General features: G+C 40.3%; 1 protein-coding gene across 1 annotated transcript; it reads left to right on the top strand.

Moving 5' to 3' along the window:
* Positions 1-50,305: 50,305 nt before the first annotated feature.
* Positions 50,306-71,754, top strand: IVNS1ABP (influenza virus NS1A binding protein). Its single transcript, XM_069546292.1, has 15 exons — positions 50,306-50,962; positions 57,780-58,001; positions 58,954-59,082; positions 59,304-59,473; positions 59,599-59,674; positions 61,086-61,259; positions 61,592-61,717; positions 63,087-63,194; positions 67,289-67,418; positions 67,648-67,872; positions 68,319-68,440; positions 68,537-68,663; positions 68,759-68,890; positions 69,003-69,176; positions 70,305-71,754. Exons 3-15 carry the CDS (start codon positions 58,972-58,974, stop codon positions 70,556-70,558), a joined length of 1,929 nt encoding a protein of 642 aa, XP_069402393.1. The 5' UTR covers positions 50,306-50,962; positions 57,780-58,001; positions 58,954-58,971; the 3' UTR covers positions 70,559-71,754.
* The last annotated feature ends 335 nt before the right edge of the window (positions 71,755-72,089 follow it).

The following is a 72,089-nucleotide window of genomic DNA, read 5'->3' as shown; positions in this document are numbered from 1 at the left end:
CACCAAGCTTACGTTTAAGTAGCCTACAGCTATATCCAATCTACCCACAATAAAGACAGTGTGAGCACCAACCAACCTCCAAGCTCGAGGAGCTTCTTAGAGTTGGCCTTTGTGGTCTTTTGGTGTGATATTCAAGTTACTGGGCCATTGGCTCTATTTTACTCTATTGAGAGTCCCAGGAATTAGCATAAACATGTGTCAAAGATAAACTATGTATTTTGTATTGTCTCAGATGGTAGCAAGGAAAATTCTGCTTATTCAGACAAGGAACCTGTGGTTCTTTGGACCCTAATGATACCTTCTTGTGACTGTAAATATGACCAGTAAGTTCTTTGGCTGGTGCATCATGCCAAAGTAGTAAGATAAAGATCAGCCTTGTTTTTCACTTGCTCATGTGGGCCTGGGGGCATATTCTCACTGCAGAGTTCATTCTCTGACTTCAAAGAGAATTCTTTTGTGAAGAAGTGACGTATTTCGAACGGAATGAAACTAAACAATGCAAGTAGATAACGATGGTTAGAAAGACTTCTTTTAAACTTCCTTGTCTATGTTTTGCAAATCATAGGTTTTTAGTTTGAAATCTGTACCTTGCACATGAAATGGCCCAGATACAATACAGTAATCTTCTTGATAGTGGATTTGCCTTTTTCCATTTCACTGTCCTTCACTGAATGCAATTTGCATTGAGTTTCAACAATATGAGCATTTAGGGATTCATTGTTTTTCAATGTTGTGAACAAAACGCAGAGTTTGAAATAACTTCTGTTGTTTTAGATTTTGCTGGGGTTTTTTGTACCATGAAACTTTCTTAATTGCTAGAACTGGATCTTACAAAGAGCCATGTTGCCCTCCCTTATCATGTCACTGACACTCATCTACACCATTCCAAGAGCTTCCTAGGTGGCTCAGTGGTAAAGAATGTGCCTGCCAATGCAGGAGACTCGGGTTTGATCCCTCGGTCGGGAATATCCTCTGGAGAAGGAAATGGCAACCCACTTCAGTATTCTTGCCTGGGAAATCCCACGACCAGAGGAGCTTGATGGATTGCAGCCCATGGAGTTGCAAAGAATCAGACATGACTTAGCAACTAAATAGCAACAACACCATTTCAAACAGATGCAGGTTGAACTATTCTACCACTAACTTGGGCTTCCCTGGTGGCTCAGACGGTAAAGCGTCTGCCTGCAGTGCAGGAGACCTGGGTTCGATTCCTGGTTTGGGAAGATCCCCTGGAGAAGGCAATGGCAACCCATTCCAGTAGTCTTGCCTGGAAAATCCCATGGATGGAGGAGCCTGGTAGGCTGCAGTCCATGGGATCGCTAAGACTCGGACACGACTGAGTGACTTCAATTTCACTTTCACCACTAACTTAGCTATGGGTTGCTGGGCCTCAGTTTCCCCAACTTTGGAAGTTCTGGACTACATGGTGTTAAAGGTGCTTTCCTATGATAATATTCTATAATTTTTTTTAATTTAAGAAAAACTTGTGAAAATTAACCTTTATATTTAGTTATAAAACTTAGGTAGAATAAAAATAGTCTGGCTCAAGATACTTCCCAATAACCTATCAACATTTCCTTTAATTAGTTGTGGCCTTTCAGAGATGTCAGCCTCTTCCTTCACCCTCTGGATCTCCCACTTTCTAAATGTGTTCCTTGGTTGAACAAAGATAGACAGTTGGAAAAAAAAGAACACTAAAGCACTGCAATCAGTATACTAAGGTAGTTTCTAATCTGGCTATGGCCATCAAATGTGGACTGTGGGGAGAGCAGAAGTGATAACTGGATGTACTGGATGTACAGAGCCATTCTCTGTTCATCAAATATCTTCTCCCTCCTTTGAAAATATGACTGTGAATCAGGATTCCAGTCAATTGTCCTAATCATCAGAGGCCACAAACTGACCATCTACAGTCTTTCTGTGGCTTACAGAGATATCTTCTTTATCCTCCACATTCTGGAAGGGCCAACCATCCCAGCTTGTCTGGGACTCTCTGTTTTAGCAATGAAAGAACACCTTGGTCCTGGACCAAACAAGATGACTGATCATTCTATCAAAAATGTTGATGCAAGAGTTTTTTGTTCTTTTATTTTCTTAATTTTAAATTAGTTGCCAAGATTTAAATGTCAGGTGATTTCACAGAAAAATCCAGATTTCTGGCTTCTCTTTAAAAAATGAAATATCTGGCACCAGGTTCTCCTTCGTGGCAACCATCAGCAGGAGTTGAATGACTACTGCCCCTACGCACAAGATATGTTATTTCTAGGGCTCCACTGCCCTGCCACTCCAACTATTCCCCCAGAGTGAGGTGAACACCAGACCTACATCAAAACCCTCAGGCTGTTGTTTTTCCTATGGTAAAGTGGAAAATGAAATACTTCCTATGTCTACATCTCAATCATAAGGAGCAAAAAATGAAAGATCTACCAACAGGAGAAAACATATTTTTGTGTGCGGAAGTGAAGAATATTCCTACCTGTTAATAGATTTGGCCCTCCACATGTGGTACACGACCTACTAGCCCCTCCAGGCACTGAAGTCCTGACACACACAACGGATTCTGTCGTTTATATTATAGTTGACGGCTGGTGACGTTAGCAGTATCTTGACTCGAGAATTTGGCAATGATGGCCAAGGTGCTCAGACTACTAGGAAACATTATTAAACTTGTCTTACATGCCTGGTCCTTCCTGACAGGAGCTCGATTTCTCTCATTGCTTCTGCCTCATGTAAAAATCAGATAACCCTTATTTTCCTCACCAGGGATTTCTTGAGTTTCAGCTTCTCTAATTAATTTTTGTGCTTCATTAATCTTGAAGTCATCAAGGCTCTAAGCAAACACATATAACCTAGGGCTGGTAATCCATTTTAATATTGTTTCACATGGGAATATTTATAAAATGCCATCTCTTACATTTTTTAAAAAATGGCAAACTTTACATTCTTGTCTGTGTTTCAGGAAGTTAATTATCATCTATAAATAACAAATAAGCTACCAACCAGAGGGAGCAGAGATTCTTAGCTCCATATAGGCAGGGATGATGCTCTTTTTTGAACTCATTATTTTGATTTCAGAAACCAGTACATGTCTAGTCCACAGTGAGCCCTTGAGTAGCACTAACTGAATACATGAGTGACTGAATAAGTGAATGTTGCCGGAGAAAGAGTAAGTTTTGAAGTGAGGAGGATATGAGGTCAAATCTCAATTTCCAATCCCAGCTTTTCCTCTCCCGAGCAATTTCTCTGAGCCTCAGTGTCCACATTGGTGCAGCAGAAATTTCTATGCCCTGTAGGGAAGCTATGAGGATTAAAAGAGAGAATGTTCCAGGCCTAGCACACAGAAGGTTCGCAATAAAGAGCAGCTATTTAAAAAGTCCTTTGAAAGGGATATTGGAGAGAAAGAATGGAAGAAATCCTTAAGCTATTTTAAGCATGAAGCACTTAAAAGGAAGAATTTAAAAGTTGCAGACAGTTTCATGTTTCCTAAATTTGATAAAATACTATTATTCTTAAAATTACATTTTTAAATTGTGTTTAAGTTTGTCTATATAGTTGAGCAGAGGCTCCCCAATTATCATTTCATACATATTCTATAGTTTGATTTTTAGTGTGTAAAACAGAGAAACCAACAGCATGTATAATTGCAACAATTAAATATTTAAAAGCATGCAATGTAAGGTTAAGAATAGAAAGACTGGATTTTATCTTTACAAAAAAGTGAATTAAGTTATATATATACATATACTGCACTATGTGATCTGATGTAAATGTTGACAGTATATTTTATAAAAATAGATTCATTACTAGATTTCATTTTTATTGTTAAATGAAATCTAGTAATGAATTTCTTTCTTAGCCAGCAAAAATCTGAAATTCTATCCTTTTAATGAGTCTTTCCACAGATTTGAGTTTGACCACTGTCCTAAGTTGAAAATAAAATGTCCATGACCAGTTATGAAAAACAGTGCTCAGCTGGATGGATCTCACACTTTTCTTGTAGAGCTATAGGCATAAACAGTTCCACTCTGCAGAGGAGCTCAGATCATGGCCTTACTGAGCTTGGTTTGTCTGAAATGCTACTCATCACATGTTGCTGTATCTTTGAGAAAACATGATCATTTCCTGAAATTTTATGAAAGCTACTCATCAGTACTCTGTATAAGAGACTCTTGACTATTTTACTTGTATTTAGGGTGACCATTTTGCCTTTCAGATATGAAGTTGAAAACTTTTTTTTAATCACCTATTTCTCCATCCTTATTACCATAGCTGCATATGGTAACTTGGCCTTCCACATTCATTCTAATCTCTTTCCAATGGGCCTTCCTGAGCTGCAGACACTGGAACACTAAAAGCCACAGCTCCCAGACTTCCTAGAAGCCAGGGTTTTATTTGAACTAATAAACATTAATCAGAAGTACAGCCATGAGAGCTGGAAGATCAAGTTTGCTGGTGGGCAAGCGTCAATGTTTTGCTCTTTCTGCTGGAAAGCCTGGAGGGGTGGTATCTGGTTTTTCTGGGGCAGTGCTAGCTCTCTGATACTGACAGCAGTGGTCTGGTCTCAGAGCCAGTGGCTGGCACCTCAGCTTCCGTTCAGCTAGAGATTTCCTGATTGAAGAGCAGTCTCTCCTTCAGTAAGGACAGTCATTGTGTGGCTTCCATGGTTGTCCGTGAAAGCTCAACATGGAGACTATTTCTTCAGCCTTCTCAGTGATTCTGTGAGCCACAGAATTAAAGCTGTAATTAACCCCTTTCAGCTTAAGCTAGCTAAAGTGGATCCTCTTCTTTGCAACTGAACCCTAACAGATATAACCTTTCATTCCTAACCACTGAAATCTCTTCCACTCTGAAATCGACTAGTAGGAGGTAGACTTATTTGTTCAATCAGTACATAGACGATGTGCTTGGAACTGTTCTAGACTATGGGGATACCATGATAAATAAACATACTGAATATAAGGTTGAGTGCTCAGACAACATTCATTTAAGGAGGAAAGACAGAAATTCACCATGTGAACAAATAAGCTCATGTCAGAGATGTATGTAATGAAGCAATGAAATCAGAGTAAATGATAGTAACTCTGGCAAGCGGTGGAGGTGGGAAGAGGGTGGCGGAGGGGGTCTCATACTGGATAGTGTGATCAGGAAGGAAGACCTCTTTGACATTTAAGTAGAGACCTGAGTAACAAGCTGAGATCCACCATGTGATGACCTGTGAATAGAGCCTTCCAGAACAGGCTCTAAAAGAAAAAGGCGGAAAGGTGAGAATGAGCTCAGGATGTATAAGAGAAAGTCAAAAGGGCTGTGTGACTGGAGCTTAATGAGCTCAGAGGGGAAAGGGAGGAGTCCATTTCATTTATTCACTCACTCATTAACTATTTGTTGAGCACCTACTATGCACTAGGCTCAGTTCTGGGTGGTTGCATTATAGCAGTGAATGATAGAGACAAAACTTCCTGTTCTCATGGAGGTTTTATTCTAGTAGTGGGGAGGAGAGGAACAATAAACAAATAAATAGGTAAAACACATATTATATGAGACGGTGGTTCTCCATCAGGAATTATTTTGCCCCTCAGGAGACATTTGGTAACATCTGGAGTTATTTTTGGTTGTCACAACTGGGGAGGAAGAAGTGGGTGGCTAGTATTTGGTGGGTAGAAAGTGGCAACATCCCTATGTTGCTAAACATCCTGCACGGCACAGGGCAATCCCCAAAAGAAAGAGTTAATCCAAAATGTCAGTAATGCCAAAGTCAAGAAACCTTGTATTAGATGATGAGAGTTATAGAGGAAAAACAAAGAAAGATGAAAGGAAATCCCAGGGGCAGGGCATCAGAGGGTGAGGGTCGGTTCAGGGAAGAATGCAGTAGGAATATGAACATTTGAACAAAAACCTGAAAGAGGCAAGGGAATCAGTAGTCATGTGGTATTTATAGGAAGAACATAGTAAGACAGGGAATAGCAAGTACAAAGGTCTTAGTAATGAGCATGTTTGCAAGACCCAGGAGAGCAAGGAGAACCATGTGGCAAGGGCAGAGTGAGCAAAAAGGAGAGGAGCAGAGATGAAAATAAAAAGGTCACAGGGGCTGTGAGTTTTGGCTTTTGCTCTGAGTGATCAGGAATCAATTACTGATTCAGATCAATTTTAAAAGTTTGGTCAGACACAACTTCTAACTTTACTTTTAAAGGGATTACTCTGGCTGCTGTTTGGGAAATGATCCATAAGTGAATGAGGACAGAAAGCAAGGATGAGGACAGAAAGCAGGGAAACCAATTAGGTGACATTTAAGTGGATGGTGAGAGGAAGTGAGTTGGTGAGGATGATAATCAAGTTTCTGGAAGAAGTGAAAAGTGTGAGTTGCTGTACATGGAGATGGGGAGAATGATGGGAAAAACAGATTGGAAGGCAGCAGAGATCAGGCATTCTACGTGGGACATGCTGAGTTTGAGACAACTACTAGAAATCTAAATGGAGATATCACAGACTGCAGAATGTGAGTTTGGAGGTTTAGGAGAGAAGTCTGAGCTGAATATGTAGATGATATCTAAAGCCATAGGTGTAAAACTCACTAAGGACGTATATCTAAGGACTGGAAAGCTAAGCAGTGTGGGTCCAGAGGTGTGCAGAATGTTTATCAAACTGCTTAAATTATATGGTCAAATATTTTGCTAGAAAAGATTAGCTATAATTATAAACTGGAAATCTGCTCCTAAAATGCTGTTTACCCTTCATATATTCATCTTTCACATACATTCTTGAGAGTGGATAATTATTACTACAAAGTCCTTAAGGAAAGGTGAAAAATAAGATATTTAAAGCAACAGTATCATGGATTACTGAGACTGCCTAAAGAATTCCAAAACTGGATCATAAAAATCATCTAACCTGACTTCAAAATAGAGATGACAAAATCGAAGACTAGTGGGACTTTAGAGTGTAATTTGCCCGGAGTCACATGACTAATCAGGAGCAAAGCCAGAATAGGAAGCTTAATCTCCTATTTCTTATTCCGATGCTCTTTCCACTGTATCCCATTGAGAAGTCAACTCAAAACAAACAAACAAAAAACCCTTATGAGATAATGATTTCTGCGGGGGGAGAAATCTGATCTGTGTACAAATATTTGATATCCACAAAGCTCATCCAATAGACAGCTTGCAGCATAAAGCAATGCACTTCTGTGTCTAGAGAAGAATAAGAATCCATCCTGTGTACTAAATACAAGGATGAAACATCAAGGGAAGGTAAAATAAGCCCTCTGGCAACAGACCCTGTTACTCCAGCAGCTGGAGGAAGGTAAGGATGTGAGTCAACACAGGGGTGTAGCTTGGTTAGCCCAAGATTTTTGTCTTTACCCTGTAATAAACAAGCAACACTGAGAAAGCTACTATGTATCCCTGATGGAATATCCCATGGGTGGTTGTGGTGCAACAGTAAGAGGGAAAGTGATTCTGTGCTTTGCCTGGAGAGAACAAGAAAGAATCTTCTTTCGATCCTTGTCCCAAAGCACACTCACAAATATACGCATTTATTTCTGTGGAATGAAGAATTGCTAGGGCTCCTGTAAACACAAATGAACAGAAACATCAGAAGGGGAAGCGATCTGGCCCTGTCATCCTGTGAGTCAGAAGTGGAAAGAGGCTGCATGCTAGCCTGTGGTTTAGCCACTGCCCATATCCCTCCTCCGTGTCTGGTAAGCAAACCCAGGGAAACAGAGCAGATCTGGGTCTGGACTAGCCCAGGGTAGCAGGGAGATGAACAAGGGAGCTTACATTCGGGCAGTAGTAACCTACACAGCGCATCCAGGAAGTGCAAATCAAAGAACCTCAGCCTTCAAACCTCTGCTGTTCCAGTTTGCCAAGGTTTTTGAAAACTCTTAGCATTTGTATTCTACAGGACAAAATCTGGGTTGCTTACCTTTTTGTTCACTCTTTTTTAAAATTTCTAAATAAAAGTACCTTTAAAAATATCTCTTTTGGTATTTTTTTTCACAGTGGGTATGGTTTAAGATTGCTTTCTGGAACTCTATTTACTTCCCTTATTCTATTTAGTATAAGATTATTCTGGGGACAGGAAATATGGTTTAGTAGGAACATTCTGTGAAAAAGGAGAACTACTAATCTCATCTTTGAAAAATCATAGAGTATAATAATCTAAACTCCCTAGCAAGGCCCTTAATGGAAAGTTCCCCACTGCTGCCTTCTGGGAAGCAGGGGCTTTAAGCAAGTGACCTGACCCCTACTGAATTATTTTCCCACATGATAGAACTTTGCTAATTTTTTAGGCAATTCTTGGAAAAGTCTTTCCAAATTCTACTCACAATATAAGGCCAAGCTCACAACCTATTTCTTTCCTGAAATTTCTCTGATTGTTCCTCCCAGGCAGTGTGTGTGTGTGTGTGTGTGTGTGTGTGTGTGTGTGTGTGTGTGTGTGTATGTGTGTGTGTGTGGTACTTACATTCCTCCATTAGACTGAAATGTCATTAAAAGACAACCAAGGATTCTACTCTATGTCACTCAATCCTGTATTCTCTCTCTGGCACCCAACATGGCACTTTTGTATAAAAATAGAGAAATCTCAGATAATTATTGCTAGAAATAAAAGGTGACTTGGCAAGCACACCAAAGGGGCTGTTCCTGGAAGATTATTAACAAGAGTGTGTATGTGTTAGTTGCTCGGCCATGTCCGACTCTTTGCAACTCCATGGACTGTAGCCCACCAGACTCCTCTGTTCATGGGTTTCTCCAGGCAAGAGTGCTGGAGTGGGTTGCCAGTTCCTTCGCCAGGGGATCGTCCCAACCCAGGGATTGAACCCAGGTCTCCCACATTGCAGGCAGATTCTTCACCATCTGAGCCACCAGGGAAGCCTCCCAACAGACAACAGTGGGGCTATGTAAAAAGGCCTAGAAAGGTTACTACCTAAATGGATATTTAAATGCATTCCATGTCACTGTGGGTGTTTAAGCAGAAAGTGGGTAATAAAACTTAGAGAAGCTGTAGAGGAATTTATATAGCAGGTAAGGAGGTAGATCAGATGCCCCCTAAAGCTTTTTCCAACTGTAAATTTTGGAATGAATTTTAGATTGTTTTACCTTAGGTGAATAATCTTGTTGTACTACTGTCTCCACAGACTCTGCCCCTATAGCTAGCAACTCTAGATTTTTCTCCAAACCACTTGACTAAAACCTCCTCAGTTTATAGCTTCTAAGGAATGCACCACAGAAGCCATCTAACTTTGATGTAATCCCGCCTTCACTTTACTTAGTCAACATGGAGGTCCATGGCTCAAGCCAAGTCCACAGAATTAGCACCTGGAATCTCAACTCCCAACACCAGATTCAGAAGTTCACGTGACAGGTTTGTACTCTGTTCTGTGTGCTTGATCTCTCCAAGCGTAAACCAGATCCAGAAGAGAGTCTGAGGATGATTGTTCTAATAGTCGTCACTGTTGCTCCATCTTCTCTTTGTCGTCTATAGGGAATACTGAATGGACTTTGGGGCACTGCCATTCTTTCCCAATAATTTTAAGTGCCAGATTAATGGCACAGAAAAGAAAACTGTGTCAGAAAAGTTGAAAACATGCTCCTTGAATATGTCATACTTCCTGATTATCAATGTTCCTTAAGGCAGTGTCATCTTTCTCTGAGGCACAGGAACAAAACACTGCTGAAGCTGATGATGCCTAATACTATACAGGTAAAGAACCTGACTGCAGCGCAGGAGATCCAGGTTCAATTCCTAGGTCAGGAAGAGCCCCTGAAAAAGGACATGACAACCCACTCCATTGTTTTTGCCTGGAGAATCCCATGGACAGAGGAGCCTGGCAGGCTACAGTCCATCGGGTAGCAAAAATAGAACACGACTGAGCAACTAAACCACTATACAGAGTAAGTATGATTTCAGGCATCAGTGGGTTTGGAGATTAAGTTAGGAAGAGTGTTTCATTGTTGTCTGTTTGTCCATCTTCTAATCATATCATATATCATAAGACTAAGTTAGGGAGAGTGTTTCATTCTCTGTCCATCTTCTAATCATATCATATATCATAATAATGCTACTTCCTATTTGCTGCAAATGCAAATTTATGTACAGCAAACAATTGAAGTGATGGAAATTAATCAGGACCTAAAGACCACTATGTTACAATATGGTAAGCTGTTTCTATTCTAATTATTTTGTGACTCCAAAAGAAAGATTGATAAAGGAAAACAAATACCATAACAGACCTGTCACCTTTTTTTTTACCAATCTGCTTCACAAAATCTTTTTTTGTGAGATTAATACAACTTTCCCCAACTGAATACTATGCTTATTAATATAAGAATATAATCATCCATAAATTAAACTCTAAAGTATCACAAATTACCTAAAGCAATTTCAGCTAACTGAAAAACAAGTTCTCCATTTTAAAATGATCTGTGATGTTTTCAAGAGCTTCTTTTCCCTCACTGGGAAAATATGATTTGTCTGGGTATTTGCAGAAATAGTTACAATTCAAAACATCAAACCACCTTCTATGGTAAACAACCCAAAACCCAAAACAAAACCATTACTGCTTCAGCTTCTAAAAAGACTTCTGTATGATACCACTGACAAGTTAAAAAACGTATTGGGTTGATTCATTGCTTGTATATGATTATATTGGATAATGTATATCCTAACAGGGCTGTAATGAATCCAGCGAAAAAGCACAAACCTCTATTTTGAGGACTAAAAAACATTTATTTATTTATTTACTTACTTATTTTCTACCTATTTCCAAGTCCTTCCTGATCGTCATATTTCCTGTACATATCAAATTTAGGTTTCTGTACCTTAGCACATGCTGGTTATACATTAAATAGATGTTGCATCCAATTAAATCAAATACCCACCACACCTGGCTAATCAAACACTGAATTCCCTCTTCTGCTGATTGGAAAAGAAAGAACAGAGGCATCTCACCTTAGCTGCTATAAATCTGTGTTTACACAGGGACAAGGATCAGAATCGGATGAGTTACAGAGTGCTTGATAATTTATTACAAGACTCTAAAGGAAGAATCACATCCCTTCCTCTTCTTGCTGAACATCACTGACCAGGGCATGGAAAAACCCCAAACCCAGCACCTCTGCTTTTTTTTTTTTTCACCAGTCCCGCTGGCGTCCTGATGGACCAATTTGGAAACCATGATTAATCCCCTGGTAAACAGAAAATAGGCTCTTATGCCAGGAGAAGCCAAACCTGAGTCACTCTCTGGAGACTCTACCCTCAGCCGATCTAAGTCTACCTCCTCCTCCAGGAGCTGGCGATTTTCAGCAAACAGAAAGGTCTTTCTGAAGCAGAGACTGAAATGTCACTGTGAGTGACTGACCACAAGCTGGTGAAGCCCAGGCACATGGAGGGGTCACCATGTCCTAGATTATTCAAATGAAACTGGCTAGAACCCCAGGCTACATGAAATAGAAAACTCAATATCCTTCTCACTTTAATCAGGGATTGGAGGGGAGGAAGACAATGCACCTAGATTTTTCCTTGCCACCTATGGCTCTAACTTAGTTTGGTCTATGATTACCTTGCCGGTGCATGAGAACGACCATTGCTGTTGCCCCTTCTTGCACATGGCCCTGCTCCCTGCACATACACCTCACTTTATGCACTTCCCCAAATACCACTGACTCAAAGTTCTGGGTGTTAACTACTTTTATGGAAGAGTCAAGGCAATGGAGAAAATTTACATGGAAGCAATAAAAATAAGAAGATGTGGTACGTATAGACAATGGAATACTATTGTTCTTTTTGTTTAGTCACTAAGTTGTGTCCAGTTCTTTTACAGCCCCATGGACTGTAGCCTGCTAGGCTGCTCTGTCCATAGCATTTTTCAGCCAAAAACACTGGAGTGGGTTGCCATTTCCTTCTCCAGGGAATCTTCCCAACCCAGGGATTGATCCTGGGTCTCCTACATTACAGGCAAATTCTTCTACCATTTGAGCCGCCACCAGTGGGAGTGGGGATGGGGGGAGAGCCTAAAAATAAAAATATTTACAAAAAAAGGAAAAATTAAAGATCCCTGTTCTTAAAAGCCTTTCAACCATCCTGGCCCCAGAAATCTCTTTCTTACCCATTGTCCTTTTCCTCAAGCTCTGGCCTCCTCTGGCCATAACCTCCCCTCTTTCTCTAGGTAAGCCCCTCTCCCAAATTCCTGCCACTTTATTATGTAAACACTGCTTTGATTTCCCTGTTTCCTTACAAACAGCGTCCTCACCATGCACTCTCAAAACATTTTCCTAACAAACATACCTCTTTTCCTAAGAGGAACTTTATGACAGGTGTTCAAACACTATATTTACACACTCCTACACACACAGATGAGCATACACACACGCACATGCACACACATACAACTAGGACTCTCAGAAAACACAGGCAGAGACAGAGCTGTAAGTTCTCAGGAGCGGTGTCCATAGGTCTAGAATAGAAAAATTGGACAGAATGGGAGGATTGTCAAGTTGCGTGCTTCTCCCTTACTTTTCAAGGATACAGTGTTCACTGGAAATATTAGAGATTCTCACTGCTGTTTAATTGTCTGAGACCAGGGGCACCAAGAAGCCCAGCTCCTGTTCCTTAGGACATATCCATGGTGCTTCTAGAAGTTCAGCTGATCCTTCTCTCTCTGTAGGTTGCAGCTGTTTCAGCCTCTACATTTTTATTCATTCTCCCTGCCACTCACAAACACACCCTTTGCCACCTAGAATGCTCTGAATCAGATCTATTCTTCAGAGTTTTTTTTTTCTTTTGTATCGAGTCACCCAGATTGTGGCATTTGATTTTATTCTTTTCATTCTTCATTTCTTCTACTTATTCATTTCATTTATGTAGACATTTCCTCCCTGATAGTGATGGAAATTCACTTGAGAGCAAGGACTGTGTGCCCTTTCTTTGTGTTCCTCACAGTAACTAGCACAGATTAAGACATGCAATAGATGCTCAGCAATTACCTACAGGGTTAAATTAAACAGATCACAGGACCTCTGAACCTCAGTGTAATTATCCATAGCGTAATTAACCACAAACATTAACATTAATACACCTTCTAGAGGGCAGCTAAGGAAATGTGGGTCCCTGGAAATGATGCGTTCAGCAGATTTGGGTAGGTTCTAATTTTCAAATCTATTATCTACTTTTTTTGTAACCTTGGTGGCCAGTTACTTAACTTTTCTAAGAATCATTTTTTAAATATGTAAAATAAGAAAAATAAAAACACCTACCCTGCTCAACTCATGTCGTAGTTGTAAGGATTAAGTGGGAATATACATATTTGAAAGCGATCTGAGAAGCACTGTGCACAAGACAAATTATTGTAAGTATTAAGATGTTCCAGAGCTTAAAAAGAACTTGAATATTTTATGAAGTAGCATAGATTATAGATTAAAACTCTTCTCATATTTATTATGAAACATGTTCCTATAAATAAATGCCACTATTATTCTCCAAAAGCAATTTCTCATCCATAAAGGAAGATGTAAGACCGCTCTCTAACCTATGCAAATCTTACCTATAAGCAAAGTGTCTCTTGTTTTTTTCTCTTCTAACCAACAATATTTGTTTCATTTCCTGCAGGATTAGCTATCATAGGAAAATCAAGGTAAATAAAAGCCATCTTTGATGCTAACATTATGAAAATTATTATACTCTAACACTCACTACTAAACTATGTTCAATTCAGTTCAGTTGCTCAGTCATGTCCGATTCTTTCCGACTCCAGGAATTGCAGCACGCCAGGCCTCCCTGTCCATCACCAACTCCTGGAGTTCACTCAAACTCACGTCCATCCATGTTAGGAAAATGCTTTTAGATGCAGCAAATTTATTTAATACAAAAGACTACTTTAGAGTTGTTTAAGAGTTGACTCACTGGAAAAGACTCTGATGCTGGGAGGGATTGGGGGCAGGAGGAGAAGGGGACAACAGAGGATGAGATGGCTGGATGGCATCACTGACTCGATGGACGTGAGTCTGGGTGAGCTCTGGGAGTTGGTGATGGACAGGGAGGCCTGGCGTGCTGCGATTCATGGGGTTGCAAAGAGTTGGACACAACTGAGCGACTGAACTGAACTGAACTAATATCAAGCATATTTTTATCATAAGAATCTAATGAATTTTTAGGTACTTTAGCCTATAATTCTTCTTTCTTTATTTCAGTGTGTATTAGTTTCCTATGACTGCTATAACAAATTACCACAGACTTTATTAATTAAAACAGCAGTTTTAGAGAACAGACATCTGAAATCAGTTTCATTAAACTGAAATCAAGGTATTGGCCAGGCCACTCTGCACGCCTTCCACAGGCTCTGGGGGAGAATCCATTCCCTGCTTACTCCAGCTTCTGTATAGTTGGCAGCATTCCCTGGTTCAAGGCCACATCCCTTGGATCTCTGCCTCCATGGTCAGACTTCTCTTCTGGCTTCCGGGGTTATAGTGTTGTGTGCTGTCTGATTCTTTGTGACCTCATGGACTGTAGCACGCCAGGCTCCTTTGCCTATGGCATTTTACAGGCAAGAATACTGGAGTGGGCTGCCATTTTTTTTCTCCAGGGGATCTTCCTGACCCAGGGATTGAACTGGCATCTCTTGCAACTCCTGCATCGGCAAGCGGATTCTTTACCACTAGAGCCACCTGGGAAGCCCTTCTAGAGATTAGAACATGAATCTCTTCGGGTGTCATTTTTAGCCTACCACACAGTTGTTCTCAACCTTTACCAGTCATCAGAATCACCAAGGAAGTTTGTTATAACAAAGTACTGGGACCCACTCCCAGAGTTTCTGATTCAGTAAGTCTAGAGTGGGGTCCAGGTTTTGAAGTATTAATAGATGCCCAGGTAGTGCTGATGCTGCTGGTCTGAAGCTCACACTTTGAGAATTACTAACTTATGTTCTCTAATGTTTTCAAAATTATATTCATGTTCAATTTTCCCATTTTTGTTGTCACCTTTTTATATGTCTTTTGTGCATATTCTATACAGAAAGCTGAGCATGGAAGAACTGATATTTTTGAACTGCAGTGTTGGAGAAGACTCTTGAGAGTCCCTTGAACTGCAAGGAGATCCAACCAGTTCATCCTAAAGGAAATCAGTCCTGAATATTCATTGGAAGGACAGATGCTGAAGCTGAAACTCCAATACGTTGGCCACCTGATGCAAAGAAGTGACTCATTGGAAAAGACCCTGATGCTGGGAAAGATTGAAGGCAGGAAGAGAAGGGGACAACAGAGGATGAGATGGTTGGATGGCATCACCAACTCTATGGACATGAGTTTGAGCAAGCTCCAGGAGTTGTTGATGGACAGGGAGGCCTGGCATTTTGCAGTCCATGGGGTCGCAAAGAGTTGGACACGACTGAGTGACTGAACTGAACTAGGCACATTCTAACATTGGATACGTTGACAGAAACAGTGCAACTGACACCTCTTTCTCTTATAGAGTCTGCTGTGCTTTCTTCTCTGTATTAGAGCTCTGTAGTTAGACATTTCCAGAGAACAAAAGTTTTCTGCCATGGACTCATTTGACGCTCCCATTGGTTTCAGCAAGAGAAAATATAGAATATATTAGTGCATATTCCTCAGCCTGCCACTCAAGGGCCTCCAACATATGATTTTAACTCATGCCGATAGATCCCAGCTAGATTCTTTGCAGCTCCCCAAACCCCTTTGAACATTTCTTCCAAGAGACTTCCACAGTCTGTGGTTCCTCCCTTCCCGGCAGTTACATTATATGAGCTAATATGGTTGCCGTTTTTGCCGACTCTGCTTCAAGTTAGATTCTGTCTCTTGTAGTCAAGGGTCCTGACTAACAACCTATGTGAATGGTAGAAGGACACGTACTCCTTTAATAACTCTTGTAAGAAAAGTGGAACCTCCATTGTCCTGATGAGAATTTCTAACCCCCTGTGTATATTAGACCACGCACTGTCCTTGAAGATTCTGGGTATAATGGAAAATTATATATAACTCATTGTTATGAACCTAAAATAGTAAAACAATAATAAGAGAAGAGTTCAACTTTTCAGGAGAAATTTTCACAGGAATCTTGATGAAGGAGGCCAATATTATTAGTTTCACTTTTGATAGTTTAAAAAGATAAAGTCCAGAAAGGTCAAATAGCCCAGTTCTGTCATTTAAAAAGCTAATGGAAGGGGAAAGACATGTTAATGCATTAAAAATAAGATGTGTGGGTACTGTGGTAGAAGTGTGCACACAATACACCAGGGGGACAAAGGAGGAGTGGGTATTTCTACCTAGAGCCATGAGAGAAAGGGCTTGAAAACATTAGGGAGTGGCTGCTCTTGAACCGAGTTCCTCAGGACAAAGACTGCCTTAAAATATCAGCTCTTTCTAGTCCTCTACTCAGTCACAAAAAAATCATAAATCATGCAGTCAATAAGTATTTACAAGATACCTATATTTACAAGATACCTATATATATGACGGAGAAGGCAATGGCACCCCACTCCAGTACTCTTGCCTGGAAAATCCCATGGATGGAGGAGCCTGGTGGGCTGCAGTCCATGCGGTCACTGAGGGTCGGACACGACTGAACGACTTCACTTTCACTTTTCACTTTCATGCATTGGAGAAGGAAATGGCAACCCACTTCAGTGTTCTTGCCTGGAGAGTCCCAGGGACGTGGGAGCCTGGTGGGCTGCTGTCTATGGGGTCACACAGAGTCGGACACAACTGAAGTGACTTAGCAACTAGCAACTATATATATGAAGTGCAAGTTAAATAAGGTAAGGATTCTTTCCTCAAGAGGCTCATACAGTGAGACAAAAAAAATCTGAACTTTTAAAGTACAACATGGTTAGAAGATAAAATTATATAGTGCCTAGGATTTTTTTCCAAAAGAAAAAAAAAAAAGATGGATAGGGGACAGGAAGTGGGTGGAGGAATAGATGAAAAAAGCCTTGCCATGGGATAAAAATGGTTGAAATTAGGTACAGTGGCTTTGCAATGCGATAACTTGACCAGGCTGGCCTACATGTCCCAGAATTCCATTCCTCTATGTTTCTGGTTAGGGTGGGCCATAAAAGACATTCTTGTCTGGAATTTGGGGACTGAAAGTAAAGCTACAGCCACTTTTATAGCCAAGCATATTGTCTTTCTCTATCAGTGCACCACCCTGGCATGGCCTAAAACTGTACCGCCTACTCCTAGAACTTCCTTGAGCCTCTCCAACTCCACAGCAAGGTGTGTGTGCCTAGCTCTATGTTGAAGGGCCCTGACTTCTGTTGGACACGACAAACCAAGGTCTGAGGCAAGATGAGTTTCAGCCTGTCCTCGAAGTTTCCAACTCCAGCAGGTTCTTACCCTCTCCCACTTTGGACTCATCTTTCCCTTGCGATCGCCTGCTCTGTGCAGTTCAAATTCCAGCAATCAATTCAAGGGTAACAGTCTTATAGTGACTGATAAGCCAGGTTCCACAAAGGCTCAAGTGCATATGTACAAGCAGACACACATATATGTATATTTAGACACATATACTCACATTCACACATGTCCTAGTAGTTCTGCTTAACTTTTTGAGCACTGACTGATACAGACATTTTCCCCATTAGCACTTAATTTCAGTTCACTATGGAAGAGTTTGGCAATAGAGTGTGAATAAGATGTTGTGGAATCACCTGAGTGGAGCCAACTCCAGCATGTGAAGTTTGAGCAGAAGTTCCCTCCTCATAGTCTCTGCTTGCTTTCCTAGCTCTCTTTTGTGCTCATTCCTCCCAAAGGTAGGCCAGTTTAATCCTTTTAATCCTTCTTCCTACGCACATGCCCCCAAATTTCAACCATCCTATGCATAATTATTAATTCTCTATAAATATCTCTGATCTCTTTCGGGATTTCCAAACTCTCATTTCCAACTTCATGTTAGGTGTCTCATTATTCATGGACTACCAACATTTAGTCTCAATATGCATTGGCTTCCCTGATGGCTCAGACGGTAAAGAATCCACCTGCAATGTGGGAGACCTGGATTCAATCCCTGGGTGGAGAAGATCCCCAGGAGGAGGGCATGGAAACCCACTCCAGTATTCTTGCCTGGAGAATCCCATGGACAGAGGAGCCTGGCAGCTACACTCCATGGGGTTGCAAAGAGTCCGACACAGTGACTAAGCACAGCACACACCATCATCTAAAAATTAACATTACATTTTAAAACTAAAAGCTAATCCTTCTAACTTCCAATTTCTCTTGGTCTTTCATTCCTGGTCCCTGAGCACAAAATCCAGTTATCTTTGACACCACACCTCTTCCATCCAATCTTTGGCCATATCCTGTCAAAGATCATGGCATCTGGTCCCATCACTTCATGGGAAATAGATGGGGAAACAGTGGAAATAGTGTCAGACTTCATTTTGGGGGGCTCCAAAATCACTGCAGATGGTGACTGCAGCCATGAAATTAAAAGACGCTTACTCCTTGGAAGAAAAGTTATGACCAACCTAGATAGCATATTCAAAAGCAGAGACATTACTTTGCCAACTAAGGTCCGTCTAGTCAAGGCTATGGTTTTTCCTGTGGTCATGTATGGATGTGAGAGTTGGACTGTGAAGAAGGCTGAGCGCTGAAGAATTGATGCTTTTTTTTTTAAATTTTGATGTCTTTTTAATGCTTCATGCACTTTATTTTATTTTTTAATTTTTATTTTTACTTTATTTTACTTTACAATACTGTATTGGTTTTGCCATACATTGACATGAATCTGCCACAGGTGTACATGAGTTCCCAATCATGAACCCCCCTCCCACTTCCCACCCCATATCATCTCTCTGGATCATCCCCATGCACCATCCCCAAGCATCCTGTATCCTGTATCGAACATAGACTGGCGATTCATTTCTTACATGATAGTATACATGTTTCAGTGCCATTCTCCAAAATCATCCCACCCTCTCCCTCTCCCTCAGAGTCCAAAAGTCCATTCTACACATCTGTGTCTCTTTTGCTGTCTCGCATACAGGGTCATCATTACCATCTTTCTAAATTCCATATATATGTGTTAGTATACTGTATTGGTGTTTTTCTTTCTGGCTTACTTCACTCTGTATAATCGGCTCCAGTTTCATCCATCTCATTAGAACTGATTCAAATGTATTCTTTTTAATGGGAATTGATGCTTTTGAACTGTGGTGTTGGAGAAGACTCTTGAGAGTCCCTTGGATTGCAAGGAGATCCAACCAGTCCATTCTGAAGGAGATCAGCCCTGGGATTTCTTTGGAAGGAATGATGCTAGAGCTGAAGCTCCAGTACTTTGGCCACCTCGTGCGAAGAGTTGACTCATTGGAAAAGACTCTGATGCTGAGAGGGATTGGGGGCAGGAGGAGAAGGGGACGACAGAGGATGAGATGGCTGGATGGCATCACCACCGCGACGGACATGTGTCTGAGTGAACTCTGGGAGTTGGTGATGGACAGGGAGGCCTGGCGTGCTGCGATTCATGGGGTCACAAAGAGTCGGACAGGACTCAGCGACTGAACTGAACTAAACTGTCACTTTACTTCCACAGATCTGCACTCTAGGGCATCATAAACATTTCCCTTTTCTTTATTATCTTATCCACCTGGTCATTCTTGTATTCATTCCACAATGGTTTTCCAAGCATCTATTAACATACAAAATCTTGAGATGGACTGATGGAAGAAAAACATCCTTTTCATTTGAAAGTGAAAAGTGAAGTGAAAGTCGTTCAGTCGTGTCCAGCTTTTTGCGACCCCATGGACTATAGAGTCCATGGAATTCTCCAGGCCAGAATACTGGAGTGGGTAGCCCTTCCCTTCTCCAGAGGATCATCCCAACCCCGGGATCGAACCCAGGTCTTCTGCATTGCAGGCGGTTCATTTGCTTCCCTGGTGGCTCAGCTGGTAAAGAAAAGGGAAATGTTTATGATGCCCTAGAGTGCAGATCTGTGGAAGTAAATTGTCAGGATATGGCCAAAGATTGGATGGAAGGGGTGGTGTCAAAGATAACTCTGGATTTTGTGCTCAGGGACCAGGAATGAAAGACCAAGAGAAATTATCCTTATTACTCCTTAAAAACCTACAGCCTCTTTCATTACTTATAGAGCACAGTCCATGCTCTTAGTATCAAAGGTCATCTAAAATCTGACCCTGTCTGTGGTAAATGTGACTCCTGCCCGGGTGATGAAACTTTCATAGGGGGTTTAGGGAAGACTGTCTCCAGAGTAAAAGTCTCCCTGGAGGTCAGGCTGGGAGAACCTCTGTCTTCCCACACCATTCTCAGTCTAGCTCAGAATTAAGAGAACACAGCTTTTCATTTCTTCCTATGTTAAAAACAAAAACCAAAACCCTGTGATTATACAAGTGATAACTGTTCTTTTCTTTCCTAACTTCAAAACTACAAAGAAGCATAAAGAATAAAACAATAATGACCTCTAGTACCACCACCCAGAAACATGTAATCACTTTTCATATTTTGGAGTGGCTTCTTAAAGGAGATTTATAGTTTTAATTTATAAACTTTGGATAACACTGTGTATACTGTGTTCTAATCTGTATATTTCATTTAACAATATGTGTGAGCAACTTTCCATGTCATTAAATAAATTTCTCCATCTATCTTTTCTGAAGGCAGCCTGTTATTCTCTTGTATGGATATGATATATGTCCCTTTCTGAGGACATTTAGGTTATTTCTAATTTTCTGTACAACAAAAAAATTTGCAATAAATATCCTTATAGACGAATCTTCTTCTGCACCCTCATTGTTCTCTTTAGGACAAACTCCCAAAAGTAAAATTCCTGAGTCAAAGGGAATGTATATATTTAAGGGTTTCATTATAAGGCCACATAGTTCTCTGAGAATCATTTGGAAAGCTTGTATAGGATTTCAGCAACGTGCCAATGATACAAGAGTCTGAAAGTAGCAGAGCTACACTTACAGGTGCCCTTAATCACCCACCTTCTAAGGACATCAGAACTCTGAGGTGCCATTAGGTTACTTACTTTTGTAGTACAATATATATTAACTGATGATTTGAAAGACAATAATTTAATTTATATGTGGAGAATGCACACTCTAGGAATTTTACTCATTACTTTGCAGTATTACTTAATTTGCTCCAGGGTTTATTTCTTTGGATAGACATTTGGGTTGCTACTGTTATTTTTTAATACAGACATTTTCTGTTTTAGCACAAGGCAGTAATGAGTTTGTCATGAGATGGTATGGCAAAAAACTTCCACTTTACCCTTCCATAAAAATATAACTTAGTCACCCAACAAAGAGCTATGCTGCCCACTTTTTTTGCAGGGAAGTGTGGTCATGTGACGTGTTCTAGACAATACAAGTAAGCTGGAGGGATGTATGCCCTACCCTCTGCCCTTCTCCGCTTTCCACTGGCTGGGAAGCAGACATGTAGCAGCTGTGGGAGCAGTCATGTGAGACCACCAGATGGAAACTTCATGCTGGGGGTGGCAGAGGACCTAGACAGAAAAAGTGTTAAACTATTAAACTACCATTCAATAGTTTAAACTTGCACCATTAGGTAGTTTAAACTACCTAATCAGCCATCGTCTATTTAAATTTGACTATTCTGTGAGAAAGAAACTTCTATCTTGCTTGTGACTGTTATTTTGACCTTTGTTTCAGGAGCTGACCTAGTAGCCTAACAGAGAGTGAAGATTTGGGAAACTTGGTCATTTATTTTCACTGATCACTACCGAAACAGTCCAAGTGGCAGATTCAAATAGTAACAGGGACTTTTTCGGTTAAAGGACAAACAATGTGTTGACAGTCAAGTAAATGAGAGCCAAAATATGCTCCCACAGAAATATGTATGAACTCTTTCACTATCTGATGAACTTTTTCTTTAGGTCAAAAACCCAGTTACGTAAAAAGAATCACTTGGCTTCTTGCCTTTTTGACTTGCTTCCACACTGTATAAAAAAAAGTTAGACTCAGTGACTTTGGTTTAATTTTATATCTTTCTTAACCTTCATGATTATGTAGACTTTATGATTATATAGATTTCTTCCTAGATGTTCACAGATCGTATAAAGATGAAAAAAAGATGAATAAAGCACTTAAATTAAAATTTTTAACTCTATATAAATTGCAGATGAAGATATATAAACACTCAGTTTTTATAAATAACTGTGCTTTTACATAGTACCTTTGCAAAATGATCTAGATACCACCAGCTAAACAATAAATTTTATTTCACCTAGTAAATACATAAAGTATTATATTTCTATATGCACTTTAGAGGTAAAGAAGCAGTTTGTCACAGATGAGTTTAGTTAAGACTCAAGATACTCACTGTAAGTTTTATACTAAATATACGCACGTGTGTGTGTGTGTGTGTGTGTGGGTGGGTGGGTGTGTATGTGGGTGGGTGGGTGGCTGGGTAGGTGTGTATCCATCCACATATACATCTCTAGTATCCATTTCTTTCTTCCTAACAGCACCCAGATTTCCTTTTGGGGAAAAAAACCACTGAGCAGTGATCCATCCCATAAATCCAGAAATACACCTCCAAGGAAGTTGAGAAGACCAGACCCTTCCCTGTCCCCATCCCACTCAGTCATCTCAGCCAAGGAGCAGGAGTTAGTCAGACAAGGAGCAGGAGTCAGTCAGCCAAGGAGTGAAGAGTCAATCAGGCAGCTGCTCACCACCTCCACCCTCACAACCCCACCCCCGGGCTTTTGAAACTTGAGAAACAAAGGACACAGCAACGGTTCTGATCACAGGAAGCTTTGCGGAGTGCCCAACCTGTTTCCAAGTTCTGCTCTCCAATACCGCATCAGTTCTGAGCACCACCACTTTGCTTCAATAAATACTCCTTAGTTTCACTTGGCCAGGGTCAGTTTTTGTTAGCAGCGGCCAAGGTACTCTCCTTGCCACAAAATATCTTACCACCACATGACCTAATCTCTCTTTTCCTAGTGAATAATTTTTGTTTAAAACCTAACTGAATGAAGAAAATATATGTAAAATCATGTTTCAAAGTTTCATGGGATATTAACACAATTTTTTGTTGGCTATAACTTGAGAATTCAGTGTATGGATTCTAGTTTTCTCCCTTTTTGTCCTGATATAAATATTATCTTTCTGAAATTTTAACCATATACTTCAAAATGTAAGTAATTTTTAATAGTCTTCAAATATTCCTTTTTCATATATACTAATTTATATCTTATAAAATAATGTGCTCTCTAAAAGTAAATACTATGATACAGCTTCTATCTCATATTTCATTTTTCCACACAAAGAAATATAAACTAAGTTGGGAGCCAACTTAGTTGCTAAAACCAGTAACTCTTCACTCCTAATAGACAGAGTTATTTGCCTTCTGATTTGTACAGCTTTCCATTTTACACATCAGTCAAGCAGAAACAACTGGTTGCTAAGCAACAGTTTCCTCTCAATGAGCAGAAACAGACATCATAGAAGGCCAATTTTTAACATATTATATACATACATATGAAGTTAAAGAGAGACCCAGACTCACAGTTTGTCTGTTTTCCCAGAACACTTGTCATGAATAATGAATTCATAATGACAGTGCGTGAATTCCAAATACATTTGATCCGTGAACTATATCACCTTGTATTACCTTCTAGCATCTTCATTACTGAAAAATCAGCAAGTAGTATAGAAAGAAACTAGGCTTCTGCAGCAAATTTCCTTAGAAAAATTCTTGGTGAAGTACATACTTGGGTTTTGTTGAACCGAGTCATTGCTAACATAGTACTCACACTCCTCGTGCGATACTATTTTCTTGGTTATAACTACACATTTAATGCCCTGGGAGGACACACTCCAAGTGGTTAGTAGTGACCACCATAGGGAAATGACTGTTTGCTTTTTCCTCTGTATTCTTTACAATAAAAATAAAAATTACTAGTAGTTGCTGTGCGTTTATAAAGTGCTAGACTGTTCGAAGGTCATATGTGTTAAGTCATATTAGCATTTTCCATTTGACAGATAACAGAAGAATCTCAGAGAAGTTGTGTAACTTGCTCAAAGTTATGCATACAGAAAGCAAGAGAGAGCCAGAGTTTGAACTCAGGCAGTAAAGCTCCAGGTCTTCACACTTCACTATTCTACCTTTTACAAGTTTTATATTCACTGGTGTATGTTCATGTATTGCTTAAATAAATACCTTCCTCTAAAAAAAATCGTATTGTTTCTGGACATACAGAACTATAAGTATATCTAGGTGCTCAATTCATTAGCATGTTTTCACCATTGGCTTTAATTGATTTTATGTCAGTAGGAGTTAGGAGCATAACAAAAGCCTAACAAGAGATGAGAATCAGTGAGCTAATTCTAGTCAACAGAGAGCTGAAATTGTGCCAATTTAACTGAACCTGTGGCCACATGCTGTGTTTACTCAAAACAGATCATACAGTTGTAGTAGTTTCTAAGGAATTGTTATTAATAAATAACACTTCTGGGAATTAATTCTCTTCTCACATGTACATTTAACGATTTTTTTCACTTAACTTAGTATTAATACAAGAAAAAAAAGTAAGGATGAAAGACAAATTATTTTTATTTACAGCCCTTGATGACAAACACTCTTTCAAAGCAATATTAGCCTCCCTTTGTTCTGCCATTCAAGTTTCTAGCATGGTCTATGCCGATGAAAAGCCATGTTCTGGTGCATGTTTCCCTTGTCCTTCCTCACTTTTGAACTCAGTGTAGCAAAGATCAGTATTTATCAGCAATACAGGCAGAAATTATTTTCTCCTTCAATTATGCCCTCTCCAGGGAGGTAGATAAGATTTTCAAACAAGGGAAAATACACATGAGATCAGGAAAGGACCACTTTGCTGAATAAAACTGATTTAGGAAAGCAGAAATATCCCAGATGTATTTGTTTTAGGGTTAAACCTTTTGCTTTTCTGTATATTAATTCATTCTGTGTGAGAAAACCACCCTAGATGCCAGAGACATAGAAATGGAATATACAAAACTGATGTTCATATATTCAGGAAGAGAAAGCAGATGCATGAACCCCAAACCACAGATTAATATCAAAGTGCTGGAATGGGGCTGAAGAGAGCTACAGGGACCCATAGGATTGACCACTCCAGAAAATGGGAAGCAGGAAGGCTTCTAAGAAAGGGTCCATGGGAGCTGGGTCTTGAAGCATGAGTAGCAATTTGTCAGAAAGAAAAGCAGTTGGAGTTTCCAAGTTAGAGTCAATAACATGTGCAAAGTCCCAGAGATATAAAAAGCTATGGTGCCTTGAGGATGGTGAGAACTCCTGTACTCAGATGAGGAGATAGGATGGGGCCAGGTGAGTAAAGACTATTCACTATAGGAGAGAATTTGGACTTTTTCCTGAAGGTAATCAGGAGCTGATAGACATGCCAGCAGACAATGAAACATGTTATTAATGTAAACCATGGCCATATAAAAATAAAAATGTAACTAAGGAAACTTGGGAGGGAAAAGTAGAAAATGAATACCTGTGCTAATTTCCTCAACTTTCCTAGGAAAGAAGTCAACAGGTACATCTAAAAGCCAGTCTGAAAACAGAAGTCAACTATATCGTCTAGTCATTAAAGGCAACCATTAAAACTGAATATAATACTAGAGGTTACAAATATCAGGAGACAAAACACATTAATTTAGATAGAAGTTTCTACAAGAATTTTTCTCATCCTTTACAGCAAGAAGTCAGTACACATTGCCCAGAATTGATAAATCAAGAAGTAGAAATCAGCAGCAAAACTTAAGCCATTTGTCTCTGCAAAAGGAGGTCTGGCTAGAGAATACCTTCTGCTGCGTTTGATACCCGGAATCCCCTGTATTAGGCACAAAAGGCAAAAGGAACAGAGCTATCTTTCTTTCTCTTTCATCGCTTTCTCCAACAAGGTATTTATTACTGTATTACTTTTATGATGTAGCCTCTTACCTCCTCTCCCAGGGAAAAGTCTCCATAGGGATGTTTATTACTTTTCTATTCTAGGGTCAGCCAGTCTTTAGTTCAAGAATGAGAAAAATAGGTGTTAGCCCATGCACTAATGATAAAATACAGACTCTCAAAGATTTCAATGAGCTTAAAATAATTGGGACTAATATCTATTCTCTACTCTAGATACAGAAAACCTAGAGAATAAGAAATGCAAAGCCTTTGCTAAGTCGCTTCAGTCGTGGAGTCATGCGACTCCATGCACTACGGCCACCCCACCAGGCGCCTCTGTCTATGGGACTCTCCAGGCAAGAATACTGGAGTGTGTTGCCATGCCCTCCTCCTGGGGATCTTCACGACCCAGGGATCAAACCCAGGTCTTTTGCCTCTCCTGCATTGGCAGGTGGGTTTTTTATCACTAGTGCCACCTGGGACTGAGAAAAGACTACTAGTCATACCACAGGTACTAAATTAACAACTATTTTCTATTTCCTTACTGCTTTTCATGCATATTAAGGAAGCTTCAAACCTTCTTACAACTGTCTTAAAGGCTTAGGATGGGAAAAATGATCAGAAGAGAAAGTTATCTCTTAGAAAAAGCACCTTTGTGACAAAATTCGAGTTAATTTTTTAAAAACCACGTGTGAGAAAAGTCAGCAACCATCTGCTAGAAGATTATGCTATAAAGAAAAGAGCCAGTGTCCCTAAAAAAAGAAAAAGTTATGTCATCCATCATTCCTTAGACAAAATGAATGGCATCAATTGTACTACATGCAAAACCAATTCTTAAAAGTTTTCTCATAAAATGATCTACAAAAGACATCAAGGCTTTTGCTGTACAGTAGAAACTAACAAAACACTGTAAAGCAATTATACTCCAATTAAAATTAATATAAAAAGAAAAAAGACATCAAGGCATAAGCAGCAGGCCTTTGCTCTTTTCACACAAAAAATTTTAGATATATTTACAAGGCCATATCTATAACACTCTAGAGTATAATGCTGACTATAGATCTGGGTTAGAAGCTCAGTTCTGACACTGTCTACGCAACCTTGGTCAAGCCATTTGCTCTAAGGCTTAGTTTTCTAATAATGCATGTTTTACAGGGTTGTGGTGAGGATTACCCTAAAGAACTGATGTAAAGTGTTTTAAAACAGCAGATGGTACAATGTTAGCTGTTGTTCCTGAGCAACATTTAACTTCTTTAACGGAAATATTTTTTATTTTTAAAACTTCCCTTTAACACAAGTACCCCAGGCTAGTAGTTAACTTTTAATAAGTGAAAAAAAATCAGAATTTTGTTTGTTTAGGTAGATGCTATGGATCCAACAGAGGATACCTAAACAGTGTCCTAGAGAAGTTCATCTGGAACTCAGAAGGCAGGCTTGACATCACCCAGCCCCTCACTGCCCGCACCGTCTTCATGCGGGCCATCTCCTTCCGGAGATGAACCTCTTTCAAGGAGTGCCTTTACTTTGAGAAGCTGTTTTCTCACCAGCAATAAATGATTTCGTTATCATCCATGAGAGTGAGAAAAGTGGTTGTGTGATCAAGGGTAACTCCTACAAAACATTTTATAAATTCAAATGACAACAGGATTTTTCTTTGACAGTTTTATTCTAACGTGTTGACAATTTCAGGGTCAAGCAGTTCAGGGTCAGGCAGTTTTCTCTGGGCAGAAAATGGAGTTGGTGGGGCAGAGGAGGTGTGAAAAATAACACACTCACATACAGAGAAGATTTGCAATGCACAAAGTCGAAAGTGTCTACTACTATCTGACCCTTTATGGAAAAAATTTGCCGACTCCTGCTATAGAGCCTAAACACTAAACTTTGAGAATCTCTGCCTTAAGGATTTCAAATTAGAAGCAATTAAATGAAAACTCTGATTTCTGCACAACTAATGATGTAACCATGTTGTTTTAGCCATGTTTCTAGGGTATTGAATATAAAAGGACATTTTCTTTATTGTATCTATTTGCTGGAGTTATTTGTATTTATAGATTAAATCATCTTCCCTGGTGGCTCTGTGGTAAAGAATCCATCTGCCCATGCAGAAGACACAGGTTTGATCCCTGGGTCAGGAAGATCCCCTGGAGGAGGAAATGGCAACCCAATTCAGTATTCTTGCCTAGAAAATCCCATGGACAGAGGAGCCCAGCAGACCACAGTCCACGGAGTTGCAAAAGAGTCAGACACAGCTTAACGACTAAACAGCAACAACAATATAGATTAAATCATTCAAAGTTAAATGATTGGTTTATTGGGTGACACTGAATTGCCATTCAATTAGAAGCATGTATCATTTGTTCTATCACTGAAGCTGGAGCTCAGAACAGGAAGAGGAACTTTCCTGAAGCCGGCAGTCCTTAGGGTCATACAAACATGAGGATTACCACCCAGCATCAATAACACCTCCAAGGCAGAAAAACAACTTGAAAGCTACGAACACCAACTTTTTGCATGCTTTTGGCATCAGTCGTTTTTGTAGAGAAACCTGAACGGAACATATGTGGGCTGTGCATTGTCTGTCTCCTATCCCGCGTAACTATCCAGACATCTCTCTGCAGAAATATTGACATGGTTGGTCAAGTCTGCCTGAGTCTGCTGAGTATGTAATCAATAAGGAAGCACATTCTATCTTCTCTTAATAAAACCTGGGATGGAAAGTCTGAATCTTGAATACAGCTGGTCTGAAAGGTTTTCAATAAGGTACTGTGGACCAACATTCTGATTATGATGAAAGCAAAAAGGCGGACTGTGTGCAGCAAAGTCACTACTCTGAAACCAACAAAATTCTTTTCCCACAATGCTCCCACATAACAGGCCCCTCCAATTTTTTAGTGTTTGCAAACAATGTAAGCCTAACATTTGTTCCAGTAAACAAGTGAATACAATGACTGGTCATTTTTCTTGTGCAGAATGGTAATGTCACGGTTATAAACTTGATGAATACAAACAAAATCAGTTTTAAAGCAACACACATTATTCCTTCTCCATTGCTATCACTTTTGAATCTCTACTATGCTCCAGGCAATACAGTTGGTACACTGATGAACAGAATGTGCATCTTCTCCTATAAGAAGACAATGGGTTTGAATGTGGATATACAGGATGTATGGGATTTCCTGGTGGCTCAGACAGTAAAAATCTTCCTACAATGTAGGAGACCTGGGGTTGGATCCTTGGGTTGGGAATATCCCCTGGAGAAAGGAATGGAAACCCTTTCTAGTATTCTTGCCTGGAGAATCCCCATGGACAAGAGGAGACTGGTGGGCTACAGTCCATGGGGTCACAAAGAGCCAGACACAACTGAGTGACACTTTCACTTTTTTCATACAAGATGTATGTACTGATATATTCATTTAGTCAGCAAATAAATGCATTGAGCACCTACCAAGCACTATTGTAGATCCTGGGAACTTAGCTGTGAAAAAATTCCCTATCACCAAAAGTCTCCCCTCCTAGTGGAGAGATATAGATAATAAGGAAAATAAATTGCAAAATAAATTACTATAAAGCAGAGAAGAGCACATGATGAGGCTGGGTGCTGAGATCTGAAGCAGTCAGCACTGACAGATGGAAAGAATTTTTTAAAATTTTCATTTTAAATCATTCCATCATATGCTACAGTCAGTACTAATAGAAAGAATTTTTAAAAGATTTCATGATGTCATTCCATCACATGTTACAGTCACTCCATGTAATATTTGGAGGCAAAATATACAAAATATTTGGGGACAAACCTAGACTAAAAATTCCTTCCGTTTGTCTGGAATTCACATTTAACTTGGCACTCTGTATTTTATCTGGCAATTTTAATTTGTATTCAAGCACCCTGAGAACAGAGGTAGATACACCAGTTAGGATACAGTGACAATAATCCAAGAGGCAAAAGGTGAGGTAGCCCTAAAATCAGAGTTTCACAAGGGCTTCTTTGCTTGATTGGTATGTGTGCTCAGTCACTAAGTTGTGCCCAACTCTTTTGCGACCCCATGGACCACCAGGTTCCCCTGTCCATGGGATTTCCCAGGCAGGAATACTGGACTGGGTTGCCATTTCCTCCTCCAGGGGATCTTCTGGACCCAGAAATCAAATCTGGGTCTCCTGTATCTCCTGTATTGGCAGGTGGATTATAAATGCAATTTTTAAACTGCAAAATTAAATCAATTAATTTCAATTAATTAGAAGCTTTAACGATTTCCTATAGAGGTACCCCTCCCTCAGGGTCAGGATATGTACCTGTGTGCTCTGATTCATGAGGGTCCCACCTTCTGCTGTGACTCAGCTGGGGGCTGCAGGATCTCACAGAAACCTTACCCCTAGAGAGGGAGTTAAGAGCTAACACCCATCTGTGCTGTGTATGCGCTCAGCTGCTCAGTGTCCAACTCTTAGCAACCCCAGGTACTGTAGTCTGCCACGCTCCTCAGTTTGTGGGATTTCCCAGGCAATAATACTGGACTGGGTTGCCATTTCCTTCTCCAGGGGATCTTCCCAACCTAAGGATCGAACCCACATCTCCCAGCAGATTCTTTACTGCTGAGCCAGGCTGTCCTAAAGGGACTTAACTGTGGGAAGAAAGTTCTATGTGCATCTTCGCTTCAAGAGAACATGTTTACTGTGTTGAACTTGACATGAAGATGAAAACTGAAAGTCCTTATTGCTGATATAACTTTCTTTCAGGAAGTGTTTTTTAAACCACACACATTTTCCATATAGACTCTTGATTTGGCTTTTAAAAATAAACCAATGAAAACAAAATAAAAATAAATCCAACATATCGAAACTATTTCAAAATACAAAATATTTTCTTCTTTCAGGGCACCTGTCTGCCTCATCCATTATACACTATAAACTGAATTTCATGGCTTTGATCTCTCTTCAGTGAACACTGAAGACCCCACTGTCCACAGGCTCTGACTTCCGGGAGCTGTCCCGGGAGAGGAAGGAGCAAGCAGTTGCAAACACACATACACATTCTCAAAGTGGATTGACAGACTCCACACTGAAAGCTGCTTGGTGTTTTGCAGGCCCAAGTTCCATGATCAGATACATCTATAATGGCAAAGAAATTGTTTTAAACCTGTAAAGAGATGTGTAACAGAAATATGACTAAAGAAACATGAGTGACAGCCACCATTTTACCATGGACATTTTCAACACCCAGATTTGCATGTAACTTTAGTGAGGGTAGTAACCTTTGTCTGTACTCTGTTTGTAAGTGGGGTTCACAAAAAGGGGTCAAGATGAAGTATCGACAGCAGTGAATCATTATGTTCAAGGGGATGTTGAAATCTTTCAACGCTTTTCATTTCTAAGCTTACTCAAGAGTAGCTCAGTAACCAAAGGCAGACATTTCAGTTCTTTTATTCACTCAACAAATGTTGAGGAACAGTAAATTGCCCAGCACCATGCTGGGCTCTGCCTTTCAAGAACAGAAAAGCCATTCATATGTAAACTGGAAGAACCAGGGTAGAAGTCTACGCTTTAAACAGGTGACCCTGGACTTCCCTGGTGGTCCAGTAGTTAAGACTTCTGTGCTTCCAGCACAGGATATGTGGGTTTGATCCCTGGTCTGGAAACTAAGATCCAATGTGCTGCTCAGTGTGCCAAAAAAACTAAAGAGAAAAAAAGTGGTGACTATCTTAAAGGAAAGTTAGTATGCTAAAAGCTACTGAATTGTACACTTTAAAATGGTTATGTCTCTGTGAGTTATATCTCAATTTTTGGTTGGAAAAAAATAAGAATTTTAAAAGGGGGAAATTAGACTATAATTAGATACTGTTGCTTTTATATCCAACAGGATAGAGGCAGTAAAACTAATCATTTTTAATTAATGAAAAACTACAAATTGTCAAGTTAGCCTAAGACATCAAAAATAAGCTATACTTCTACATAACTATATTGTTAAAAAATTCAAAGACAAAAATGAGTGTCTTTAATTTCAAAGTAAAAACTGATTTCTTACTGCCCAAGTTAAACAAATAAAATAACCGATAAAAGATAAAGAAAAGTAAAAGGTAGGGAGAGTCTAAAATGAAAAGTTTTTCTGAAACATGATCCAAAAGGATAAATGCACCCCAACGTTCACTGCAGCACTGTTTACAACAGCCGAGACACAGAAGCAACTTAAATGCCCGTCTACAGGCAAATGGAAAAGAAGATGCGGTACGTATATACAACAGACTATTACTCAGCCTTTAAAAAGAACGAAATAATGCCATTTGCAGCAACATGGATGGACCTCTCTAGGTGTGGTACTGAGTGAAGTCAGGCAGAGGAGAAATAGCGTATGACATCCCTTATGTGTGGAATCTAAAAAGAAATGATACAAACAAACTTACAAAATAGAAAAGACTCACAGATTTGGAAAACAAACTTGCGGTTGCTGTGGGGTAGGGGAAGGGATAGTTAGGGAGTTTGGGATGAACGTGTACACAGTGCTGTATTTAAAATGGATAACCAACAAGGACCTAGTGTACAGTACATGGAACTCTGCTCAATGTTATGTGGCAGCCTGGAGGGGAGGGGGGTTTAGTGGAAAATGGATACACATATATGTGTGGCTGAGTCCTTCCCTATTCACCTAAAACTACCACAACATTGTTAATTGACTATACCCTCATACAAAATAAAAAATTTAAAGTCTGGGGGGAAAAAGAGCTTTTTCTGGATTCTTGGCCAGTTATTTTTAAAGGGAAATTATTTTTATAATATTTAGGAGTAATTTGGAGATAGTTTATCTTTTTTGTCAATAAAAACTATTTAAGAGCTGTTAAATCTTTTATATTATTACTTGGTAAATTTCAAAAAGACATTAGAAACTTGTTCTATGAATTAACAAGTCATTTTCTAATGAATTATAATATCTAATTAATACATTTTCTTCTCCAGAGGATCTTCCAGACCCAGGGATCAAACTCATGTCTCTTGTGTCTCCTGCACTGGCAGGAGGGCTCTTTACCAGCCCATATTATTATGTAGAATTCTCTAAGTAAATCAAACTGCTTCAAAAGGTTATCTAAAGCCCTACTGAAGTGTTAAAAGTTATTCTTGACCCTCTTTAAAGACAGTAAAGAAGACTTTATTCAAGGAGGGCTACTACTAAAAATTTAAGGTTTTTTTTTTTTTTAAGTAGGGAAGAGAGATGGGCTCGAATCACAAGGAAAAGCCAAGGAACAGAGTTGGGGTGGGGGTTGAGGGAAGATTGGTGAATGGAAAAAGTACTAAGAGCAAATACAATGGGTTCTGGCTAAACAGGATTCTTGCTGAAGGCAAAACCAGGAGACCAGACATTACCTGGGGGCTGGTGGAATATGAGGACTTTGATCAGAAATAGTCTACAGAGGTTGAGGATTCCCTTTTAATCCTTCCCTTAACTCAAATACTCAGCTGACCAAGTCTTGTTTAATAAGAATGACTTCAGGGCAGCTGGGGGAGGAAGGAAGCACTAAGAGAACCTCAATCTGGTTCCTGTGTCTTTTGCTACATGACTTTGGATGGCACAATTAATTATCCATGGCAAGGTTTTCAAGAAGATAAACTTTGGTAACTAAGTTGACTGGTACATTGCAAACAGTCAACAAACTTGCAGTCCTAAGTTTAGAAGAGCAACCAGACTTTCCAGTTGGGGTGAATATGGGGGGTTAAGGCAGTGGTCTTCAACCAGGGTGCCCATAACTTAATTGTTGTGCATGTGTGTGTGTGTGTGTGTGTGTGTGTGTATCTGTATATGTATAAAGACTTTAGAGGAGTTCCTAAACAGGGATTGTTTGAACAGAATCAATGTTCAAATCCTGAACTCCAATGTGTCCTCTCATAACCCCGGTTTACTGAAGAGAATGCTGCAGTGGCATGGCCCTTGGTTGTTGGCTGTTTTCCCACATTCTCTTTCCCAACCAGAGACCCTTCAACTACTTTACAAAATAAATTGAAAGCAAAGCCTCACTGGGCATATAACCTTAGTGTGTCTGCTCCAGGGGTAAACACCTGTGGTCCACAGATTTCTGGACAGAACAAAGCGAAGAAAGACACTAGAAGGCTCCAAGCCTTCTCTCTCAACCGCAACTTGAATTAAGGAGTCACATTATGCACAGACATGCATTTAACCACACTTAATTGCAATGTGCTAAGTTGCTTCAGTCATGTCCAACTCTTTGCGACCCCATGGAATTTTCCAGGCAAGAGTACTGGAGTGGGTTGCCATTACCTTCTCCAGGGGAATCTTCCTGACTCAGGGATCTAACCCACATCTCTTGTTTCCTGTATCAGCAAGCAGGTTCTTTACCACTAGTGCCACCTGGGAAGCCCCTTTCATTGCAATTAAAAAAAAAAAAATGAAGTCAACCTTCTCCTGACAAAAAAAGTCAGGCTACTTTGGTCAGATATTTTGTTCTCTCGCCTTATAATGAACGATATCTGACCAAAGTAGCCTGATTTTGTATGGTAGTTTGAACACTCTTTGGCATGGCCTATCTTTGGGATTGGAATGAAAATTGATCTTTTGCAGTCCTGTGGCTACTGCTGAGTTTTCCAAAGAGTCGGACATGACTTAGCGACTCAACAACAATCACAAAAGAAGTGCTATGCCAATCTATGTGCATGCGTGTGCTCAATCACTCAGTTGTGTCCAACTCTTTGCAACCCCATGGACTGTAGCCCACCAGGCTCCTCTGTCCATGGAATCTTCCAGGCAAGAATACTGGAGTGGGTTGCCATTCCTTTCTCCAAGGGATCTTCCCAACCCAGGAATTGAATCCAAGTCATTGGCAGGAGGATTTTTACCACTGAGCCACCTGGGAAGCCTATGCCAGTCTAGACACAACCCTATACACAAGTCTTCTGAAGGAAAAGGTGATTTTGAATGCAATTGGATTGTTTACAGCCTGATTCTCAGAAACTTCTGTCTATTCCTAGGGAAAGGACATGCAGTAGCACCAGTAAATAGTCACCTGGGGCCACATGATCCAGACCCCTGTGGGCACTGTTGTAAAGTGGACTATGATACCGTGCGGAGTGAGATACCAACTCATGATGATACCCATCTCAAGAGCCACAGGCACTGGCAATATCTGAAAACATAATGTAGCCAGAGAGATCACAGAAATTTCAAATCACTTGTTTGACAAACCTTGGAGATTTCCTGCAGCAGCTGGGATGGGTGGGGTGGTGGGGGTTCCCTCTATTCCATCTAATTTGTGGGGTCATCTCACTGCTGATCTCATGATGGGATTGGCTGTTGTCTGAAGACAGCAGGAAACTCTTTAGGTAAATTATCTAGGATTTATGAAATATGAAAATTGCTTTCTTCACTGTCTCCATCTCCAGGCTTCTTATCATCCCAATTGAGAATATGAGGACACTGAGACCCAGGGAAGCTGAATCGTCAGAGTTCTGCAGCAGTGCCTGTTCACGATGGGAATGGCATAGAGAAGTTTCCGTTTCTAACTTTGTCTAATCTGTACTCCATTTTCCTAATTTCAAGTCCAGAATTTAAGCCACAGGCTAGACACTATTGGAAATAAACTGTCTCAAAAGGGCATAACTTTCTTTATATTTTCCTCAAGTTGTTCCTGAAGTCATTTGGCTAATAGAATCAGCAGGGATTTGGGCAGGAAGCCGGGTGTGAAGTTGCAAGTGGCCCTGACTCACAGGGTGCGTCACTCTACTTGGGCGGCAGCTTGTCCGCCAACAGGCCAAGGGCCCCCCACCATGGGAGACTGGGCCAGGATTTGTTGGGACTGCACAATCAACAAGGACATACTACTCTTTTCCTTCTCTATTCCCAGGGAAGTATCCTTCCCTTTGACAGTGTTGTCCATTGCAGGGACTCTGGGATTCCTATGGGAAACAGAGGCCTCATTTGCTAAAGGAAAGAAAGTTCTTTATATTGAGAGTTTCATGAAGGATTTACAGTCTTGCTTGGCAAAAGATAATAATGAATATGAACTCAACGTACTCACAGAAAAGATTAATCATGCAGGCTCCAACAGAAATTCTCATATTGACACTATACTAAATTTGAATCCTTACACTTTATGTGCTGAAAGAGATCTGAACTTCCTTGTCAAGGACTCCTTTCTACGGGGGTCCATTGTTGTACTGCATTTCCACAAAGTTCACTTTTCTAACCTAAATCAACGTAATATGGTTCTCTTGGACACCAGCTTCTTTCAGACCTCTAGGGTCACGTACGTTCTGAGTGACCTGACAAGATCTTCTAAATCATTTTAAAATAACCTAAATATCTCAAATAGTTGTTTCTTACCCAATCCACCTCGCCAGAACACTTTATGACTTACATACCTCCCAGCATGACTTCAAAGGGGAATGGCAACTGCAAGGATGGGGAGCTTCACTCTCTCTTTCCCTACACAAGGCATATACTGCTCATCAGTCATCATGTTTGTTCAACTATACAGAGACTCTCAACTCTTCAGAATCTAATACTTCAAACAACACTGCAACTAATTGGAACTGACATCTAAATTAAAGTCTGTTCGCAATTCAAGGGTTAGATTAAATCACTAGAATATCTATTTTTCAGAGGTATTTTTTGAATAGCCCTAATCTTACACCCACCAACCTAATGTCACTTTCCCAGTGGAAACGTTCTGTTGTTGTTATTTAGTCATTAAGTCATGTCCAATTCCTTGCAATCCCACGGACTACAGCCCACCAGGCTCCTCCCAGGCAAGGAAACTGGAGTGGGTTGCCATCACCTTCTCCAGAGAATCTTCTCAACTCAGGGATGGAACTTGTGTCTCCTGCATTGCAGGTGGATTCTTTTACCACTGAGTCACCAGGGAAGCCCGTCATTCTGTAGATGACTCCAAAATTCCATCTCTCTTTCTTTAAACTGCACATTAGAAATCTAACTCCCTTTCTGAGGTTTAAATTATCAGAGAATATCTTCATGTAGAGAGATAAGGGACAGCTTATCCCCTGTCTTCTTTTAATTATTTGAAATGAGTATATTTTTGGTTTCCTGAATTGTCTAAGTTGGCTCTTAGGATTCTAGTTATGTTCATATTTTATCCAATTATATCATAAAATAAGGAATCTAAAAAGTAGTCATTGACTAGTTATTATTCAATTTTGACAGACTTGCTTGACAACTGTAAGATCACTCATTTGTAATGGATAAACACTCTGGAAAAGTAATTCCAGGTCTTAAATACTTTTTAGGATTTCAGAGCCTAAGAGGAAAATCTTAGTAACAGAATCAAATGTGTCTGGTTCAGTATTTTACCAAGTCTGCTCTTTAGAACAGCAGATCATAGGGGTCCTGTGATCGATAAAGTCTGGAAACCCTGAATCCAAGTCCCAGTCAAAGACACATAGCATGTTAAAGGCTGTAAAAGTCCCACAGGAAATAGATAGGCCTCTTTAGTTTGACCAAGCCAAACTTTTAGAAAGCACGAAAATTCTGTTTTCTGTTCATGAAACATCTATCAACAACTCTTCTAAAGAACATATTTTAGGAAATCTCAGCATATCTAACCTCTTGCCTCAACCAGACACATTTTAAAATGTAGAGAATTCCCTGGTGGTCCAGTGGTTAAGACTCTATGCTTCCACTTCCAGGGGCACAGGTTCCCACCCTGGTTGGGGAACTAAGATCCCACATGCTGTGCAGTGTGGCCAAAAATATATAAATAAAAATGTAAAAACTAAAAAATAAAATGTGAAAGATGACCATCTTTATAGAAGATCTTCAGGTCTTCACAACATCTGTCTAATCATCTACAGGGTCAAGTTCTCTGATCAAACTCTTTCTTGCAAGGATTCAATCCTTTCATCTCAGTTTTTCCCCTCTTATCCTCTCTCTTGTAGGTATGCGGAACTCATTAGCTTTCTCCTTAGCCTTTTTAAATGCAACCATGGTAATGTTCCTCCCTAGATTAATATCCCTTGGCCAATCCCCAGCGCCTTTAAGACAATTCCAAACCCTAAAGAATAACAAGTAAGACTCCCACCTTTGTTTCATTGTTCAGGCCTCTCCCATCTTACACACCCTCCATCATAACCTACCTGGGAATCCTCAGACACACTTTCTAGTTTGCATGTGTTTTCTAAAACACCCTTCCCTATCCACCAGGAAAACTCATACTCAGGCTTCAAGTCTCAGGTCAAACTACACCTCATGAGGTTTCTCTGATCACTGCACTTATTCCAGAGTCCCACAGCACTGAGAGCCTCCCCAACTCCCTCACCATCATCGCAGTGACTCTCGTCATCTGTTTCATTATCTGTCTCCTAACCTGTGGGATGAAAACTCACCATAGCGCACCTGGTATGTAGTAAACTTGTAATAAACATTTGTTTAATGAATTAATTTATAAACAAGCAGACATAAGAATTTGAGATCAGCTTTTCTTTTATAGTAAAAAGGTACAGGGCCTTATTTTATCAATCCTACCCCCTAGTAGTTTCCTTTTTTTTTTTTTTCTTTTCTTTTTTAGGAATCTCTCTATTGTCTCCACATCCCTATCAGAAGAAGGAAGCATAACCAAACCCTGTATAGTAGTTTATGTTATCTGGAGCTCGAAGTTCTTTCTTTTGGGTGAATCTATGATGAATTTGATTTCAAATTCCCTCTCAATTGTTGGTATTTCTTCTCATAAACATTCTATTTTCATACCAAGAACAGGAAATTAAAGTTAGGACTTTGGTGGGTGTATAAAATCACACCCTGATTTTATCACACTCTGAATTATGGCTAAAATCTGAAATTATTTCTAATTTCAGATTTCTTTCAGAAAATTAATTCTCCCAACAGTAACACTGCTAAAACTTCTCAAAGATGTAAACCACGTTGATTGTGTTATATATTACTTTATAAGTCTCTTTATTAGAGGACTATGTCTCTGGCACTAGGGAGAATGAATGAATGTTAAAGGACTTCAGGCTCATTAATGGATTTTAGTACCTTTGGAATTAGGTATATAACTCATTGTTGTTTAGATACTAAGTTGTGTCCAACTCTTTTGTGACTCCATGGCCTGTAGCTTCTCCACCCGTGGGATTTCACAGGCAAGAATACTGGAGTGGGTTGCCATTTCCTTCTTTAGGGGATCTTCCTGACCCAGGGATAGAACCTACATCTCCTGCATTACAGGCTGATTCTTTATCATTGAGCCACCAGGGAAGCCCTCATATAACATTTGAATACAAAAGATTAATAACTTACAGATGTTTGGATACTTCACCTAAAGACTAACTAATGCAAATGATAATTACAAAGAATACGAGCCTACTATGTTGGATTATTATGGAAAGTCAATAAGAAAATATTTTCTTCAGCCATATGTAGAGCAATAGCATTCAGAATTGCAAACACAACTATGCATCCAAACATAACATTACTGGATTTGTCAAAATAGTTACTAACAATGATTCTTCTGTTTGGCTCAGTGGCTAGGAGAATCCCAGAGTGGGATTATTGGAAGGAAATAAATCCTTTCAATTATCAGTAGTCCCTGGGAAAAGGAAAAGTGCAACTTGAGAAAATATGCCAGGAGTGTAGCAACTCTGATGACAACACACAGGCAGCAGTTTAAGGCAAGAAATGGCATGGCAACAGCCAGGACTGCTGGGTGGCAAGTGATGAAAAGCAAAGTCACCTGGCTTAAGAGGGAAAAAAAGGAAAATAACTGACTCATATAAAGTCCAGGAAGGGCTGGATCCAGGGGCAATCTCACTGTATAACCAGTTTGAATTGTTTCAGAAATGTGCAAACACCTAGGTTCCTATTTCCAAAAAATCGAACATCCTGAACCCTGAAGTCATCTACTCATATCACAATGGTTACCTCAAATTCAAATGTTCTCTTTGTGACAATCACTACACATTAGATTGTGAGATGGTTCTTAGTTAACAGCACATTGAATGAAGTTTTACTTTTCATCTCTATACTTGAGCTGAAGCCCCAAAGCTAAGAATAATGAGACAACTGCCCCTGCATTCTAAAGAGACTGCCTGCCATATCCATGCAGACTCAGTTAAAAAAAAGACAGATCGATCCAGTATCTAGGGAACTCTCACTTCCAGCTTCTAAACGACAAGACCAAATTGTGAAAGTTGGTTGAAGAAAGTCAAGGAGAACAGAAATTCAAAGGAGGAGAGATTGTTTTGGCTTTTCTTCCTCCTCTTCTCATACTCAGAGACAGGTACTCGACCTCCTGACCTGCCATATAAAGACGGGAGGTGTCTGCAGGACAGGAGACATGCACCTCACTTTCCAGCGGAAGTGGAATTTATCAGATCGTGAGATGAATGGAAGTGATGGGTGAGGGATAGAGGAGTCAGGGACGCCTCACTGATAAGCAGACATTTAAGGAAGGGCCTGAGAGTCGTGGAGCAAGCCGTGCAGATGGCTGGGGGAAGAGTGAAGCAGAGAAACAGGAAACTCAGAGGCCCTTGGCAGAAACATGTTTAATAGGGATGGAAAGAAGGCCAATGGGCCTGAAGAGGGCAAATGGCAGGAAACAAGGACAGAGATTAGAATAGGCTGAGATTACTCTGTACTTAATGGGTAGAGAGTAAAGACAGTGACAAAAAGAACACACCCCCCTGCTCATGCCCACTGTGGATGCCTGAGCCTTGGATCAGGTCTGGGCTGGGTTTGGGGTAGGCCATGGGAAACTGAATTACATGCGAGATTAGATGCAACTGGGTTAGTGAATTAGATGTAAGGTTTTAAGTTAGACTGAACTGTATTTGTCTTTTTAATACCTGAAAGTAAGCCTTAAATACCCCAAGTGACTAAAGAACCATAGGGACTATCTGAAGTTATTTGTAATGAGAAAATCCATGTTTGAAGGTCATTTCTTTATGTATTTAGCTGCACTGAGTCTTAGATGCAGCTTGTGGATTTTAGTTCCCCGGCCAGGGATCAAAAACCAGGCCTCATGCACTGGGAGCACAAAGTATTAGCCACTGGACCACCAGAGGAATGTTTGAAGGTTAAAGAAAATAAATCCATTCCCTATTTGTACCCCCACAGAGTTTATCTCCATTCAATCAACTGATTACTTTCTTAAAGAACAAAACCTTTATGATTCATCTGTGAACTCATTGTATACAGCAGAATGTTTTACATGTTATTATGCATAAATTCAGTAGATATCTGCAGTGAACCATCAAGTGGGATAATATACCATTTGGAAAAATAAAAATGATGTGGTATTAGATCAATGGTCAGATAAGAGAAAGCTGAGGTGGGGCCTAACCTTCTAAATCATATAATTCAAAACTTGAGGTTATTTGTAGAGCTTACATGTGGTCTCCTGACCTTTAATCAGAGTCACCTACAAAGGACTTAGCGTGAATGTGTTAGATAGTGCCAATAACCAGTCTATGACAAAGAAATGATGTTTGCTGCTTGCTAGTTTCAAATGTGCAGTGCAGGTTCTAGGAAATATAAACAACTGCAGTATTGTAAGATGAAATAAAACCGGACAGAAACAGGATGGCAAACCGGAGGAGAGACACTTGTGCAAATGACAGAAATCACTAAACTGGCTTTTTCCGCTTCCATGTTTGGCTTAAACAAAATGAAAGTTTATTATTCTTTCACATAGAGGAGGTCTAGAGTTTGGCAGGCCAGATCAAGATGACCCTAGATTTCCTCTGGCACACTGTTCTGGTCATCCTTAGCCCATCACCTCATGATCCAAAATGGCTACTCGATTTCAACCCATCACATCTTCATCCTAATCAGCAGGAAAAGGAAAGGCAAAAGGGTACTCCTTTTTTCTTTGAAGAACAATTTTATGACGTTCTCACAGTATTTCAAGCTTACCATATCTAGCTGCAAGGGAGACTAGGAACTGTGGCCTTTGATATTGTGTTTCTAAGGAGGAAAAGGAAAATGTATGGACAGCATAGGCAAGCAGCCAACTCTGCCTCACCTCGTTTCTCTTGGAGACCTGTTCATGAAGTTAAGTTGATGTTGTTTACCAAGAAGAGTTCTATTTCTTAGATCTGCCTGCCAAAGTGGTGTGTTCACAGCTCTACATACTGGTTATATTGCGCTTCTGATTATCCTTAATGGGTAATTTCACTGACACTAAAGACAAAAGTTTAGTTATATAACCTATCAATATCCTATGTTCACCCTTCTCCTAGAAGCATCAACTATTTATTTGTCTCCTATGGAAATTAGCACTAAATGATTTAGTAAACATGTACTGAAGGGCAGGGTGTGGTGATAGAAACACCGGTGGCCTCAGATCAGACTCTCCTGGATTAAACTCTTGTCATCACCATTCAAGAAACATGACTTCAGGCAAGCATCCTAACATCTCTAAATTCCCATTTCCTTATCCATAAGATAATGATGATAAATCTTCTTGAGACTTATGTGAGAAGAAAGCAAAATGAAAAGTGACTGTATGTCCCTATAACACTCAAAACTGCTATTCCAGAATTCCCTCAAGCATCAGCTCTGTGCCTGGAACCATATGTAGCACTGAAAATCCAAACAAGCAAGCAAGAAGGTTGTAACGCAATGGATGAGCTTAAGAAACCCCAAAACAGGCTCTACAGTATAGGAGAGGCTTCCTGTATGTGCAACATTAGAATAATGCAGCTCTCCCTTAACTGATATAAAAATTGTGGATACATTACCTTCTGGAAAATGAAATGATTCAATCTGTTAAGAATTTGTGTGTTTGACTTGCTGTTGACATATAGGCCATAACAAGTAGGTAAATAAAGTCACACCAAAGGCTTGCAATGGCCCTGCTGATTGATTTTTCAGAAAAGTGACAGACAAGTGGGTTTCCCAGGTGGCTCAGCAGTAAAGAATTTCCACCTGCAGTGCAGGAGACACAGGAGATATGGGTTTGATTCCTGGGTCGGGAAGATCCTCTGGAGGATGGCATGGCAACTCACTCCAGGATTCTTGCCCGGAGGATCCCATGAACAGAGGAGCCTGGCAGGCTGTGGTCCATAGGCTCACAAAGAATCGGATATGACTGAAGTGACTTAGCATGCGCACACGAAAGAGAATTACCTACAAGCTTTGTGAAGATTACATATTACTTTAGGTTAGAATTTTAAAGCTAAAACAAATTGATCAACGCACTACAAAAACTCAGGCAAAAGCCAACTTCTTATCTTGTACATCTTCACATTTTTAAAGCTCAAGGCGATAACAGTAATGCATATCATTCCCTTCTTTGCTTGTTGCAGTGAGGATCTCTATGTGCTTGGCCTCAGGGCAGGTAGTGAGGATGTGACGATGAACAGGACGGCATCTGTCCTCCCAGAGTGCAACGTGCAGAGGGGATGCAGACAAGTGATACCTGCATTGTTGTTGTTCAGTCACTCAGTCATTTCCAGTTCTTTGAGACCCTATGGACTGCAGCATGCCAGGCTTCCCTGTCCTTTACCATCTCACCGAGCTTGCTCAAACTCATGTCCATTGAGTCAGTGATGCCATCCAACCAGCTCATCCTCTGTCATTACTCATGCAATTAATGTTACAAAGAGGGGAGATGTCCCAGAGCACTATGTGAGCTCATAGGAGGGACAGCAGCCCAGCCCAGGCCCATCCAGGAAAGCTGCGGAGAAGAAGTGAGTTCTTCAGTTCAACACCAAAGTTTGGAGGATGAGTAGAAATTAACGATCCCTGGGTCAGGAAGATGCCTTGGAGTAGGAAATGGCAATCCACTCTAATATTCTCACCTGGGAAATCCCATGGACATAGGAGTCTGGGAGTCCACAGTCCTTATGGTCACAGAGTTGCACATGACTTAGAGACTAAACAACAACAAAAGGGTGCTTCAGTCAGTGCCAGAGTACATCCAAAAGGCATGGTGTATCAAGGAAGGGAGGGGTTCCATGTGGCTGAAAAGCAACATGAGCAATGAGACTTGCTAAGGCCAGATCTTGCATCATGGCATAGATACATAAAGGGAAGAACCTTGACCCCCATCACTTCAAATCCTAGGCTTTCCCTAGCTTTCTAGGAAATGCAGAACAAAAACTTAGGATTCATTTTGTTATGGTGAAGAATAATTTTACAGAAAAAAAATCTGAGAAACAGCTACATAAGGACACTTGCACATGGAAGACACAGACAAAGCAGTATTTAGGATGTTTGTTCACAGACTTTTCTAAGTGAAAGGAGTTGGGAATCCTACACTCCCTTCTGCACAATGGAGACCTCTTTGAGAAGGAGAAAGGAAATTAGCCAGGGAGATCCACCATCCTCATCTGTCATCCGAGGTGCCTTTACCCTCTCTGGCTTGTGATATGCCTCCATAACCACTTCCTTTCTTATTCCCCTAGCCCTTCATCTCTCCTGCTTCCTCTACCACTTACGTTCACTATGGAAACATCAGTCTGACAGAAAGAAGCACGAGAGACACCTGCGGTTTAGACATTCATTCACCCAACACTTCAAGGTGTCCAAGGGCAGAGGAACAGCCACCTTAAGTGTCAGTGTATAGCTGTTGCTCAGATTTTTTATATAAAATTATTTTTTGATATAACAAAATTAATCCTGATTTTTTTGCTCCATATTTTCTAGAAAATTAAGAGATGCCTATGGTCTGGGTTGCTGATATGTTTCAAACCACTCACCTCTCAGCCCCACAAGCATCAAAGTACTGAAGGTAGATTAAGAGACAAGTGAATTTTATAAATGATGTGCCAGGGTTCAGAGAAATGGGACAGAAGTCATGTATGTTGGAGTAATTGGAGGAGGCCTTCAAATAAAGAAATAAAGATTTACTCATCACCCTCCATGTACTAAGTATAGAAAATTCTGTAAGGCAAGTATTAGTTCTCATTTTGAAGATTAGAAAACAGAGTCGCCGAGAAGACAAGAGATTTTCCTTAAATAGTTAAGCAACAAAGCCAAGATTTTGGACCTAGGCCTTCAAGTCCAGTATTCTTTCATTTATACGAACCTACTTCTTGGAAGTGACAAAGTGCTGATTGGGTCTTGAAAGATTGGTGGGAGTAAGCTATTGAGAGAGAAACTTTGCAGAGAAAGCGTATCTCAGAGGCAGGGTGACCTTTTCTTTGTAAACTTTTTCTTTTATATTGGGGTATTGGGCCTCCCTGGTGGCTCAAGATGGTAAAGAATCTGCCAGCAATGCCAGAGATCTGGGTTCCATCCCTGGGTCGGGAAGATCCCTTGGAGAAAGGAATGGCAACCCGCTCCAGTATTCTTGCTTGGAGAGTCCCAATGGACAGAGGGGCCTAGCGGTCTACAATACACGGGGCTGCAAAGGTCAAACAGGACTGAGCTGACTTTCACTTCACTTCATAGCTAATTAACAATGTTACTATAGTTTCAGGTAGCAGCAGCAACTGTCCGCACATATACATGCATCCATTCTCCCCAAAACTCCCCTCCCATTCAGACTGCCACCCAACATTGAGCAGAGTTCTCTGTGCTATACAGTAGATTCTTGTTGGTTATCCATTTTAAATATAGCAGTGTGTACATGTCCATCCCAAACTCCCTAACTACCCCTTCCCTCCCTTCTTCCCCACTCTGGCAACCATAAATTCCTTCTCTCAGTTTGTAAGCCTGTTTCTATTTTGTAAATAAGTTCATTTGTATCATGTCTTTTTAGAGTCTGCATATAAAGGATATAATACAATGTTTCTGCTTCTCTGAATTGTGTGTGTCAGTCACTGATTCATGTCCCACTCTGCAATGCCATGGACTGTAGCCCATCAGGCTACTCTGTCTATGGACTTCTCCAGGCAAGAATACTCTGATTTACTTCACTCAGTATCCGACATGGTGACCTTTGAGGTCATTGGTAGATTATGTTGCCATCATCTCTTTTCCCTCACATTTTCCTCTGTAGCAGGACATTAGAGATGATTGGGGAAGATAACATTTTACTTTATCTGTTCATTCTGTTTGCTAGGGTGCCAATTTTGAAGCATGGCTATGAGGAATTACTCTCGGGGGAGGAATTTTTAGATAACAACTTTATGACTCTTCAGTAATTTAGAAAGCTTAGTTCACAAGAATTTTGTAAAATTCCATCATTTTCTTATTGTACTTCACTCTGGTCTCCAGACAGTAGAAAACATGATAGAAAAGGGGAGAGCTGATGTTATATCCTCACTTCTCTATCCTTCCTGCCTTTTTTTTTGTAGAAGCCTCTTAACTTCATGTGTTAAGTGATCAGTTTACACTGGCAACAGTTGGCTGGCTAGTCCAGCTGAACTGTGTTGTATGACTTTCAGCCATCAGGTGTCAAGTTTTGGATGCAAACATAACAAAAGATCTTCTGGATCAAACTGTACAGATTTTGCTGTATGTTACCACTCTTTTGTTTATACATTTGATTTTAACATTTGTATTAAAAACTCAGCTTAGTATAAAGGCTACTTACTCTACACCTTGCTTATTTTCAGCAATCTCATTTTTTTTTTTTTTAGGGTGTTTTGAATGAAGACTCAGCAAGCTTGTGAAGTTGCTCAGTCATGTCTGATTCTTTGCAACCCCATGCACTGTAGCCTACCAGGTTCCTCCATCCATGGGATTTTCCAGGCAAGAATACCGGAGTGGGTTGCCATTTCCTTCTCCAGGGGATCTTCCTGACCCAGGGATCAAACCTGGGTCTCCCACATTGTAGGCAGACCCTTTACCGTCCGAATCACCAGAAAGTCCAAAGCTTAGGTTGCACTTTGTAATTCAAGAGTTGAACATACGATTGTTGGCCACATAGTCCAAAGAGGTTAAGTGATCGGTTTGTCACAGAAAATATGTTCGAATAACACGAGAAGTTTTAATTCCTAAGAAACTGTTGAAAGAGAAAGAAACTATTCAGGGATTCTGGTCATTGGAAGAGGAGGCTAGAGTTGTTCTCAAAATTTTACCAGCAATGACTTCAGAAAACTAGCAAAAGGTCATTAGCAAAACAGCTTGGAAAACGTAATGGTCAATAAGGATAATGCAGAGCCAAAATATTTTGATTTTATAATCTCTGGATTATATATATTTCACACACACACAGACACACATATGTATATTTCTTGCCTGAAAAATCCCATGGACAGAGGAGCCTGGTAGGCAGGCTACAGTCCAAAGGTTCTCAAAGAACAGACATGACTGAGCAACTAAGCATTCTCTAAAACGGAATACTTAAAGCAGTTTTTTAGAGAGGCAAGTTCTCAATTTGTTATACATGGAAACACATAATAATTTCCAATGACCTTTTTTAATGGAAGTTTTAAGATTTTCCCTTGTGCTTCTGGTGGCTTTTATGACACTACCATTTTCTTGTTTCTGCTCTTAAGACACCACTAATATACCCTAAAAATATTTTCAAATGCCAAAAGTAAAGAAGAGAAAGAATTTGAGAGAAGAGCAGCATTACTTCAAGGGATGAGAGAAATATATGAAATAGACAAGTCAGTCACTCTGGCTACAGGAGAGACCAGTGGACTGGAGCGAACAAAGCACTGCTTTGCCAAGCCAGAAACTAGCAATAGTTTCCTGTTCAAAACAATTTTGATTAGACAAAGGGCATCTAGAAAATGTAGATAGCTGATCCAAAATAATGTAATGTGGAACAGAAATTTTAAAATAGAAACAGCTTTCCAATCTAAAATGAATGTTATAGTAAGACTCAGAAATTCAGGCAATTGCTAAGTTGTCATATTTAGTTAGATTAACATCTTATAATTAGCATGGCTAATAAATAAGAGAGGTAACTAATATCTGGAACAAAATGGAGCATGTATATATTCCAAGAAAAGGATTTTGTATCTGAAGTGCTTCCCAAACTTTAGTGTGGGTAAAAGTAGTTGAGATGCTTGTCAAATGTTGACTTCCAGGCCTCTATCCCAGAGAGTCTGGTTTAGCAGTTTTAGAACATAGCTTCTTGGTGGTGATCAGTCGTGGCCAAATCTCTGTGACCTCTGGGACTGTAGCCTACCAGGTTCCTCTGTCCATGGAATTTTCCAGGCAATAATACTGGAGTGGGTTGTCATTTCCTCCTCCAGAGGATCTACCTGACCCAGGGGCTGAACCTGCATTTTTGTGTCTCCTGCATTGGCAGGTGGATTCTTTACCACTGTGATCTGGGAAGCCCAGGCTTTATTAACATTTGGAGTAGGATCATTTTCTTGTTGTGCTGGACTGTCCTGTGCATTGCAGGGTGTTTAGCAGCATTCTGAGTCTGTTAGATATCAGATACCTCTCTCCTGTCCCGTTTTCAGACACTGCCAAATGTCCCCTGAGGGCAAAAAAAAAAAAAAAAAAATCATTCCTGGTCTTTGAGAATCACTTGCTTAGGGTAAAGCTTAGGAACCTGCATTTCTATTAAAACATCTAGGTTATTTTGATAAATGTGGTGTGTGTGGACCAAATCTGCAGAAACGCTGAAATGAAGTGGTATGAGTTGAATTATGTCCCCTCCAAAATTTGTGTTAAAGTCCTAAACTTCAATATCTCAAAGTATGATCTTTTTGGGAACTGGTGACTTAGTTAAGATGAGGCCATACCAGGTTAGGGTGGGCCTCTAATCCTTATAAAAAGAGGACATTTGGACACAGAGACAGGCACATGGGGGAAAGGCCATGGAAAGACTAGAGCTCTTTTGCCACAAATCAAGGAATTACCAGAAGCCAGGAGAAGGGCTTGGAACAGATCCTTCTCAGGTGCCTACAGGGGAACCAGGACCCTACAAACACTGTGACTTTAGAAGTACAGACTGTGAGACAATAAATTTCTGTTGCTTAAGCATTCAGCTTGTGGTACTTTGTTATAGAAGCCCTAGCAAACTAACACATAAGGAACAAAACACAAGCGCAACATTTACAGCAGGATCAGAGAGGAGCAGAAAGATTGCAGGGAGCCACCAATTCCTAATTTATCGTTCTCAGTGCATGACATAAAATAGAAGTCAATAGTTTTCCTTTATATTAAACACTTAAAATATATCTTGTGTAATTAAAATATTGAGTGAAATCTTATAATTGGTTACTTTACCAGGCTGAAATTGCCCATGGTGTTCCACTGCTAAATTTTCATCTGGATTATACAGTAACTGGGTAGATAGGTTTAAACCTGGAGTTGCCTGGAGAACAAATGGAATGCATAAATTATGTTATTATTCATACAGAAGGTACTACACAAATGTGAAATTCCACATGAGGCAAAAACGCATTGATTGATCACACTGTAGCTTTAAGAAAGTGTTGGCTGTTTCAGGTCACAAAGGCACTATTTAGAGTACAGCGAGAGGGACCATGTGTACAGCAGGCCACAGAGTCATGTGCCTACCTGAAGAGGGCAGTTCATACTCTCTCTCTGGAAGGATGAAGTCTATGGTATTAAAAGAAGGTAAAAGTATGTACTCTGTTTCATTTGCAATAAAAGTGAACACTGCTGACAATTATCTGAAGACAAAAACAAGAGCCCAGTGGCAAATGTCAGTCTTTTTCTCCTCTAGAAACATAAGAACCATACTAATAGATACCTTAGGTCCTCGTTTCCACCCACAATTGAATTGGAAACAAAAGTCTCCTTGCTTCAATATTTTAGCAATAAAAGTTGTAAAGCTTCTATTGCAGATGAAGGGCCCCTATATTTTTCTGCTCCCATAAGCGTACATGAAATAGTTAATGATAACCAGTAGTAGGAAGTGATGATTGATGACGAAGAGCTCCTAGAAATATCCTCTAAGCTCAGGGATCAGATACAAACAAGGCTAGGCCTAGATGGCTTAAGTGCCCTCGCCAAATCAGGATAAGCTAACACATTAACCTGGAAGCCTTTGCCAAACTCTTATACAAGTTTACCTCACAAAATCCCCTCACCTTCAATCTAGGAAACTTTCCAGTGTGCCCTTCAGAGTCACATGAAGTTGCTGTCAAGCGTCTCCCTTCCCCTTAACAGGTTCGCCTCCTGGGGGCAAGATGGGGTGGTGGAAATAAGGCTGCTATCTGTTCTCAAGGTTACTCTCTTTCTCCAAGAGGGCAAGTCCAGCAAAGAACTGACTCAGTATCTGAGAGAAGAGCTGCACTCAGACAAAAAAAGATCTTAGGGACGAAAAGCAGATGTAAACAGATTTTCACAGCAACGCTGATACAATACTATGTCTTCTCTGACCTCTCCAATGGTTTTCTCAAAAGTGACTGAATCCTCTCGCCCCTCTTTGTCAGCGAGCTTCTGTTGTTCCTCACAATCACCACGTTCTCTCCCCGCACACCACCACCCACAAAGGTGACGCGGACTGGCTGCTACAGACTCTTAGGTCCACTGTGGCCAGCTCCGGTCTAGGGCGGTTGCCTATAAGGACATTTGACGCCGAAAAAACCTAATCTCCCACGTCTGATCTGTCAAGCTATTGTGCCTCCAGGGACTGCAGAACAGGTGAGGGCGCCTGGAGGGAACCAGTTCCCGAACTGTCTGAAGCGGCGAAGAGAGGGTGCGGGGCTGAGGGAAAGGAGGGCCGACGGCGCGATAAGGGAGGCGGCGCGGCCGTAGCGCCCCCCTTTCAGGGATCACCTTGCGCTGACCTAGTTGAGCTGCGCAGGACGGAACCGCATAGGGCCGGGGAGAAGGGCGGGGCGGCGGGGGCGGGGCCATAGGTGGGCGGGGCCTCGAGGGCGATATTGCTGCGCTCGCAGGTCATTTGCCGGCTCTCCAGCCGGAAGCGTCGGGGAGGCGTTGGCGGCTGTGAAGACCGCGGCGAAGGCGGTTCACGTGGTGACGTGCTAGGGGGGTGCGGCGCGCGCGGGCCGCCGCGGCGGCAGTGTCTCCGGGAAGCGCGTGGAGGTCGGTCGTTCGGGGCTGCTGTGCAGAGTTTCGCTGCCTTCGGTTCCAGCGCGGCTGTGCCAGCGAGCGAGCGAGCGAGCGAGCGAGCGGGTCTCGGCGAATTCCCGGTGCGCTCCCGGCCTCACATACTCCGCGGGGCTGTGCGCTCGTCCCCTCCTCGCTCGGTCGCTCCCTCCTTCGCGGCCTCGAGGCGCTTTCGGTTGGGCCGATTCCCGCCCGCTTCCTCCTGCTCCCTGTTGAAGATCCAGAGATGAGTTTTTTCATCTCTTCAGAGATGAACCAGGTAATCTGCGCTGATCCCACTGACGCGGCGGGGGAGGAAGGGCAGGGTGCAGCCAGACTCCGAGCTGACGGATGGAGCGGGCGGCTGGGGTTTTAGGGTGGGAAGCGCGGAGCGGTGCGGGGTCCCCGGGGTGCAAGTCCGCAAGTCGCCGCAGCCGCTGCTCTCTGTGGAAGAGGAGCCGGCGCCGCGCGGCGCTGCCCTGGTTGTCCGGTCGCGTCAGCGGCCAAAGGCGGGTGGCTGGCCGCCTCGGAGAGCGCTGCGGCCGAAGAAGCAGGGCGGGAGGGACGGGAAGTTTTGGGTTGAGAGGGTCCTCGGGGGGCCTGGGTCAAGACCTTCCGGAAGGAGGGCGCGGGAATCTCCGTTTCTGCTGTCAGGAACCCCGCCTAGTGTGTGTGGGGGGGGTGTCTGCCCGGGGTCTGGATTCTCTCCCGTGAGCCCTCGCAGGACCCGGCGACTGTGGGCGGGGAGCCGGCCCAGGGCCCAGTCGGTGCTCCCGGGTCTGGGGTAGGGTGGCACCGCGCTCCCGATCGCCGTGGGCCGCGGGGTCCTTTGTTCCCGCTCCACGTTGCCCGCTTTTCTTGCCAAGCGCGGGGAGAAGGGGGCGGGAGGAGGGAGGGAGCTGCTGCCCTGACGTGTCGGCGCTGAATGACTGCGGGCCGGGCCAATCCCGGGCGGGAGTGTGCAGACGCTGGGCGCCTTGCCTCCCGGCCTTCGGAGTGGTCTCCGGCCGGGCCGCGCGAGGATGAAGGCCTGGGACTGCAGGGCTCTCCAGACAGTCACTCTGGGGCCCTCGCCGCTTTGTTTCCCATCTCCGCCGCACCCCCGCAACCCCCGCCCCCTCGCCAAAAAAAATATCAGCAGAGAGGTTTGTTCTTTTTCCGTCGTTCTGCGCTTTTTGCGTAGCGACTGGTTGTAAGCTCATGATGATGGTAAGAAGGTATCAGGCAGTAGGATCAGATTGAGGGTTAGCCCTAGGGAAACTTGAACCACAGATACTTTAGAAATTTTACTTTTTCCCCAATACAAATTAGATCTATTGTTTGAGGCCGCTGCCGTTTCAAAAACTTTGAGGCCTATTAAAGGATTTATTTTGTTACCCAATATCTGTTGTCAGTGATGGAGGGCTGGAACACGCTGGCATCAAGCTGTTCTTTGAGGACTGTGTGTGTGGTGACCTTCTGTCCACTAGTAAATAACAACTCGGCAAGCGTAGTACTACTATAAACAGTTCAAGTGTAGCAGGGACTAGACTGAGACAATATTTTCTTCCAATTATTCTAGCACTGGTGGTTAAGGAAAAGAAAATATTGAATAGCTTTAGGCATAATCATGCTGAAACTTCTCCTGAAAGATGCTGAAGGAGCAGTCGTTATTTGTGTATCAGAAGGTGAGGCGTACACTATTTAGAATTGGGTTGAGAATACCATAATTTAATACCAGCTGGCAGGCTACTTGTCAAATGTCTGTAATTTGTAGTGAGAGAGAAAACTGAACTAGCATCACTGACCTAAAAGAGACCCAGAATAATTTTCCTCTGTGTTTTCCTAATATTTGAAATCTCTGTCATTAATACATATTAATTTCTTAATTTATCTTGTAGTTTTGTTTTTCCACCTCTTGCCCTCACAACAGCATTCCAGGTTTTGTTTTCAAATTAGTGTCTTTTTGCTACTTACTTTGGAGTGGGGTTTTGTGTTTTCTTGCTTGAAGAATGTTAGGTGGCAGTTGAATATGTTTTGCAAATAAGTGTTTTGGTTTTTTATTTTAAAATGTTTTTCTGTTGGGGAACTGTCTTAATCATTGATGTTAGACGAAGTACCCCTAAAAATCATTTCACTGACTTTTCAACGTTATGGTTGTATACTCAAATCTACAAGAAGATTGGGAATCTCCCTCTACCTTGTGCTTGGGAGTGTAAATGGAAGAATAAGAGAGTGATTTCTGTTTTCTGTCAGAACCACAGAAAATACATTCTTGTATTCACCGGTGAACTTTAATTTGTTGTTGCTCTTGAGTCGCCAAGTCTTGTCTGATTCTGCAACCCCATGGACTGCAGCATGCCAGGCTTCCCTGTCCTTCACTATCTCCTGGAGTTTGCTCAGACTCATGTCCATTGAGTCAGTGAGACTGTCTAACCATCTCATTCTCTGCCACCTTCAAGTAGAAATTTTAATTACCACCTTGTAAATGATTTCAAAACCTACACCTCACTATCCTTAACACTTTTGGCATCAACCTGGATGCCCAACAGGTACATCAGCCGTATAAATATCCCAAAGCAAATTCCTCTTTTCCTTCCCGACTTTAAGCATGCAGCAAACTAGAAATGTCTGTTATGCTTTTTGAGTTCTAAGTTTGATATTGAGTTTTATAATGATGCCAAATATCTTCTCTAAAATATCATTGTTGCCTTAGTTAGGATAAGCAAGGGTATAATAATTTCCCATGTTTTACCCATTCCTCCAGACCACCTCCACATTTCTGCTAGTGTCTCTTGCCTCTGCTAAAAATTCTGCTCTGTTTAAATCATCTTAATGTTGATCTCTTACTTCCTCTCCTACTATTGACCATATGCATCCTGCAAACCGCAGTCTGTTGAAACAGAAATTATTGCAGTTTCTGGAATATTTGTGCTTTTCCTATCTTTCCCCCCTTTTGTGTGAAGTGTTTTCACTGCTTGGCTTGTCTGTCTTTCTGATTGGTCCGTTGTGTCATGAGCATCACATTCCAAACTGTGTCTGCCATCTGTTTGGAGCCAAAAGTGTATGTGGGATGTAAGAACTACAGAACAACAGGGTTAATGGCATGGAGTGGGTGAGTGAGTTTGGTGAGTTTTGTTGTATATAGATGGATCATTTCAGATATTGGGACTCTATAACTTGTAGTTTTAAAAATATTTGTAGATTTTCTTTGTATTCAAAAGTCTGTTCTTTAAGTTGGCTACCCAAGTTAAAGAACAAGCTTGTAATTCTTAAATAAGCTTGTAATTTGCCTTGAGGTTTTTTTAGGATGCTTTAAAAGTTTGATGATAACATTTTATTTCACTCTTACTGAAAGCCCAAGAATGTTGAGGGAGATCTATGGCTTTTTTTTTTTTAACATCTCTTTGATAAGACTTACTGAATTGTATTTGGGTTAAGCTAATCATTGGGGAGCTTTGGTAACATGTGAACTCCTGGGTTTTACTAAAGTAGTTTAATTATTTATATATGAGTCGTCTGTCTCTCTTTCCTTGCACTGACCAAATTAAAAAAGTGAAGTGTATTTACCAGAATATATTGTACTTGACTTCAGTTTTCATTTTAAAAGTGGATTTGTCAAATGTATTTTTAAAATATCAAATAAAATTCTAACTTTTATACTTTTCTATAAGCCTGGGATGTTGGAGCTTTTGCCTTGGCTTTTCAAATGTTTAAAAAAAAAAAAAAATTCTCCCCACATATTTGTTCCATCGAGTTTCATAGACCAGATGAAGATCTATGAATTTTTGGAAAGGCTTAAAACTTAATTTGCCCTTGCTGACTTCAGTAAGAGTGAATGTGAACTTTGAAAGACATGGTTTTTTGTAGGCAGAAGTTGATATGACCTCCTCCAATTTGGAGGTGGGTGAAAGAAGGGGCACACAGTAAGTGAGGCCGCAGTAATTAAGTTTGTTGCATTAATTTAAATGTCAGGTGAACTTGAGTTAGCTTTTGAAATCAAGTAGGGTTGTACTAATCAGCAGACATCAAAGAGATGAGGTTCATATTGAGACCTTGCTTTACTAGAAAATCACCTAGTCCTACCCTGGTGGCTCGGATGGTAAAGAACCCACATGCAATGTGGGAGACCTGGGTTTGATCCCTGGGTTGGGAAGATCTCCTGGAGGAGGGAATAGCAACCTACTCCAGTATTCTTGCCTGGAGAACCCTCTGGACAGAAGAACTTGGCGGACTACAGTCCATCATGGGGTCACAAAGAGTCGGACACGACTGAACGACTAAACACACACTAATGTAGCAGCACTCTATTGCAAAACTAATAACGTTGTGCAAATGTGTATGGCAGGAGTTGCTCCAGATTTTCTCCAGTGAAGTGAACGTTGCTCAGCCACGCCTGACTGTTTGCGACCCTATAGACTTGGCCATGGAACTCTCTAGGCCAGAATACTGGAGTGGGTAGCCTATCTCTTCTCCAGTGGATCTTCCCAACCCAGGAATCAAACCGGGGTCTCCTGCATTGCTCGCGGATTCTTTACCAGCTCAGTCACAAGGGAAGCTCAAGAACACTGGAGTGGGTAGCCTTTCCTTTCTCCAGGGGATCTTCCCAACCCAGGAATTGAATCGGGGTCTCCCACATAGCAGGCTGATTCTTTACCAACTGAGCTATTTTCTCCCAAAGGACTAAAGTGATTTTTAACCATCTGGGTTTCTGTTTTTGTTTTCCAAGATAAATTTGAGGTAGAACTTTGACGTTATCAAATATACCCTCAGAGATCCTGTGAGTGTGATTCCACAGCACTGTGATAAAGCAGTCACATGAATTTTTTGGTTTCTCAGTGTATATAAAAGTTATATTTACACGATACTTGGGCCTGTTAAGTGTCCAAAGCATTGTCTTTAAAAACAACTTATATACCTTAATTTAAAAATACTTCACTGCTGAAAAATGCTGGCCATTATCTGACAATGCAGGATTGCCCCAAACCTTCAATTTGGAGGGGGGACGGGGAGCAGTGTTTGTCAAGTACAGTACTTTGGTGGTTTAGTCACTCAGTCGTGTCCGACTCTTTGCAACCCCATGCGCTGTAGCCCACCAGGCTTTTCTGTCCATGGGAGTCTCCAGGCAAGAATACTAAAGTGGGTTGCTATGCCCGCCTCCAGGAGATCTTCCTGACCCAGGAATCGAACCCCAGTCTCCTGCCTTATAGGCAGATTCTTTACCATCTGAGCTACAAGGGAAGCCCAAAATACAGTACAGTGAAGTGCAGCAAAGCAAGATGTTTGTGTGTAGATGCCATTTTTTTATTCTTGATTAAATCAAGGTTAGTTTACAAAGAAGTACTGAATAAAACTGGTCAAGGCTTAAAATACTTACAAATCTCCATTTGTGTTTTGTTTCTCAGAGGGCATACACTTAAATCATTTCTAACATAATTTGCATAGAATGGTTCCTCCCTTTCACCCTTGCATAGATTTTCCTAACTTGGGCTAGGTATTGGCTGGAAATGTTTAGGGTTTCTTTTAGATAGTGTGTTCTCTCTGTACATAGAATTAAGAAGAGCTGAATTAGCTAATCTAGATGCAAGTGAACAGCAGAGGAAGTCAGTATTACACGATGGTATGAAATAGTTTCATTGCAGGTATAAGCACTGACAACAGTCCCAACTGGAGTCCGAATACTCAGGTTTCTTTGAGATAAAATCTAAGCTATGGAGAAACCAGTGAAGGCATACAGGATTCAGGTTGTGCTACTGTTGAACTTAATACGGTAATTTGTTGAAATAGAATTGGATTAGCCTTTAAGTGGGTTCTGGGGTAAGAAACCATATTAACATAATTGTCAGGGTTGTGGGCTTGATTGATGTATAAGAATCCAGGTAATTTTAAGATTTCCATTTTTAAAAGTATGCACATCTTTCAAATAATTTCGTATTTAGTTCTGGTTTGCAGAATTAGACACTGGTATGATAGCAGTTCAGGTAATCAAAAAAAGAACCAGCTGACTTTGACACTTTAGTTAATGATGTGAAAATAAGGGGGAAAGACAAGGTAGGAGGATTGAGTGTGATTTCCTTGCAGATTTGATTTTGGTAGTTTATTACTGAATATGAGAAAAAATGATCACATAAAGCACAGACATTAATATTTTCCATTTTGTTTATTTAGTTTGTTTCAACAAATTACTTATCTTTATATTCAGGTTTCTAGGCTACTTGTTTGCGGGAGCGGGTGGGGTGGTAGTGGGAAGGATACAAAGATAAACAAGACAGAGGCTCTGCTTTCAAGGGACCTTGAATCATGGAAGATAAGCAGGTACACAGCCCAGAATAGACCAGCTGGAAGATCACACAAACACACTTTCAGAGAGGGTACAGTATGTGAAGGATGGAGAGAAACTGTTCTCAGCTGGGGGGATTTGGTGGGGGCTCTATGAAGGTAAAATGTCATCTGCAGAGGCTGTGGTAAGGGTATTCCAAGAAAACAAAACTTGAACAAAGGTACAGAGATGAGGAAGTATGCAGAGCATGTTTGGGAAACAGTGTATCTGGTTTGACTGTAACATTGTATACACGTCTGGAAATAATGAAGGTTGCTGCTGGCTGGTGAAAGCCGACAGACCACGTTTGTGTATTAATTACAATCTCACAGTAACAAATATTAGAATTAACCAATATTGGCTCAGAGGTTAAAGTGTCTGCCTGCATTGAGGGAGACCTGGGTTCGATCCCTGGGTTGGGAAGATCCCCACTCCAGTATTCTTGCCTGGAGAATCCCATGGACGGAGGAGCCTGGTGGGCTACAGTCCACGGGGTCACAAAGAGTCGGACACAACTGAGCGGCTTCGCTCACTCACTCACTCACTCACATTTGTTCTTATATATCTCACTTAAATGATAAGTTACTAGCTCCTGCTCTCTGGGGAGAGTTTTTTTTTTTTTTTTTTTAAATCACCTGAGTGGTTGCAAGTTAAATGAAAATATTTAGGTATAGTTACATTTGTATTATTTTCTGTATTGTGCCATTTATCTTGAAATGTCTTTAAGATCAGCATGATCTACCTAGATCAATTACATTCTTTGATCATTCTGAATATCCAAAAATTTTCATTATTACAGATTATGATGCATGATTATCACAGAAGAAATTCGTGTCTATAGCTTTAAAGGACTTGATTACATCATTTTCAAGCCTGATAGTTTTGGCATCACCATTAGAGGTTAAGATTCCTCTGCCTTCACTTCAACCACCTGTCTTCATACCTCGCCGAAGTGCTGAGTTTCCTTTGTTCTTGGATTATTTAAAGCATCCCAGAAATACTGTTCTCACCAGTATAGCAGGTAAGTGAGTATTCAGTGATCAGTGCACACTTTTTTTCCCTAAAGACTGTGCCAAGTACACCAGCATCCTTTCATAATTTTTTTAAAAGGCGGAGAAGTCAATAGTATTCGTAGAAAAAAAAAAAACAAAACTTTTTTCCTGTTTTCGTTTTTGTAAACTGTTTTGAATTTAAATAAATCACTCACTTCAACCTGAAACCTTCTTTTACCACTTTTCGTACCATTTTGTGTAGCAGTAGTCCATTTGTTCACAGGAAAAAGTGAAATGAAAAATTTTTTAAAGAACATACATTTCTAACATGTATTGTTATGAGACAAGTAGTTTAGAATAAATGAAACTTGGAAAGGGAAGAGAATTTTTTAAACTATTTTAATTTTATTGCCATATAGTCAATTTACAATGTTGTGTTAGTTTCAGGTGTACAGCAAAGTGATTCAGTTACACATATAGGTGTAATTCTTTTCTCCTATGGGTTATCCTAGGATATTGAGTAGAGCAAAGGGAACAGAATTTAAGCGAGTCTTTTATCAGTTTTTCTCATTTGTGAGTAAAGGAGTGACTGTAGCCCCAATCCAAGGAATCTGTATGTAATGACCACTTCACATCCTTCTAGACTTTTCAGTTCCTTGTTGTATGGATTTGGGGAGGGCTGGGTTTCCATTTTCTTCCCCTTCACAGTGTGTGTACTAATAGAAACCTGGCCAAAACTGCTAGGATATCATACCACTACTGTACAAATTCCTAAAAAGACTTAGGACCAAAGTATAGGGGTGCAAAGGCTTGGACATTCAGTGCCAGTGTTGTTTTAGCAATGTTCTTTGTGTGATAAAATTTTTCTGTATTGTTGATAGGATGGAATTTGAAAATTAAAGATACTGTATTACTTTTCAAAATGTTATAAAAATCACCATTTATAAGTAAAAATAACTTGGCTTTATTTCTGCCCTTTAGCTAAATTTAAAAGGAAAAATGATTCCCAATGGATATTTAATGTTTGAAGATGAAAATTTCATTGAATCTTCTGTTGCCAAATTGAATGCCCTGAGGAAAAGTGGGCAGTTCTGTGATGTTCGACTTCAGGTATTTAAAACTTAATTGGAAACTTACAAAACTGATCTTTCATTACTGAAAACCGTATGTTCCTGGATTGGCTTATTTTCTCTCTCATGAGAGGCATTTAATGAAATAAATTTAAAAGACGGTGATTTACCTAGAAATGTAAGAGGAAGGGTACGATGTAGTAATTAGCTAGAGAAATACATAGTCCACAGTGCTTCTAATTTTAATGCCTGATGTTGCAGGTCTGTGGCCATGAGATGTTAGCACACAGAGCAGTCCTGGCCTGCTGCAGTCCCTATTTATTTGAAATCTTTAATAGTGACAGTGATCCTCACCGAGTTTCTCATGTTAAGTTTGATGATCTCAATCCGGAAGCTGTTGAAGTCTTGTTGAATTATGCCTACACTGCTCAGTAAGTTCTCTGAAGTACATCATATAACTAGGAAATGAAATTCCAAGTCCCTCTAAATTTACTTAAGAATCTGTGTTTTAAGGCCATAGTATGATAAATGATGTAGAACCTTTTTTTTCCAATAGGTTGAAAGCTGATAAGGAATTAGTCAAAGATGTTTATTCTGCAGCAAAAAAGCTGAAGATGGACCGTGTAAAGCAGGTAGAGTAACAGAAGTAATATACAAGGAGTAATGTTATTGGGGGTCTTACTTTATAGAATTAGTTTGTATAATTTGTCATAAGACATCTGTTGGTCTCAAGAACTTGAAAATGTCCCCTTTTCCTCCCTAGAGATGTGAGTATGTATATAATTTTAACTGTTTAGCTATAGTAACGGTCACACTTCGTCTTAGATAATTAGTCTTGATTGTTCTTAGTTAATCCTATAACTCATACCCTTAATTCTTGATTCTTCTACATTTCTCAGTTCTTCTTTCTTTCTAGAATTTAATGCCACTGAGAAGTGGCATTAATAATTTATAGAAGAAAAAAAGGTTTTAATCCTGTAATGTAGGGGTCAGTAAACCAAGCTTTAGGCCAGCTGCCTGGTTTTATCAAGTCTTGTTGGAACGTGGCTCTCAAGCACAGGTGGTCTACGGCTGCTTTCTACCTGCAGTGACAGAGTTGAAGAGTTGTGAGAAAGTATGGCCCACAAGCCTAAGCTGCTTACCATCTGGTCCCTTAGGAAGAAGTTTTCCTGTTCCCCTCCTCTCATGTCACTCTGCTTAAAAACCCTTCTGTGCTTATAGCACATGTCCTTCAGGTTAGCATTCCAGGCTCTCCCTAATTTAATTGCTATTCCTCCAAAATATTTCCTGATTTTCTTACCTTTTGTTCTGCTGCTGCTATTGCTAAGTCGCTTCAGTCGTGTCTGACTCTGTGCAACCCCAGAGATGGCAGCCCACCAGGCTCCCCCATCCCCAGGATTCTCCAGGCAAGAGTACTGGAGTGGGGTGCCATTGCCTTCTAGCCAAACTAAATTGCTGGAGCATCTTGCCTAGTACCTATCTGCATTCAACATCATTTCCCCTCTAGAGGCCAGTTCAGATAATTGCCTTTATGAAGCCTTGTCTGTCATTCTAGTGGGAGATACTTGTCTGAACATTTCATGTACATTTTCATAGCATTTCAATTTGTTGCATTTTAAATGGCTTATTTGTATGCTTATTTGTATTTGTATGTTCTTCTTTGCTGGTATTGTCTGTATACATGTATCCCTGGTAGCTCAGACAGTAAAAAATAACACCTGCAATGTGGGAGACCTGGGTTCGATCCCTGGGTTGGGAAGATCCCCTGGAGAAGGGAACGGCTACCCACTCCAGTTTTCTGGTTTGAAGAATTCCATGGACAGAGGATCTTGGCAGGCTACAGTCCATGGGGTCACTAAGAGTCAGACATGACTGATTGACTTTCACTTCACTTCATTCTTCCTGCAGTTTAACTTGTTCTATTAAGGCAGTGAATTTTTTTGATTAATTTTTATATTGTCGCATAGTACTTACAAGGAATATTAAATATTTGTTAAATAAAGTGTGTGTAAATGTTGACCCTTGTATATTTTTTTCCCCAAGGTTTGTGGTGATTATTTACTATCTAGAATGGATGTTACCAGCTGCATCTCTTACCGAAATTTTGCGAGTTGTATGGGAGACTCACGTTTGTTGAATAAGGTTGACGCTTACATTCAGGAACATTTGTTACAAATTTCAGAAGAGGAAGAGTTTCTTAAACTTCCACGGCTAAAGGTAAAATCTATAAAGAATAAAGATGTGAAGGTAAATCTATACAGAGATATATACTATTTAGTTCCAAGAATGTAGTCTTTGTTCCTGTTTCAAGCAAGTGAGTAATGACCAAGAAAATGACAGTTCATTGAAGTGATGTTATGTTTAGCAGTGTAATGGTTTCCTGCCTAGCAGCTTGTTTACTTTTCTTTTTTTGGCTACTGGTTTATAATTCTTATAAATTAGAATAAATGTGTGGAGTGTAATTGGGCATCTGTGACAGCTTTGTTATGAAATAGAGAATTAAGGGGCTCAACACTGATCCATGTGTCTTTGTTTTTTCCCCACTCTAGCTGGAGGTAATGCTTGAAGATAATGTTTGCTTGCCCAGTAATGGCAAACTGTATACAAAGGTAATCAACTGGGTGCAGCGTAGCATCTGGGAGAATGGAGACAGTCTGGAAGAGCTGATGGAAGAGGTTAGTTTTAAAGTAAATGGGACTCAACAGTTATTAAAAATGATTTTGCTGTAACATGAAGGATTCCCTTTCACTTTTATTTTATAACAATGACCCTAAAGAATTTAAATTTTGCTATAGGTACCCCTAAGCTGAGAAACAGGGGGGGTGTCCAGGTGAGCTGAATGAACTGTTCAGTTTGGTCTTCTGCTTTTCTTTTTTTTTTATTTCTTTGCTTATTATGTGCTGTTAACTTTCTTTAAAGTAGCATGTAATTTGCTTTAGACATGGGAGGTGGTACTGAAATTTTCTGTAGATTCTTAATTTTTCTTCACAGGTTTTTGCTTTAAATTTGACAAGTAGGTAAAAGCTTCTAATGGTTGTTCCTCCCCATTGATTTATCTCCCCATAGGTTTATTAACAAAACTAGGATACCCAAGACTGAAGAAACAAGAAGAATCCTCAAGTGTATTGACACGTAAAGAAGCAGCAGTCCTGCCCCAGTTCTCCTAAGAAAAATCCGCTGTGGGCAGAGAACGATGATGATTTAATGGTGTTTACTCCTTTACAGGATTCTTATCTTTAAAGCTTTGTGTCTTGCAATGGTGTTGTTCATACATAGAGTCACTCACTTAACTTGGGCTACTTTTTAAAAAATACACAAGGAAAAATCGACGGAGAAATGATGGGAGTTAAACATGCAGGTGAAACAGTGGAATTGACCTTGAGTTTATCCCTCCACTTAAGCCTTTCAGATATACGAAAGGCTTATTACCAAATCGGTTAGGCCTTTAGAAACCCAGTTATCATTATACTCTAAAAAGGCGAAGAGGTGATCTTTAAATTCTGTCCGGTTTCCCACTTGAAAATCAGATGCATTAGTCATGTGTTTGCATCTGTTAAGGGAAGTAGCTGTGCAGGTTGTTTGAACTCTTGCATTTGTGTTTTTTTATCTCTTTTTTTGACATTGCCTGCAGGACAGAAATATGTTTATACATATTAAACCACTTATCTTCGAAGGTGTAAACCATACTCAGTATTTTACTGTAAATATGTACATTCTTTGAGAGTATATATATTGTACTGGTCCCTTGTTTTTTCTTAATGCCGTATCATGGAAGCTATAAAAAAAATGAAGATTTCTTTCAAGCCAACCAAGCCAAGGACTCTTCAGCCAGTATTAGAAGATTCTGTATCGTATTTTTTATTTTTATTTTTTAAATTTTTACCACCATGACATGTTTTCTTTACTTTGGGGATCCTGCCAGAGTAAGATGTCAAGAATTCAAGAAGCACACTGGAGGTTACCGTGAGGCGTGGTGTGATCTGCATAGTAGTGGAGTAGCCATGGAGACAGTAGCCACATGGGTGTTCTGTTGCTGTTTTGCAGGTTCAAACCTTGTACTACTCAGCTGATCACAAGCTGCTTGATGGGAACCTACTAGATGGACAGGCTGAGGTGTTTGGCAGTGATGATGACCACATTCAGTTTGTGCAGGTACACAGTGCACATCTGAGGTAACCTCAGGGTAAAGTTCAATTAGCGCATTTTACAGTGTACGGAAATTTTCCTTTAATGAAGGAAAGTGAAAGAACCTCATTGGTATAACTGGACAGAAACATTTGCGGGAGAAAAACCAGCCTATCTTTCTTAGCATTACTACCAGTTTTGCCACATAAAAAGAAATTAACACAGCAAACTAGGAAACCCCAGTTAAATTTTTTTTTTTTTTTGTCTCGATCAAATAGGATTTGCAAATAGTAAGAAAAAGGGCCAATAAGATGAAGCAACATAGAAATTCTTTGGTTTTTTGGTTGGACTATAAAAAATAGTTGTCAGAGGAATGACTGTTAAACCTAAGTTTTATAAATCCAGGTATAAACTTTTTTCGTTTATGGGTAAATAACATAGAGAAAGAGTACAGATCATAAGTGTCAAGTGGTAAAACCCTTGGTTTAGAAACTTCTTGGATGAAGAAGAGAAGATTTCAAGCATTCTGTAAGCCTTCTTCTTGCCCCCTTCCCAGTCATTTGCCCTACACTACCCCAAGGGGAGCCATTATCTGAACTTCTGAAATATTACCTTAGTTTGCCCATGTTTGAAATTTATGTAAATGGTTATACAGTATGTATTGGTTTTGTTTGGCCTTCAGCTCAGCATTGTATTTGTGAGGGATGAGCTATAAAGTAGGCTGAGTTGACCCAAATTAATGGATGTTTCCCTTTAGTAATTAAAAGGTAAATGGTAGACTCAAAAAACAACCTATATGGTGATATTATTAGGTGTTCTGTGTCAGTCAGTAGTGGCTGAATATTTTTATTTTCACAGAAGTTTTTGGGTGTAAATTTGTGCATTCTGAACGTTGAGGCTATCTTTCCCCTTGTCTCCAAACATCATAGGTTGACTTTTTTTTTTAAGTACTCTTTGATCAGGCAGTAGTTGAGTGCCTACTAAGTAGAAGGCCATGATGTTACCTAAGAGGGCCCCCAAATGTGTAAGAGACAGTTTCTGCTTCTAGGACCTTACAGGAGGAGGTAAATCAGAACAGACTAATAAGCATTACCTACAAAAGACATTCAGGGAGGGTAGAACAAGAGAGGAAAAACCAGGGAAATTTCACACTGAAGGCAACATTTGAGCAGTCTAAGGACATAGAAGAGTTTGCATGGCAGATAGAGGTGTGTCAGGCAGCAAAGGATAGCTGGACAAGGAGATTCTCTTGGAGTTGCAGGTCTCACAACTGGAAAAAGTCAGTAAATATAGTCTGATTGGGGCTTCGTACTTTATTCTACAAGTAGTGGGGGGCTTTCAAAGAATTTTAGACAAGGGAGTAGAGTGATCTGAACAAACACATTTCACAACTTTAATAATAGTGAAAAACTGGGCAACAGTCCAGCAGCAGGGGGACTGGTCAAATTATGGTTGTTTCCATACTGCCAAGATCTAGAAGCTCATTAGTCGTATTTTAGACAGTGAACTGTTAGGTGGCATTCTCTGGATTGTGGAATTCCAGCTGATTTGGGGGAGGGGGTGGTGGTTTGTTTTTTACTTACTAAAAGCATCAAATCCTATTTTTATGACCAGGTACAGAGGATAGAGGAAAGCTTGTGAGACTACTCTGTAGACTATTACAAGCAGTAGTAGTAGTTCAGGTTAAAAAAAAAAAAAGATGATGAGCCTTGATTTGAGAAGGGAAAAGGGTAGATTAGATGTTTCTAGTTGCAAAGGTCCTTAGTGACTGTTTGGGAAAATCAAGGAAAAGGAAGAATTTGAGGGTGAGCAAGATCCTGACAAGTGTGACTCATTCAAAGGACGTGCCATGAATAGAGGAAATGAAGAAAGAAGGAAGAGGAGACACTAGGCTTCAGAAATAGGAAGTGAGGTTGAGAAGTAGCCAGTAGCCTCAGAGTGGTGGTCAAGCTAGCTAACATAGGAGAAAAAAAGTCTGAAAGACTGAATTGTTGACTATGTTAAATCATACTTAGAGGGGATGTGTAAAGGTCAGGGGTTTCTCATCTATACTGGTTTTAAGGAAGCCACTCTGTAACCTTTAATGGTTGTAATTTCCCAAAAGTTACTAAGGTTAAGAAACCCATAGCTTGAGAAGTGCTGGTGGCTGAAAGAGCCAGCAGGGACCACCCCCTGGGGAGGGGAGTTCAGAAGCAAAGTGTAGGCCAGTGGGTGTGCTGATGGGAAGAGTTGATATGGGAAAGTTTGAAGATAAAGGAAAGAATTCGGTTTGAAAATGTTCTGGAAGAAATATAAAAGAGTTGACCAGCATTTCTGTATAAGGCTTGTAGTTAATAACACTAAGTAGTCATCCTTGTTACCATGCTTTTTTCTTTCACATTGATTTTTCTCTCAAAGCCGTACATTAGAACAGTTTTCTTAACTGCAGTAAAAGCCATCATCATCTTGTGTTACTTTGGCTTCCTTTTTCCCACAGATTGGGATAGGGTTTTATGTACCTTGTAATTGCTATTAGCAGAGGATACAAACAAGACTATCATAGTATAAAAGAGTGGCTTTATACTCAGAATTCCTAATTTTTATTGTTTTATTGCCTTACACATTGTATATCTTCTGATTTTCAGTATTTTTGTCTCTCAGATGGATAAGTGTATTGCCCTTCCTGAATTAAAAGAGATGATGTGAATAAAGTACCCAATAATACCTAGGTATATAATGTGTAAATGGAATTTGATAAAAACCATTACCATGATACATTCTGTCTTCTCTCAAAATAGCCTCTTATACTGCAACCACATTTGCTGAATTGCCCACACCAACCTTGGTAGTTTTTTCCCAGCTTCAAGTAGCTACCAGAATCTTTTTCTCTATTGTCACATGTCCTCCTTCTTCCACTCTAAAGAGAAATTTCCTTTAGAGATCCTACCTACCCATGTGGCTCTGGCCCGGGGGAGCAAGATAGACGAGCAAACTTGGCCAGGTACTGAAGATGGTGGTTGTTCATTCAGCAGGCACTTCCTGCCAGGGTAGTCTTGATTCTTCTGATGCCTTGTGATCATATTCCTTAGAAGTATTTAGGGCTCAAGGAATTGGAAGAAAACCATCAAAGGAAACTAGTACACGAGGGCACAGTGTAATCACAGTCATTTGGAAATTTGCAGCTTTGCTTGTTTCTCCCTCTTTTATGTTCCTGTGTATTCTTTTATGAATGTTTGATTCTGTTAGTGTTACTGCTTTATTAATTTCTGAGTACCATTTTTCACTTTTGTGTTTTTATGTAGTTTTACTTATCTGGGCTTCCCTGGTAGCTCAGATGGTAAAGAATCTGCCTGTAATGTGGGAGACCTGGGTTCAAACCCTGGGTTGGAAGATCCCCTGGAGAAGGGAATGGCAACCCACTCCAGTATTCTTGCTGGAAAATTCCATGGACAGAGGAGCCTGATGGGCTACAGTCCATGGGGTCACAAAGAGTTGGACACAACTGAACGACTCACACTTTTACTTGTCTGAAAAACCACTCTATAATACCTTTAGGGCAATCCTAAAGAAATATAGTTGTAAATGTTTCTTGTAGTTGCCACTTTTTTCCCTATAAAATAACTTTCAGAGATTGGATGGATATGTCTGCTCACTTTTTTGCTAACATTGTATGAAGGATGACACCAGTACATATGATTTAGTTAAGTTTAGCAGTTTCATGGAGATAGTGAGTTAAATGTATTCTCTCAGTTAATTGTTGCTATTTTAGATTTATAACATATTTTGGGAGATTCTATACTTAATATAGACTGTGAGCTTATGTGGATTATGAGGGAGGAGGTTCCTTTTGTTCTTCCCTTGAGTATTTTGCTACTTGATCTGCAGTGTTTTCTTAATTGTTGAACTTGAGCTTTTTCTTGACCAGGGTAGGTACAGTTGTTTCCTTACTAAGTGGAGGTGGAAGAATGCCAGTGGTGCATGTCAGTCAGGAAGTGCTGGTTTGTGTTCAGTCTAGGTGTGCAGTGAACGTCATGCGTGAGTGGAGGGCACTGAGTATCCAGTGCTGTGGACTAGCTCAGGAGCACAGGTGCACCAGGCATGGTCTTTGGCTAGGTTTCTGTAGCTGCCTTTTGATTTTGCAGAAAAAGCCACCACGTGAGAATGGCCATAAGCAGATAAGTAGCAGTTCCATTGGATGTCTGTCTTCTCCAAATGCTACAATACAAAGCCCTAAGCATGAGTGGAAAATCGTTGCTTCGGAGAAGACTTCAAGTAAGTGTATTACACTTGTCAGATTGCCTTTGGTTTATTTCTTTTTAAGAAGGAGTTTTAAGTTAGAACCATATCAAGTTGATTGAGGAAAAAACTCAGAAACAACTAAATTTGGAAAAGAGTAACAGGTCATCCCTGTCTGGAGTCTGGAGTCCAATGCAGGATCACCACAGCAACCAAAAGTAATAAAAATTGCATCTTTAAAAACACAGAACTCTTGTGCTTACAGATAACACTTACTTGTGCCTGGCTGTACTGGACGGTATTTTCTGTGTCATTTTCCTTCATGGGCGAAACAGCCCACAGAGCTCACCAACAAGTACTCCAAAACTTATTAAAAGTTTAAGTTTTGAGATGCACCCAGATGAGCTCATAGAGAAGCCCATGTCTCCTATGCAGTATGCACGATCTGGTCTGGGGACAGCAGAGATGAATGGCAAACTCATAGCTGCAGGTAAGAACAGAAGAATGAGTGACTTAGCCAAAAGCTTTAACTGGCTAAGTCTTTTAAGCAAATGTTTACCCTTGCTTATGACGTGCAAATTTCGGAAGACAGGGTTTAATATGCCTTCTTCTCTAGCATTCCACTTTATCACATTCTAAGATGACAGAGAGTCAGTACTGTTGTAGCGCCTTGTCTTCAAGTTAATGTCTGTCTCTAATTCCTTAAAAACTATAAAGTAAGTGTCTCCTAATTTTCAAGCCAAGACAAAGCAGTTTACTTACACTGATAATTTTGTCATTCAGCAATAACAGGCACTTAGTTAAAATGGGGCCTTACTAAGTTTGTGGATGAAAATTCTTTTTCTGATTTTGTACAGATTACTTGAAACATTCTAGACCAGAAACCCTGGGCCAGTTTAATATTTTAAACATAACTGTTTGTGGTTCTTATACCAGGTGGCTATAACCGAGAGGAATGTCTTCGAACAGTTGAATGCTATGATCCACACACAGATCACTGGTCCTTTCTTGCTCCCATGAGGACACCAAGAGCACGATTTCAAATGGCCGTACTCATGGTAAGTATATTATTTTGTAGGAAGAAGCAGCCCACATTTAGCGCTTTCTGCTAACTTCACAATGGCAGAAATGCTAATTTCTTGCTTTTGGCTTAGGGCCAACTCTATGTGGTAGGTGGATCAAATGGTCACTCAGATGACCTGAGTTGTGGAGAGATGTATGATCCAAACATAGATGATTGGACTCCTGTTCCAGAATTGAGAACTAACCGTTGTAATGCAGGTAATACTTTTCTGCTGAGATAATCAAATACTTAAACCATACTTAAGTATGATGATTAAGTTATCAATTTTTAACCTTACTTTATAATCACGTAGGAGTGTGTGCTCTGAATGGGAAATTATACATCGTTGGTGGATCAGATCCATATGGTCAAAAAGGACTGAAAAATTGTGATGTATTTGATCCTATAACAAAGTCCTGGACGAGCTGTGCACCTCTTAACATTCGTAAGTTGATTTTAAGTATTTTTTTTAAGACCTCTGAGTCAGCGGTATGTGCAGTGCACACTCATAGTTTTGGGAGATACAGTAATAATTTTGGTTTGACTTGATCTTATAGGTAGACACCAGTCTGCAGTCTGTGAGCTTGGTGGTTATTTGTACATAATTGGAGGCGCAGAGTCTTGGAATTGTCTGAACACAGTAGAGCGTTACAACCCTGAAAACAACACCTGGACTTTAATTGCATCCATGAACGTGGCTAGGCGAGGAGCTGGAGTGGCTGTTCTTGACGGTGAGTGTTGGGATTTGGAGAGTTGAGGAATGGGTAGTGGCAAGAGTTTGTTCTAAAATTCCAAGAGAATGTCAGTAATATGCACTGTTGTAACGAAGAGTTCAGAAGCAGCCATCGTTTCTGACGCAGTGAGGGTTGGTGGTTTGTCTTTTAGAAGTTTCTAATAATCAGAGATTTGGTACTGGGTATAGAGCATAAATATATTCACCTTCTTCCATAAATCACACTCCTGATGCCTCATCTTGGAGTTTGAGTTTGTTTCTTTAGAGCAAGAATTTGTAAAACAAAGGAAATACAAATCATCTAGTTTACTCCATGCCTAATTGAAAGCAAAACAAGTCTTTCCAAATCATTTTATATAGATAGCTTTCTTTTCACATCCATTTTATTGATTTACATATTTATTTTGGAACAAAGCTTGTGGCTCTACTGGTAAGAGCCTAAGTGTGTAGGCACACCAGTAAGTAGCCCACTGGCCTGCAGCCTTGGGCCTAGGGAGCCTTGTCAGTTCTTTCATAAGTACATGGACACAGATAGGCTAAGTGACAATCAGATAAGAAAATAAGGATTTTGAGAATCCCTAATAAAGTTTTTTCCCTAAGCTACAGAGAATATTTAATGCTAACATTTTATTTGAAAGTAATTTAACAATTAACTGCCTATGTATATTTGAAAATAGTTCATTTCATTGCCTGTTTCCAAGAAGAAATTTCTTGAGCAAAACCATTTTATATCATTGGAAAGGTCTAGAAAATGTTCAGTTATTTAAGCCTTCTTTCCTGTAATCTTCATTCTTGTGCACTGGACTAATAGGAAACTTCCAGTGCACTCTAGGCAAGTTGTCTAACTTCTTGGTTCTTCATTTCTTCATCTGTGAAATGACAGTAATAGAAACAACCTCATAGAACTGTTGTGAGAATTATACTTCCTTTAAATTGCCTGACTTACATGTGCAAATGGGTTTTTATCAATTTTACTCTGTTGTATTCCCAGCTTCTAGGGAATGCTTGCCACATTTAGTTAGGATGAATGGGCTTTTCTACTGAGAACCACTGATTTTAGCAAAAGACAGATTTAAGGGTTTCTTCCTTAGCCTCTCCAGATTAACCTTGTCTCTCTCTCTCTTAGGAAAACTGTTTGTAGGTGGTGGCTTTGATGGTTCTCATGCCATCAGTTGTGTGGAGATGTATGATCCAGCTAGAAATGAATGGAAGATGATGGGAAACATGACTTCACCACGGAGCAATGCTGGGATTACAACTGTAGGGAACACAATTTATGCAGTGGGAGGATTTGATGGCAATGAATTTCTGAATACGGTGGAAGTCTATAACCTTGAGTCAAATGAGTGGAGCCCCTATACCAAGATTTTCCAGTTTTAACAAATTGAAGACCCTTTCAAACTAACAGGCTTAGTGATGTAATTGTGTTTAGTAGAGGTACACTTTGTGAATAAGGAGGGTGGGTGGGTATAGATGTTGCTAACAGCAACACAAAGCTTTTGCATATTGCATATTATTAAACATGCTGTACATACTTTTTGTGTTTATTGGGAAAGGAATGCAAAGATGAAGGTCTGTTTTGTGTATTTTTAGGACTACTTTGGTTACTTTTTGGAAGTTGATATTGTAAAAGAATAAACCAAGAATTGATTGGGCACGTTCATTTCAAGAAGTCCCCTCTCCTCCACATTTGTTTTGCCAGTTTGCACATTAAATGACTCTTTCTCCTCAAATGTGTATTATGGGGCAAGAGGGGTAGGGTAAGATATAGGCAGTTTTTAAAAGGCCCTTTTTCAGTAACTGGAACACTCTACAACAAAGAGACTTATTTAACTAGATGACAGTGACTATTTTTGTTTTTATTAAAAGGAAGCTTACATGCCTACCAAGGTTTAATCTTTTATGATTGCCTTTTTATAACTTTTTGTATTCTTAGCAGAGTACTTTCTTTACCTGTTGAAGTTAACATGTCACAGGTTCAAATTACTGAAGCAGAGTGGCAGTCTTAAAAGTATGCAGTGAAGTGTTTTATACTCCCAGAATACAAACTTCAGAACTTTTGCCTTAGCTACAGGTGTTTTTTTGTTTTTTTTTTTTTTCCCGAGAATGCAATACCAATGTTTATTTGAATGGGGTTGCTGAACAGTAACATGGCTGTGATTTTTATTTGATACACTGTTTTTAAATACTTTGACTTCTTTGGGGGTATATTTTATATAGCAAAACACTCAATATTATATATAACAGTAAAGAACAGTGAAGTATTTTATCTTCTAAATAATTCCTATTTTTTATCATTAACAAAACAATCCTAAAATAGCAGTCCTTGATTGTGGGAAAAAAATTAACCTTAAACTGTATTGGGTTTATGAATGCAGCCTTATCAGAACTATGTTTTTGTTCAGTTTTTCTATTCATATGGATAAATACTGGTTGGAGTGGTGACTTGGTATTATGTAATGCTACACATATAACTTATGGTGCCAAAATTAGAACATCCTAATGCTTGCTGTTGATGCAAACATATTAAAGGTACTTTGCAGGAAATCCTTGCACCATGGGATTACTATCCAAAAGTTGTTTGTGTTCTTTTTCATTACTAAAAGTTTTGGGGGGAGATTTTAAAGAAATTTTTCCCAGTAACAATGAGCTTAAGGTATTTGTGGGAAAATACTTACCTGGTTTCTTACATCTGAAATAAGGACTGTTGTTTGGGGTTTTTGTTTGTTTGTTTTTTGCTTCTCTCTGAGAAGGCAAAGAGGCACATGGGACAATTGGGACAATATGACTATCCAGTGTCTAAGTTGGGTTAAGAAGAAAATTAGGTTTTTTCCCCAAGTGTTCCGCTGGTGCTTTGACACCTTGTTTCACTCTTTTCCATGAAGAACCACCAAGAAAGGAAATGAGTTTG

This window comes from Ovis canadensis, chromosome 12 (assembly GCF_042477335.2).
Source record: "Ovis canadensis isolate MfBH-ARS-UI-01 breed Bighorn chromosome 12, ARS-UI_OviCan_v2, whole genome shotgun sequence".
NCBI lineage: Eukaryota > Metazoa > Chordata > Mammalia > Artiodactyla > Bovidae > Ovis > Ovis canadensis.
Note: the sequence above shows the minus strand (reverse complement) of the source record. Positions and strands in the feature narration are given on the sequence as shown.

What these genes read in the sequence shown, in the direction of transcription:
- IVNS1ABP (XM_069546292.1), top strand. Translation starts at nt 58,972, where the DNA reads ATGATTCCCAATGGATATTTAATGTTTGAAGATGAAAATTTCATTGAA. An exon ending in TGGCAAACTCATAGCTGCAG is followed by an intron (nt 67,873 to 68,318) that starts GTAAGAACAGAA and finishes TTCTTATACCAG; the next exon opens with GTGGCTATAACCGAGAGGAA. An exon ending in AACTAACCGTTGTAATGCAG is followed by an intron (nt 68,664 to 68,758) that starts GTAATACTTTTC and finishes ATAATCACGTAG; the next exon opens with GAGTGTGTGCTCTGAATGGG.